The sequence below is a fragment of the Saccostrea cucullata genome, unplaced genomic scaffold (assembly GCF_032062105.1).
Source record: "Saccostrea cucullata isolate Sc308-1 unplaced genomic scaffold, CSIRO_AGI_Scuc_v1 ctg463, whole genome shotgun sequence".
Lineage (NCBI taxonomy): Eukaryota > Metazoa > Mollusca > Bivalvia > Ostreida > Ostreidae > Saccostrea > Saccostrea cuccullata.
The window spans coordinates 92,210-144,255 of record NW_026925517.1 but is presented as its reverse complement, the minus strand read 5'-3'; the positions used below and the strand labels follow the sequence as shown (position 1 = coordinate 144,255).

The 52,046-nt window shown below is 34.4% G+C and overlaps 2 protein-coding genes and 1 long non-coding RNA gene across 4 annotated transcripts; 1 reads left to right on the top strand and 2 right to left on the bottom strand.

Moving 5' to 3' along the window:
- Positions 1–2,735: 2,735 nt before the first annotated feature.
- Positions 2,736–12,215, bottom strand: LOC134269070 (uncharacterized). Its single transcript, XR_009992494.1, has 3 exons — positions 11,374–12,215; positions 3,786–3,840; positions 2,736–3,204 (listed from the first exon to the last, which is right to left on the bottom strand). It is a non-coding gene; the product is annotated as an uncharacterized LOC134269070 (long non-coding RNA).
- Positions 12,216–12,312: 97 nt separating this feature from the next.
- Positions 12,313–44,126, bottom strand: LOC134269063 (endosome/lysosome-associated apoptosis and autophagy regulator family member 2-like). The gene is made up of 22 exons (XM_062751281.1): positions 43,941–44,126; positions 39,715–39,841; positions 38,478–38,670; positions 38,008–38,155; positions 37,595–37,684; positions 36,526–36,643; positions 36,182–36,331; positions 35,938–36,026; positions 35,410–35,695; positions 34,948–35,000; positions 33,482–33,546; positions 32,375–32,545; positions 31,900–32,118; positions 30,991–31,114; positions 24,376–24,473; positions 23,658–23,749; positions 23,197–23,236; positions 22,431–22,673; positions 20,006–20,084; positions 17,003–17,085; positions 16,614–16,791; positions 12,313–14,705 (listed from the first exon to the last, which is right to left on the bottom strand). The coding sequence occupies exons 1-22, from the start codon at positions 44,013–44,015 to the stop codon at positions 14,649–14,651; spliced, it is 2,778 nt and encodes a 925-aa protein (XP_062607265.1). The 5' UTR covers positions 44,016–44,126; the 3' UTR covers positions 12,313–14,648.
- A 229-nt stretch (positions 44,127–44,355) lies between these two features.
- Positions 44,356–49,526, top strand: LOC134269059 (protein CFAP276-like). 2 transcript variants are annotated; one of them, XM_062751277.1, is made up of 4 exons: positions 44,356–44,502; positions 45,223–45,455; positions 47,661–47,779; positions 48,561–49,526. In XM_062751277.1, exons 1-4 carry the CDS (start codon positions 44,422–44,424, stop codon positions 48,629–48,631), a joined length of 504 nt encoding a protein of 167 aa, XP_062607261.1. In that variant the 5' UTR covers positions 44,356–44,421; the 3' UTR covers positions 48,632–49,526. The 2 variants fall into 2 exon arrangements, with proteins under 2 accessions (XP_062607261.1, XP_062607262.1); XM_062751278.1 differs by having other exon boundaries at positions 49,035–49,519.
- The last annotated feature ends 2,520 nt before the right edge of the window (positions 49,527–52,046 follow it).

The following is a 52,046-nucleotide window of genomic DNA, read 5'->3' as shown; positions in this document are numbered from 1 at the left end:
ATTGCAGCATCTGAAACTTTGACTGGTACAATGAAACACACTAGAAGCATCTTCCATGCATGTCTAATCAATATAGGACATAGAAGTACTTAAAAAAAAACTGCTCCAAAAAACTTAACCTGGGACGCCGACACCGACTCCGACGCCGAGGGTATTACATAAGCTCCCCCAACTTCGTTGAGGTGAGCTAAAAAAACTGTTGGATTAATTCTTCCAAATTCTCACCTCAATTGCAAAAAAAAAAAGCTAGATTTCAAAAGAGCCCTTACTCCTCTAATCTCGTAGTTTACATCTGTACGAAGCGTGTTGGGCCGTCTTGCAAACCAAAATGGCAGTATAAATAGGCGAAATTTTCGATGATCTCAATTTCAGGGCCTAATTTTACCCAAATTTGTTAATTTAATACTGTATACAGGGAAAATTTCGCCTCCGTTTTATTTTCGCCCCTTTCGCCCTCTTCTTGATTGGGTGAATTTAAAACGGGGCGAATTCAAATTACACAGTATAATTTCTTAAACAGAACTATGACAGGGCGAATTTAAAACGGGGCAAAATTGTTTGCAAGTGCAAAAGGGCGAAAATAACACGGGGCGAAAATAACCCTGCATACAGTATTCATTAAGTAATTAAACAACTGCCTGTTTTTATACCCCCCGCTTGAAAAGCGGGAGGGTATATAGTAATCGGTATTTCCGTCCGTCCGTCCGTCCGTCCGTCTGTTAATCTTTGGGGTACCCATCTCTTATCCGCAACTCCTCTCATACCACTGAATGAAATTTGATGAAACTTTCACAGAATCTTTATTACATATTGCCATTGTGCACCTCCTATTTTACTTTTTGATCCGACACATATTTTGGGTTTCCCGGCCACAGGAAAACATGGACTTTTTCACCAGTTAAAACCATATGGGAGGCGGGGGGTATCATTTAGTGAGCTCATCGCTCACAGTACCTCTAGTTTGTACTTAAAGAAGCTGTCAGCATACGATAAATAATCTGGGGGATTAAGGTTGTGTGCTTGTAAAATAAAATGAACAAAAAATGCATAGCCGTCTATTTAAAACCGATGTTCAGGGATGTTAAAGGGGATTATAGGGAAAAAAAACAACTTAAGGTGTCTCACAAAACATACTGACCTTCGTCTAAAAAAAAAGTTTAATAACGTGATACTTAGCCGGGTAGGGATCAAATGCAATTAATCGACCCAGGATTTGTACCTTAGACAGGGTCTCTTCTTCTCTTACATTTATATCAAGTTTGCACCTGGTCAACTTTGCAAGAAGTAGTCGTAAGAGGAGGAATGGATGACAATTTTTGACTACCCGGGACACTTGCCATAGATGCCATGAGTGGATCTAGAAGGGGGGGGGGGTGTCGGGACCCCGGAATTTGCAGGTTATTAAATTCATATACTAAACTAAGTAAAACGTGACCCCCCCCCTAAAAAACGCGCATTCCCTCGAAAACGTGGATCTGTGTAAAGTTGATATGAAAAGTCATACGTATGAAGCATTAGAAGTCAACGACTACTCAACCATCCCCATGAAATAGGCTTTTCACGTTTTTGGGCGAGTTTACGTTGTTTTTTTTTTTTTTTTTTTTTTTTTTTTGGTTTTTTTCGTTTGTTTGTTTATTTTTTTTGTTTGCTTGTCAACAAATTTCTGGAGAAAAAAAAATCCTGGATAGGTGCCTTTATTTGTTTCCCCCACTTGAGTGAACAACGATATTACTTCGTTCTTTCTGAACAAAATGCCAGGTACATGTACTAGTATCTTCTGCTTAAATGATATAAACAAGGGAAACACATGAGCCACAACGCTTACATGTACCTGAGAAACTTTGGCCCTGTTGATCTACACGCTACTTTTTACTATGTGAAACCTGTTACTATGTTACACCTGTTTTGACCCCATCCTAACCCCGGCCCAAGACTCGTGATTTTAATGATTTGCAATATACACTACCCTTAGATGCTTCAAAGTGGTCCATTGAGAAGAAATTTTATAAATAACGAGATTTTTTTCTATACATTTCAATGAAAAAGTTGGATTCCCTACTGTGGCCCCGCCATACCCCGTGGGTCACGATTTTTACGATTCTACACCACCTCAGGATGCGTCCTCTTTTGCTTCTTAGCAATGTTAAATTAAGATTTCCTATTGTGGCCCTGCCCTTCTCAAAGGAGTCAAAATTTTAACAATTTACATGACTTTTTGTAGAATCAACACTCTCCCCAGAGGCTTCCACATATATGCAAGTTTCAGCTTTTTTCTGGCCCATTGGTTCTTGAAAGGTTTTTAAGACCCCATCCTATTTTTTGCATTTCTTGATTATCTGCCCTTGTAAGGGGGTCTGGCCCTTTATTTTCAGAATTTAACTTTCCCTTTACTCAACATGCTCTGTACAAACTTTGGTTTAATTTGACGAAGTGGTTCTCGAGAAGAAGTTAAAGATGTTAAAAAGTTGACTGATGGATGGACAATTAGTGATCAGAAAAGCTCACTTGCGTTGAGCTAACAAAGTCAATATTTACAACTCTATGCCAAATAATTTATGGACATTTAAAATTCAAATCTATGTTATTATACACTGTAGGAGTGTTAATTCATTAAGCCTCTCCATATCCCAACTGTAAAGCCAATTAAGTTAGAGGAAAATATGAAACAGGCTAAAATAATCTGTCATACACGAAATTCCATAAAAAATTGAGTCAGTGTCCCAAAGAAAAAAAAAATAGAAATATGTCCATAGGACATGAATGCCCCGCCGAGGTTATATCAGTAATGCAACATGAAAATTTGAATCTGTGTATGAAATTTCAGAATATCTTGAATAGTGATGCAGTTGAATTGCTTACATCAGTATGTATCAGCATATGAAGTTTAACACTAATTTAAGAAAATTGAGGCCAAGGTCAAAGGTAAGGTCAAGGTAAAAAAAAAGTTGATGCAGTTGAAAAGCTCTCATCAGTATGTATCAGCATATGAAGTTGAAAAAAATATTAATGGTTTCTTTAAAACTGACTTAATCACAATTTGATAAAAGTGAGGTCAAGGTCAAATGAAAGGTCAAGGTAAAAAATGTTGATGCAGTTAAATTGCTTACATCAGTATGTATCAGCATATGAAGTTTGACACTAATTTATGAAGTGAGGTCAAGGTCAAAGGAAAGGTCAAGGTCAAATGTTGATGCAGTTGAATAGCTTTCATCAGTATGTATCAACATATGAAGTTTGATAAAAATATCTTGAATGGTATCTTTAAAACCTAGCTAGACACTCATTTAAGAAAAGTGAGTCAAAGGTCAAAGAAAGGTCAGGTCAAAAAATGTTGATGCAGTTAAATAGCTCTCATCAGTATGTATCAGCATATAAAGCTTAAAAACACTATCTTGAATGGTATCTTTAAACTGAGCCAAACACTCACTTAAGAAAAGTGAGGTCAAGGTCAAAGGAAAGGTTAAGGTCAAAAATATTGATGCAGTTAAACACCTATCATCAGTATGTATCAGCCTATGAGTTTGATAACGCTTTCGTATGGTATCTTTCAAACTGAGCTAAACACTCATTCAAGAATAGTGAGGTCAAGGTCAAAGAAAGATTAAGGTCAAATGTTGATGCAGTTGAATAGCTCTCATCAGTATGTATCAGCATATGAAGTTTGATAACACAATCTTGAATGGTATCTTTAAAACTGAGCTATACACTCATTTAAGAAAAGTGAGGTCAAGGTCAAAGGAAAGGTTAAAGTCAAAATGTTGATGCAGTTGAAAAGCTCTCATCACTATGTATCAGCATATGAAGTTTGATAACACTATCTTGAATGGTATCTTTAAAACTCTCACTCATTTAAGAAAAGTGAGGTCAAGGTTGAAGGAAAGGTCAAGGCCTGTTGATTGAAGTCTCATCAGCATGTATCAGCATATGAAGTTTAATTACACTCTCTTGAATGGTATCTTTAAAACTGAGCTTAACACTACTTAAAGAAAGCGAGGTCAAGGTCAAAGGAAAAGTCAGGGTCCAAAAATGTTGATGCAGTTGCATAGCTCCCTTTAATACCTATCAGCATATGAAGTTTGATAAAAATATTTTGGATAGTTTCTTTGAAACTGAGCTTTGAACCGAGCTAAACGCAAAGTGTGACGGAAGGACAGAAGAACGGACATGACAAACACTACTAGTATATGCCCCGGCCATATTCATGGATCATAAAAACAAACATATTTTGTTTCACTTTTTTAATGTCTGATGAGAAAAGAAAATTACATTTATACAATTCATTTAAATGTTGTAACAAATCAACTTCTACTATAATATGTAGTTCTTCCAAATTTTCAAAACATTTAGAAAACAACATGTCAAGTAATATCACAAACAATAGTATCAACTCATATTGCACATACTGAACTAAACAAGAGCAAGCCATTATGCTTGAAAACAACTCTGATTTTCAAGACTTAAAATTTAAAGAATGTTTTTCTCACTTTTTTATGTAATACTTTAAGGAAGGAAAGGACTTTTTTTTTTTTTTTTTTTTTTTTACAAAGTCCTTAATTCTAAACGAAAGGACATAAATAGAACAGCTTGTATCTGCTTTCGAATCTTCTGCTGCTCAGTAAATATTGTCTTATTCATAAAAATATTTACAATGCAGAATATAAATAAATTTGAAGTGAGATTCTTAAAAAAATGCACAATAAGGCAAAAAAAATTAATCAATAGTTTCTCAGGCCAAAAAAATCAAAATTCAATGTGACAGGCAGGCTTTTTTTTTTTTTTTTTTTTTTTTTTTTTTGAAGCAGGTTTAACACCTTTTCTAAGCCAATTGTTCAATAAAATGATAATATCTACCAATTCTTAGTTTTTTTCTCTGAATTTGGTTATAATATGCATTCAACTTTAAATAATGTTACTCCAAACACATATTTAAAAGTTAATCCATAAAATACTGAAAATTTAGAAGAAATGTATTGTTTTTCTAATAAAAACGTCTATCTTAGCATTTATGAAAAGGGGAATAACTCGATTTACTTTTTCAACTTGGAAAAATAGAAAATTGAGTTATTCCCCTTTTCAATATGTCAACAAAATTGATCAATGTGGCCGTTTTTGAACTGATGCTGCAGTGCCTGAGAAACTATTGATTAATTTTTTTTGGCCTAAAATACCTCCATTATTTTACAAGTACTGGAAGAATTACGGGAAAAAAAAATACCATTTACTCATAAAAATTACATATTAAAAAAAAAAAAACTTTTAATGAATACTGTATACAGGGTTAAATTCGCCCCGTGTTATTTTCGCCCTTTTGCAACTGCGTGCAATTTTGCCCCGTTTTGAATTCGCCCAATCATAGTTTTTTTAAGAAATTATGCTGTGTAATTTGAAATCGCCCCGTTTTAAATTCGAAAAAAAAGGGCGAAAGGAGCGAAAATAAAACGGGGGCGAAAATTTCCCTGTATATATATCAATTCACATACTAGATATTACACTAAAAATGAACTCATTTTGTATGATACTATGTCTATAATTACAATCATGTAACTGCCCATAACCATTTTATAAATGCAAAAAAAGAAAATATTAAAGCAAACTACATGTTATGTATATCATCCCAAATAAAAGCAAAAAAACAAAACAGAACTACAACTGAACTGCGGTATCTCGAACTCCGATACCTCGAATACCATGGATATCTCGAAGTGATGTTAAAGTCCCAACCACATATTCTTTAAGTATTTGACCCTCGATATCTCGAATTCTCGGATATCTCGAAGTTTTTTCTCCGCCTCATCAGGTTCGAGATAACGAAGTTAAACTGTATCTATATAAATAAATAAATAAGAAAAATATGAAAATATTTGAAAAACTAACAAAAGTATATATTCATGTACATTTATTATACAGAGACCCTTACAGAGTGGATTTCATTATTATTTTACTGGGACAAATAAAACACAGAATATACAGTAACTTCAAAATGTGAACTATGAAATCTAAGTCAACATAATGCCACATGGGCGTGTATCACTTGCAAAAAAAGACATAAAAAAGATGTGTAAATTTACAGATCATATGCTTCCTGATATTTCTCTAAGAGAAAATGATGATAGAATAAAATATTCTGAGTACAACAGTCAAAGAGAGAAAATTTAAAAATTGAGTCAGTGTCCCAAACAAAAAAAAAAAAAAAAACTAGAAATATGTCCATAGGACATGAATGCACCGCCGAGGTTATATCAGTAATGCAACATGAAAATTTGAATCTGTGTATGAAATTTCAGAATATCTTGAATAGTGATGCAGTTGAATTGCTTACATCAGTATGTATCAGCATATGAAGTTTAACACTAATTTAAGAAAATTGAGGCCAAGGTCAAAGGTAAGGTCAAGGTAAAAAAAAAAGTTGATGCAGTTGAAAAGCTCTCATCAGTATGTATCAGCATATGAAGTTGAAAAAAATATTAATGGTTTCTTTAAAACTGACTTAATCACAATTTGATAAAAGTGAGGTCAAGGTCAAATGAAAGGTCAAGGTAAAAAATGTTGATGCAGATGAATTGCTCACATCAGTATGCATCAGCATATGAAGTTTGACACTAATTTATGAAGTGAGGTCAAGGTCAAAGGAAAGGTCAAGGTCAAATGTTGATGCAGTTGAATAACTTTCATCAGTATGTATTGTAACGAGACCGAGGGTATCGTGTAATAAACTCGTGGGCCGCTATTGGTTTTCTGGTCACTTGGTCGAGGTTTGATGGTTCCGTTGGTCACAGTTTATATAATGGTTAATAACTAATTTTTGGTCACTTGATTGGTAGACGTAATGACCAACTTTTGGTCACTTATTTGGTTGACACAATGACCAACTTTTGGTCCCTTCTTTGGTAGACGTAATGACCAACTTTTGGTCACTTATTTGGTTGACACAATGACCAACTTTTGGTCACTTCTTTGGTTTACGTAATGACCAACTTTTGGTCACTTAAAACAATGTTTCTTAGGAATAACACTTGTTAAAAGTTTATAACATTTATTAAGACGATCAAATGGTCCACTTATAAACACACAAAATGGTACACTGTAACTTGGTTGGTACAACGTTATTTGGTTAACAAAAAGGTGACCAACCGATGGTCAATCCAGGACGTTCCTAATAACTTGGTTCCCTTTAATGGTTTCGTATACATAGACTTGGTACCGTCTTATAACCGAAGTATACGGAGTCGTTCCCCAAAGTGACTTAGGTCACTTTTCCCTTACCAGGGAAGGCTGTGTGCTCCGAGTCGGTCCCCACAGCCGACTGAAGTCTAAACCCAAAACAGCTGGTTTATATAGCCAAAAGTTGTTATGATGACGTAAGAGACAATCAGATATCTAAATTACGTCACAATCAATACAATCAATAAGTTAGCGGGTTTTAACCAACAAAATTACCTACTAAATTAATAACGTTGTACCCATATAAAACATACAAAATACATCACTTTCTCATTAAATTATACATGTTAAATTAATAAAGTCATTAAATCAATTATTGTTCATTTCTTTCATTAACTGCTCATTGACAATTATTTACGGAGTTTATAAACATCGGGTTCAAGTTCCATATATTCCAAACTTGTAAACAAGAATTAACCCGAATTTCACAGGTACTCTTTGTAAAATGTAACATTACCCCCTTCTTAAGTCGAAACGTCCTCGTTTCGGGGTATTTTATCAATGACTAATACAAGTCCACTCGTAAAGTCTTTCGAGATACGCGTTACACGGATATAAGGTCATCTGCCTCACCATGAAACAGCTTCATCTGGTTATGATCCACTTATTTCGGTTTCTCTACTGCAGACTTTCTCACTTTGAATACCGAATCGGACACAACACGTAACACTGTGCAAGGCCCATTCCAATGAACGTTCAGTTTAGGACATCTTCCTTTGGTCCTTGACTTTGACGCAATCCACACACATTGTCCTGGGGTGTACTTAATCTGGTTTAACTTGGTGCCATACTTTCGTTTCTGGTTCTCGGTTGCTTGTAGCCATCGGGTGCAATGATCTGAACTGGTAACAACGTCCTTGTTACCCTTCTTGGTCCATGGTAAAGGACCAAGGATGTCGATGTCTACTTGTTCCGGTGGTTTCCTAGCTAAACATTGACCCGGTTTTCCTCTAGATCTGGCTGCCCTTGGTGGAGTCTTCTCTGCATTGCCAATAGTACCTTCTCTGATATGTTTATCAGCGTCGTTTGTCTCCTTCTCGTCACGAGGTTCACATGGTCGTCGGTCCCTATTATCAGGTTGTACAGCTTTCTGTACGGAAATGTTGAACACAGGATTTTGTTCACTATTCAGGTCACCTGGTAACTTCTTGTTTCCCAATGTAAGAGTTCCTTCACCCAAATTCAATTGACAATTATGCTGTTTCAGAAAATCAAGACCTAAAATCATATGTGACTCAACGTCAGCGACGACCACTTTATGTTCGGTAACTTCACCATTAATACCAATTTGAAGTTCAGTCTGACCTTCTGGTACAACTAAATCACCGTTTGCCATCTGTAAGTTACTACGGTTTGGAAATAATTTAGGCCTAACACATCTTTCTATCTCGTAGTATTTCTTTGGGTGGATAACTGTTATAACTGAACCAGTGTCAATGACACAACTGATTTTCACATTGTTAACAAACACGTCAATTGTTAATAAGTTGGTACTGCGAGTATTTGAGTTCTTTATTCCAAAAACATGTGGCCTTTTCTGTTTTGTAGTTGACGTTTGGCCGCCGACGTCAACTACTGTGCGTTTCCCTGGTTCTCAGGTTCTCTGGTCGTCACGTCTTTTACGTACTCCGGTTTTCTTTGGTTTCTGTATTTTTCATTATTTAGGTCCCGTTGTAGTAACCTGCATTCTCTTTTGATGTGACCATCTTTCTTACAGTAGAAACAGGGACCTTTCTTGTAAAACTTCTTTTCTGTGTTTTGCTTGATCATGGCCACTAGGTCTGTTTCGAAATTATTTCTGTCGGTATACGCTGGTTCCTCTGTCTGCATACGCACTGCAACTGTATTTCGTCTCCCCCGCGCTTGTTGAAAGGCCTCGTATTCCAATGCTAGTCGCACTGCATCTTCTAGGTCTTTAGGTTTTCCTTGAAACACTGCCCATTCCATTTCTTGGTCATTTAAACTTCCGATGAACGAATCTTTGGTTATCTGGTCGCGGAAACTTAGGGGTGCGTTCGGGTATGACATCCTCGTAAGTCGCTTTATGTCTTGCATTAATTCTGTGATCGTTTCGTTTTTCTTCCGTATTCTGCTCTTTAGTTGCGTCTTATAGATTTCTGTTTGGTTTTCTGGGTCAAATCTTGCTGCTAGTGCGGTAACAAGGTGACGAAAATTATACCGATATTCTGGTTGTAGGTCACTCAAAACGCTTAGTGCTGGGCCGCGTAGACTGGTAGCTAACTCTAATGCCTTTGTTTCCTCATTCCAGTGGTTCAATTGGGCGATCATGTCGAAATGCACTATATAGTCGTTCCAGTTCATGGTACCATCGAACGTTGCTGGTTTTCTCCCTTTAGGTTCCGGGGAACGCCTGAATCCGTGGTCATAAACTTGTCTTGTATGACCATAATTTGGTACATCGTAATCTAATCTGTGCATGGTCGGCCGAAATTCGTTGGTCCTAGCATTGGTAGTATAACTGCGTGATACTGTCGGGTTTGACGAACTTGTCCTTGAATGTTCATAATCACAAAATTCGTCACATGAATTTTGTAGGTACGTATTTCTATATGGGCGATATTCACTGTGTATTTGGTCATCTTTAGACGTAGTATTGGTACCGGATTGCACCCAATTTTGGTCTACATATTGGTTGTTAGCACTCGTTGGTCTCACTTGAGATTGTAATTGGTTCATTTGAGACTTCAAAGTTTTTAATTCTTGTAGAATTATGTGTAGACTGTCGTTGGTACATGTGTTGACTGCGCTGCCGTCTCCTATCTGGTCGTTGTTATTAACCCGCAAAAGAACTTCTTTACTTGGAGTACCGTCGATAAACTGTGGTTCTTTTGGTTCTGTATTATGGTCACTTTCCTCCACCAATTTTTCGTTCCTTGACATCTTTGTAATGGTTTAGGTTCACAATTCACAGAATAGCGGATCCCACCGCTGCCACCAATGTAACGAGACCGAGGGTATCGTGTAATAAACTCGTGGGCCGCTATTGGTTTTCTGGTCACTTGGTCGAGGTTTGATGGTTCCGTTGGTCACAGTTTATATAATGGTTAATAACTAATTTTTGGTCACTTGATTGGTAGACGTAATGACCAACTTTTGGTCACTTATTTGGTTGACACAATGACCAACTTTTGGTCCCTTCTTTGGTAGACGTAATGACCAACTTTTGGTCACTTATTTGGTTGACACAATGACCAACTTTTGGTCACTTCTTTGGTTTACGTAATGACCAACTTTTGGTCACTTAAAACAATGTTTCTTAGGAATAACACTTGTTAAAAGTTTATAACATTTATTAAGACGATCAAATGGTCCACTTATAAACACACAAAATGGTACACTGTAACTTGGTTGATACAACGTTATTTGGTTAACAAAAAGGTGACCAACCGATGGTCAATCCAGGACGTTCCTAATAACTTGGTTCCCTTTAATGGTTTCGTATACATAGACTTGGTACCGTCTTATAACCGAAGTATACGGAGTCGTTCCCCAAAGTGACTTAGGTCACTTTTCCCTTACCAGGGAAGGCTGTGTGCTCCGAGTCGGTCCCCACAGCCGACTGAAGTCTAAACCCAAAACAGCTGGTTTATATAGCCAAAAGTTGTTATGATGACGTAAGAGACAATCAGATACCTAAATTACGTCACAATCAATACAATCAATAAGTTAGCGGGTTTTAACCAACAAAATTACCTACTAAATTAATAACGTTGTACCCATATAAAACATACAAAATACATCACTTTCTCATTAAATTATACATGTTAAATTAATAAAGTCATTAAATCAATTATTGTTCATTTCTTTCATTAACTGCTCATTGACAATTATTTACGGAGTTTATAAACATCGGGTTCAAGTTCCATATATTCCAAACTTGTAAACAAGAATTAACCCGAATTTCACAGGTACTCTTTGTAAAATGTAACAGTATCAACATATGAAGTTTGATAAAAAATATCTTGAATGGTATCTTTAAAGCTGAGCTAAACACTCCTTTAAGAAAAGTGAGTCAATCAAGAAAGGTCAGGTCAAAAAATGTTGATGCAGTTGATTAGCTCTTATCAGTATGTATCAGCATATAAAGCTTAAAAACACTATCTTGAATGATAGCTTTAACCTGAGCTAAACACTCATTTAAGAAAAGTGAGGTCAAGGTCAAAGGAAAGGTTAAGGTCAAAAATATTGATGTAGTTAAAAAGCTATCATCAGTATGTATCAGCCTATGAGTTTGATAACGCTTTCGTATGGTATCTTTCAAACTGAGCTAAACACTCATTCAAGAATAGTGAGGTCAAGGTCAAAGAAAGATTAAGGTCAAATGTTGATGCAGTTGAATAGCTCTCATCAGTATGTATCAGCATATGAAGTTTGATAACACAATCTTGAATGGTATCTTTAAAACTGAGCTATACACTCATTTAAGAAAAGTGAGGTCAAGGTCAAAGGAAAGGTTAAAGTCAAAATGTTGATGCAGTTGAAAAGCTCTCATCACTATGTATCAGCATATGAAGTTTGATAACACTATCTTGAATGGTATCTTTAAAACTGAGCTAAACACTCATTTAAGAAAAGTGAGGTCAAGGTTGAAGGAAAGGTCAAGGCCGAAAATGTTGACGCAGTTGAATAGCTCTCATCAGCATGTATCAGCATATGAAGTTTGATAATACTGTCTTGAATGGTATCTTCAAAACTTAGCTTTACACTCACTTAAGAAAAGTGAGGTCAAGGTCAAAGGAAAGGTCAAGGTCAAAAAATGTTGATGCAGTTGCATAGCTCTCATCAATGTCTATCATCCTATGAAGTTTGATGAAAATATCTTGGATAGTTTCTTTGAAACTGAGCTTTGAACTGAGCTAAACGCAAAGTGTGACGGAAGGACGGAAAGACAGGAGACGGACATGACAAACACTATATGCCCCGGCCATATTCATGGCGGGGCATAAAAACAAACATATTTTGTTTCACTTTTTTAATGTCTGATGAGAAAAGAAAATTACATTTATACAATTCATTTAAATGTTGTAACAAATCAACTTCCACTATAATATGTAGTTCTTCCAGATTTTCAAAAACAACACGTCAAGTAATATCACAAACAATAGTATCAACTCATATTGCACATACTGAACTAAACAAAAGCAAGCCATTATGCTTGAAAACAACTCTGATTTTCAAGACTTAAAATTTAAAGAATGTTTTTCTCACTTTTTTATGTAGTACTTTAAAGAAGGAAAGGACTTTTTGCTTTTTTTTTTTTTTACAAAGTCCTTAATTCTAAAGGAAAGGACATAAATAGAACAGCTTGTATCTGCTTTCGAATCTTCTGCTGCTCAGTAAATATTGTCTTATTCATAAAAATATTTACAATGCAGAATATAAATAAATTTGAAGTGAGATTCTTAAAAAAATGCACAATAAGGCAAAAAAAATTAATCAATAGTTTCTCAGGCCAAAAAAATCAAAATTCAATGTGACAGGCAGGCTTTTTTTTTTTTTTTGGAAGCAGGTTAAACACCTTTTTAAAGCCAATTGTTCAATAAAATGATAATATCTACCAATTCTTAGTTTTTTTTCTCTGAATTTGGTTATAATATGCATTCAACTTTAAATAATGTTACTCCAAACACATATTTAATCATAGTTTTGTTTAAGAAATTATGCTGTGTAATTTGAAATCGCCCCGTTTTAAATTCGCCCGATCAAGAAGAGGGCGAAAGGAGCGAAAATAAAACGGGGGCGAAAATTTCCCTGTATACAGTATATCAATTCACATACTAGATATTACACTAAAAATGAACTCATTTTGTATGATACTATGTCTATAATTACAAATCACGTAACTGCCCATAACCATTTTATAAATGCAAAAAAAGAAAATATTAATGCAAACTACATGTTATGTATATCATCCCAAATAAAAGCAAAAAAACAAAACAGAACTACAACTGAACTTCGGTATCTCGAACTCCGATACCTCGAATACCATGGATATCTCGAAGTGATGTTAAAGTCCCAACCACATATTCTTTAAGTATTTGACCCTCGATATCTCGAATTCTCGGATATCTCGAAGTTTTTTCTCCGCCTCATCAGGTTCGAGATAACGAAGTTAAACTGTATCTATATAAATAAATAAATAAGAAAAATATGAAAATATTTGAAAAACTAACAAAAGTATATATTCATGTACATTTATTATACAGAGACCCTTACAGAGTGGATTTCATTATTATTTTACTGGGACAAATAAAACACAGAATATATTGTAACTTCAAAATGTGAACTATGAAATCTAAGTCAACATAATGCCACATGGGAGTGTATCACTTGCAAAAAAAGACATAAAAAAGGTGTGTAAATTTACAGATCATATGCTTCCTGATATTTCTCTAAGAGAAAATGATGATAGAATAAAATATTCTGAGTACAACAGTCAACGAGAGAAAATTTTAAAATCTTGTCAGTTTCTGTGTATATGTACAGTAACTCAGTTGCGTAATTTTACTTCAAATGACACTTTTCTACTGTTTATTTACCTCTTAACTAAGTTATATACCATTTCCAAAACTTTCTCCTTTCACACATTTTATTTACTACTTTCACAGGTGTAAAAATCAACATTCATAACAAGTAAACAAATGACAAGACCCCTGTTTCAATTCTACAAAGCACCATAAATAATAATCATTTTTAAAAATGTCCTCATGCCCCAAAGGGGTTGTCTAGAATTAGAAATGTCACCAATAACATTTAGGGTGCACTTTATATATATTTTGACTTCTTCAAACAAAAGCGTTCAATTTTTTTCAAATGCAAATCACACAATGTCATGTACACGGTTCAAAACCAAAGAGATTGTTTACATCACACTGCATACAAAACATCTCCATAAAAATCACATTTGTTTTGAAATATATCTAATACAAACAGATCCAGAAAATGGGTTCATAACAATGTCAGGCAAGATATCAAACATCAAAAAACAAAAAAAAAAAAAAGAGGAATGTAAAATTTTGGTTTGGAATGTGCAAGGCTAAAAAAATATGTATCTTGACAGGAATGTGTACAGATACAAAGTATAATAAATCAATTATGATGAATAACTTCATAATACATTTTAAAAATATATATATTTGTGTAGCATATGGACATACTTTCCTACAGAAACCCTGTAAAATCATTTTTGGATACACAGCTTTTAATGGTATTATTTGTAAATCCCACATGTTCTATAAAAAGAAAATAGTCAGTGGTTATATGCTTTGAAAAGGAGTAGAGAGCAAATCAACGAAAACAAAGACAGATAGATGGCAGGCCAGAGAGAGATTCTATCGTCCAGTGTAAACTGAGGGAGGATTTGTTGCGTTTCCCCTGTCCTGTCACACGAGCCACACAGTGTTGTATTATGTGAGAGGAAGTTTCTCTGTGTGAGAAGTCTCAAATGGGTTGTCATCATGTGACTAAAAAACAGAAATATCAACCAATTAAAAAATGTTATGATATAAAAATTACTAGCTGAAATTTTAAAGCCTGCATCCCCCCCCCAAGAAAAAGCAAACAAAAATCAGCATAAGAATGTTTTTTACAAGTACATGTAGATAAGGCCATAATAAATAAATTGCTAGATTCTCATCCGAATTTTTTTAAAAATCGAGGCGGGCGAGCGGCTTTTATTTTATATTTTTTATTTTTTCAATTTTGGTCAGTCGGTGTAATACCCGAATAAAAGTCATAGTAAAGGTTCAATTATCTCTAGCTGCAATAATGTAGCCCTCTCCGATTTTTTTTATCTGATATTTTCTGGAGAGGGCTACAATTCCATCGCATCTCCGTAATGGTGCAAATATATTTTTTTGATATGGGTGATTGGAGGCAAAATAAATTATTTTTACATTAAACTTACTTCTTATAAGACGGAATTTTTATTCACTGTCAACAACATAGCCTGTTAAACTCGAAAACCATGTAAAATAAATCTGTGTTTTTCCCAGCTGCAACATTCAGCTGCCATGACAGTTCACGCGTGACGTAGTGAGACTTTCGCTTGAAATTTGGAACAACCAAATAAAGCAAATGTCGATGTTTATAAACGATGTGCTTTAATATATTACAAAAACATCGATAAATAAAACCATTTCAAGTGTTATTTTATATACTTGCGCAAACAGCGATACGTATGCTTAAAATAAGGGAATTCCTATATGATCCGCTCCTATAGAACCTAAATTCTCATTGGCTGTCCCAAAATACAATCCATCAAGGTCAGTAAACATGGCGGATAAATTCAAGTTAAGCTGGTGACACACACGAAAAATAACCGATATATGGGTCGTTGTGAATATTTTTGGATCGATTTATGTTTTGCATAATTACATATTTGGATTCCAGGTAAGAGCTAATAATAAAATAGCCGTTTACTGATAATTTGAGCCGAAATCCGTGCGGGAGTGATCCACTGCCGCATCTTGCCATTATAGAGATCCTAAGGAGTTGTAGCCCTCTCCCAAAAAAAAAAAAAAAAAATAAAAAATAAAATCGGAGAGGGCTACATTATTGCAGCTAAATTATCTCTTACTTCACATCATCACCAATCTTTTTCAACCAGTGACCGTTGTTTAAAACATATACGCACTAATTACAGCAATTACCATCTTTTCAGCTGTCAAAATCATGTCGACTTTCGCGGGATTTAAAACGAAAGTAGAATGGTAGATGAATAGTTAGTTTATTTAATACCCGATCAAAATTAAGATTTTCAGAAAAACAGAAATTAAAAAAATCGAGGCGGGGGTATAAAATCGGGGCGGGTGGGGATGAGAATCTAGGAATATTTTTATTATGGCCTAAAATGATTTTAAACATGACGTTAAAAATGTACATTTCATCATTCTTTCAAAAAGATTTACTTGTTCTGATGTGGAAGTGAAGAATAAACAAGAGTTTTATACATGAGATGTTTCCGAGTTTTGTGCTGTGAGAGTTGGGGCTTTGAAATGGTATCAAATATAATATCCTGTACCCCTAGTGATCTTGGACCAAACAGTCCTAAGGACTGAGCACATTTCCACCGAGCTTACTAAATGGCTGATCATATCATATATCAATGTACATTTTACCCTTCAAGCTTATTGAAAAGTGGATTGTTTATATTCCAGTATCCCCCCTCCCCGAGCCTACTGACAACCTATCTTGTATCCTCCCCCTGAGCTTACTGACCCTACCTTGTAACACCCCCCCCCAAGCTTACTGAAAACCAACCGTGTATCCTCCCCTGAGCCAAATGACAACCTAACTTGTATTTTTCCCCTGAGCTAACTCATAACCTACCTTATATCCCTCCCCCCTACTTTAGTTTACTGACAACCTACCTTATATTTTTTCCCCCTGAGTTTACTAAACAGGCCTTTTTTCTTGGTCTCTGAGAAGGACACTGTATCAAAATGTTCGTCCTCTCCATCCTCCAATGCACAAGAATCGACACCTGGCAACTCCCCGTCGTAGTTAGGGCCAGAACCCTCCACCAACTTCATATACTTGTACTCTAGTCTATAAAAAACGCCAACCATCAACTGTATGTGGGTCTTTAAAGTAAACATAAGTTAACCCATCTAAAATTTTCACAAAATTTATAAATCTCTTGTATTCTTATAAGAGAGTGGAGATATTCCCTTGTAATTACATATAGCAAATTATTTTTATCAGACTATTAAAATGAGTGTATAGTACTTTTATCAGTTTAAAGTACAAAACCTCTTACTTTCTGTTCCTACACCAGCAGTAAATCACACATAAGAACAGCAGAATTCCAACTCCTACTGCAGAGGGAATGCCCACTTTTAGCTGCAATAGGAAAAGTCAGACAATTCAGTGCACAAAAGCTTACAAACATACTTGACAGAAACAGTTTCATGCTCACATTATATGTAAAATATTAAAATTAAACTTTGGCTCTTTTACTTTGCACTTATCAAGTTATATTAAGATTTTTTTTTTTTAATTCAAGAAAAGTAAACTCTTTGACAAAACTGCAAATTGCAAAACCTTGCTATCTCAAAACTAAAGAGGACCCCTGAAAAAACTTCAAGAAATCCAAGGATTGGAAATATCCAGGGTAAACTACTAAAGGAAAAAGCAAATTCAAAGAATTGTGGTCCCCCCGCTTTCGGTGTCTTTGCGTGTGAGGTGTCATTTTTTTATGACATATTGTGTCTAATATGAACATCTTATCCTATGATTGTCATTTATTTGGAAATTATCACTGAAGTTGATTTTTTTTAAAAATAAGGTCAATCGTGAAGGTCAAGTTCAAGGGGTAAGAAATCATAGCATGATCGGAAATATCTTGTCACAGGTACAGGGGTTCAAAATTTTTTTTGTCATGGTCAAGTCCAGGACTTGAAGAGTAAATTTTAGGCAAGTCCGAGGAAGAAATTTCAGAGTCCATATTTACCTATACATCATTAAATTTATGTAATTTATAATTTATTTTCATTTGTTGCATTGAATGAATAAAGACTATATGTATTAATATATGTTTTATTTTTCCTCCATGAACTGTCATATAGTTATGCATGAGTATTTCAACACAATACCAGACTGATAGATTACTGGTACATTACAATAACTTTTACAAATACTCACTACCGAATAAACCATCTGTTACAATAGATAGAAATTACAATGTGCTGTAAGTCACAGCTAAAACCGAAATTTAACAAACTCATTGCCGTTTGTCACATAGGAGGAAACATGAGGAATTGCGTAAAAGCAAGAGTCTAACCGCAACGGAAAATAAAAAAACGGATTGTATTTTCAAAACGTTCGTAATGTTTTATTGGTATTTTAACGCCCACAAACCCACATTTTTACTTAATACATTTGAGAATTTGCTTTATTTTTAGTTTTACAATCATTTTTTTAACTTATAAGAAAACAAGAAACACAGCCAAGTCCCAGGACTTTGGCGAATTCTAAATGCCGAGTCCGGATCCGGAATTTGTTAGTCCGGGACGTCGGGCTTGAGGATTTTTGAACCCCTGAGGTAATGCACGTCAAATATGAAAGCCCTATCTCTTCTCAATATAAGGAACAAGATGTGTTTGTGGAACACTGATGACCCCGTCTGGGCAATATAACGAAGATGAAACTTTTCTTAAATGCAAATGAAATATAAATATACTATTACCCAAAGAAGGGTTTTCTCACAAGAAATCGATTGTGAAATACAAAATCCCTATCACCACCTGTTCAAAAAGTTATGGTCAAGAATATATTTTTGAAAGGTAGTTCCAACTCCAGGGTACAAGGGTCTGAGTTGTTGGTTTCTTAAGAAAGGTCTTGACACAAGTAATACATATGTCAAGGACGAAAACCCTAACCCTAACCGTTCAAAAGTTATGGCAAAAGTTGAAGTTTTTTAAAAGTAGGTTAAACTCCAAGGTCAAGGTCACAGGGTTAAAGTTCTTGGTATCCATTTAAAGGTCTTCTCACAAGGATTACGTATGTGAAGTATAAAAGCCCTAGCCCTTACCATTCAAAAGTTATGGTCAAGGTAAAAGTTTTTATAAGTATGGAAATCTCCAAAGTCAAGGTCAAAAGGTTAAAGTTGTTGATATCAAATGAAAGGTCTTGCCACAAAAAATACATATGTGAAATATGAAAGTCCTAGTATCTACCGTTCAAAAGTTGTGGCTAAGGTCAAAGTTTTTGAAAAGTAGGCCAAAATCTAAGGTCAAAGGGTCACAGTTCTTAGTATCCAATGAAAGCTCTTCTCACAAGAACTACATATGTGAAGTATGAAAGCCCTAGCCCTTATCGTTCAAAGGTTATGGTCAAGGTTAAAGTTTTTTCATAAGTATGGAAATCTCCAAGATCAAGGTCATAAGGTCAAAGTTGTTGGTATCCAATGAAAGGTCATACCCCTAAGAATACATATGTGAAATATGAAAGTCCTAGTATCTACTATTCTAAAGTTGTGCCCAAGGTTAGTTTTTAAAAAGTAGTTAAAACTCAAGGTCAAATGTTCAAAGTTTTTAGTATTCAATGAATGGTTTTTTCACAAGGATTACGGTACATATACGAAGTATGAAAGCTCTAGCCCTTACCGTTCAAAAGTTATGGTCAAGGTTTAAAGTTTTTTCATAAGTTCGGAAATCTCCAAGATCAAAAGGTCAAAGTTGTTGGCATTCAATGAAAGGTCTTGCCACAAAGAATAAATATGTGAAATATGAAAGTCTAATTTCTACCATTCAAAAGTTATGACCAAAGTAAAATTTTGGAGTTTTTGTGCAAAAGTGGGTCAAACTCCAAGGTCAAGTTCAAATTTGGTGGTACCCAAAGAAAGGTCTTGTCACAAGGAATACACATGTGAAATATTAAAGTCATAGCTCCACTAAATCAAAAGTTATGGGCAAGGTTAAAGTTTTTGTGACGGACGGACAGCTAGACAGACTGATGGACAGAAGACAGATGAACAGACGAATGAGATTTAATGTTCCCTTGCTTTCGCGAAAGCGGGAGACAATAAGGGATTGTGACTTCAACTTATCCATGGTGTTTAAGTTTGACGCAAATTTCAATTATTGTTTTTTCATCCAACATGTCCAATTTCATGTAGTACAGAGAATGATATTCAATAAACATCACACAAAAGAACTTCAATATTCAAAAGGAAAATTACCCCAAAATGTGCAATTCCAATTGTGTTTATATACTTCAGGTATACTATAAACTGTCACTATACTAAAACTCTGAAACTTACAACAAATGGAAGAGCAGCTAACTTCAGTCTGCATTTCCTCTGTTCCTTGCTTTTCATATTTCTGTCTGGTCTGCAGTATCTTCAAAATCATACCATTCATTTAAAAATATCTCTTTTTACACATTAATTTAGGATTTGAAATCAGTCCTACTGATACTGATGTAGTAATCTAAACATTACAGTACAGAACAAAAACTGTCAATCCAGTTTCTGACAGTGTACATTCATGTCAAACCTGTTTCACTGTGAATTCCAATTTTTAATTTCACTTCATTAATTTTCAGCTTTTAACATTCTGCAGTTTGACACCCCTTTTTCTGACATGAATTTGTGTCTAATTTTTAGTCTGAATAGACAAGTTTAACTCTTTAATTTGAGTAATAGCTATGGCCTAATTGACTATATACACAGTGCTCCCAGACTTACTTTGGGACACTATAATGGACAGTCTGTTCTTACTTTGGGATGCTATAATGAACGGTCCCAGACTTACTTTGGTAAACTATAATGGACAATGCCAGTCTTACTTTGGGACACTACAATGGACAATGCCAGACTTACACTGGGGTACTGTAATGGACAGTCTGTACTTACTTTGGGGTACTATAATGGACAATGCAAGACTTACTTTGGAACACTATAATGGACAATGCCAGACTTACTTTGGGACACTATAATGGACACTCCCAGACTTACTTTACTTTGGAACACTATAATGGACACTCCTATACTTACTTTGGAACACTATAATGGACACTCCCAGACTTACTTTGGGACACTATAATGGACAGTCCCAGACTTACTTTGGGGCACTAAAATCAGTCAAGGGCATCATGGAAACAAGTTTTTTAAATGACTTGTTTAATTATTAAATGTCAACATTTTGGGTTATCTTTCCCTGATTGTGCTTTTCTTCAGTAACTTATTCCTGTTATAGATAGTTTACTATTCATTATTGTAAACCTACTGGTATCTGAAAAGCTTTATTTATGCTGTGCTTGGGTTATTAAGTAGAGGGAAAAGGTTCATGACAGTAAAAGTAATCTATCTTTACAATCTAGCACACTGAAATTCCACAAATCATAACTTATTTCTGTTATTTCATTCCTAACCCACCTCACTGTAGAACTCTTGCACAAAAATATACAGCTTTGCACAAAAAATGTAAGACTTAGAGATTGTACAGTAATGTCCAAAGATTGTTAAGAAAATTAGTCTCAGTTTTGGCAAAATTGGCAGAAGATGTGTAATTAACCTCTGAAATGTTCAAGAAATGAAATTATTTTTCCTTTAAAAAAATCATATTTTTTTTATATCATCCTATCTGCTTAGGAGATATTAAGTCTGTTGAGTTTATTAAAAGAAGTACATAATTATATTTACAACTTTCTTAGCCTTACATCAACTTTAATCAGCAGAAAACTCAACATATTGATGTTTTTTGGCAAAACTGATAGGCATTCTACTTTTAAAGAATTAACTCAAATGAGTTACTTCTTTGTATAGTCATAAATAAGTGAAGTAACCTAAACAAGTTATTCTAAAAAAATAACTTGTTTCCATGATGCCCCTGACTGAAAATGGACAGTCCCATAATTATTTTGAAGTGCTAAAATGGACACTTCCAGACTTACTTTGGGGTCCTATAATGGACTGTCCCAGACTTACTTTGGGGAAATATAATGGACTGTCCTAGACTTATTTTGGGACACTAAAATGGACACTTCCAGACTTACTTTGGGGTGCTATAACGCCAGTCCAAGACTTACTGTACTTTGGGTGCTAAAATGGAAACTCAGAGACTTAATTTGGAGCAATATAATGGAAAGTGCCAGACTTACTTTTGAACGCTATAATGCACAGTCCCAGACTCAATTTGGGACGTTATCATGGACAGTTCCAGGCTTACTTTGGGGGCACTATAATGAACACTGCCAGACTTACTTTGGGACGCTATAATGGACAGTCTATACTTACTTTGGGGTACTATAATGGACAGTCCCAGTCTTACTTTGGGACACTACTGTAGATCACTAAATTTTTGCGACACCTTATTTTCGCGAGATAGTCATTGACTCTTGATTAGCGAGACAAAATTTTCACGAATTGTCGTTACAGCTCTGTATAATCTTAAGGAATGCTATTATACACGAGAATAAAATTTTTGCGAGCACACTGTCTCGCGTAATTACGCGAAAATAAAGTTCTCGCGAATAAAAAGTGATTTACAGTAAAGTGGACAATGCCAGACTTACTTTGGAACACTATAATGGACACTCCTAGACTTAATTTGGGACATTATAATGGAAACCCCTAGACTTAATTTGGGACGCTATAATGGACAGTCTCTGACTTACTTTGGGGCACTATAATGGACTGTCCCAGACTTACTTTGGGATGCTGTAATGGACACTCCTATACTTACTTTGGGGCACTATAATGGACAGTCTGCACTTCATCCAGACACTCCCCCACTATGACCTGTATGTCCTCCTCCACACACGGGGGACAGGCCTGATCTGTCCTCCACAGGAAGTGGAACTGACAGCCGTCACACGTCCCGTCGGGACATTTACTGGGGATCTCGATCTCTCCCTGTCCTTTCTTCTGCTGATCACACTTCAGGGATACAATTGTCTCCCTTCCTTTGGGACACGCCTGGGTCTTCCTAAAAAAGATTTTGTATGACATTTTTGTAAATCAAGAGACATAACAAAAAAGTTTATTTTCTTTAACAAGTACAAGCATAGGGAAACAAATTCCAAAACATGTGAAGACATAGAAATTTTACAGTCTAGGGACCAATTTGATGCTTTCAACCAATATGCAAGTCATCAGTGTGAAGATTCTTGCTAAAAATTATTTGGTTATGTTCAATCATAGCTCAAGAAAGTCTGGAAAACTATGACAATAAAAGAATGACAAAAAATGACCAATGAAGAGAAGGGGGTACATGTAACATTATACATCCAAGCAAATTCGTGTCAGGAGTATAGATACATTTTCATATAATTTTAAGTTTAAAACAACAACATTAAAATCCAATCTAGGTCGATTTATGAGTACATGTACATGTATATGATCTACATTGATAGGATTAAGTCCCTTTCTTCAAACTGTACATTGTTGACAATATACAAAATATGTTACGTTCTTGATTTATCACTCTATAGGTATTTAAATGTACTTACTCATCTGTCTTGTAAAAGAAATGGACATCTCTTTCCATTCCTGAAAAAGAGGTACAAGTACATGTATACAATTAGATAGCAAATGCAAGACAATCAATGACACATAGAGAGGATCTCACAAGTTTTAATTTGAGATGGTACCTCATTGATCCATATGAACAATCAAAAGAATATTGTCAAAATCATTGTTTGTAGGGGACTAATGTATGTCGATTTCCAGGGACACCATTATCCACATGAATATACATCTTAACAAACAAGAAATTTGTCAATATATTGGTTCATTGAATCCTCTGTAAAGTCCTTATAATCCATCAAATATTGGTTACTTGTATCCAAAAACACTGATTCATAGGAATAAAAGTGAATTAACAATAAGTGAAATTATTTGGGAATGCTATTACTGGATTATAATGTGTAGGGATGGACAGGATCCAGTTCCCTATTTCTGTGTTCAGTACCTTCAGTAGGGAGTCCTCCCTGTGTGTATAGATGATGTAGGTCAGATTCATGGCTCTGATTGGACAAGATCTTAGTCAGGTAATCCGCAATACTGAAACATACAAAAAATTCATCTTAGTCAGGTACCTCGAATACTGAAACATAGCCATTTCAAACTAAATCCTTAATAATGTTCACAATGATTCTGTACTAATACATGAATGCAAAGTGAACATTATATTATAATCTTATCAAACTTAACAATAATTTCAGAATTCTACTCTGAAATTCAATCTAAATTGATCGTAAAGTGCATAAGAATATGAACCACCACATTTTCCTGTTATTTAGTTGTTTGTTGTTCAGTATATTTGTCACAGGTGGTGAAAAATAAAGTCTCAACTCGGACTAGAACCCACAGCCTCTTGTGTACCATGCCAGCACTCTAACCACTGAGCTATTGAGACCAGATATACTGACCAACTTTCATGCACCTGTCAACCTCTTGACATATTCCCCCTCCTCGTATAATTTCTTTCTCAAATTCTAGGAGGTAAGGAAATGCTGTAAGGCATGTTCAAATGGAGCAATATTGACCGACTTTCATGCACCTGTGAATCCAGTGTCTTGTTTTTGCAATGACACATATTAAATCAATTAAAAATAACCTTATGCAGTTTCAGTTGTCAATGAGCAGTACTCACTGTTAAGACTAACTTTTTATTTGGAATCACCTACCTGACGGGCTGTGTAGAAACTATCTTGTTATCTTTGGTCGGCACCATGGCTGATCTACATACCATAGAATGTACAGGCTTATCACTCTTCTCAATTACCTAGTGGCAGAAAAAATTATCTTACTTTATCATGTTTATAAGATTTAAAATTCTTTATCAGTTGAACAGCTTTATAGATGATATTTTATACTTTAATTCTTTGTGATTTAACATATTTTAAAAATCACAATTAGGTAAGAGTCATGAAACAAACAGATGTGGGACTGTTAATTCCTTATTTTACATAAGTACCTACAGACCCTAAACCGTGCTACTACACCACTTGCACGGTATGGTTACGCTTTGTTCAAACGGTACATTTGTTCACGGTACGGTACGCTTTTTTGGTTCGCTTTTTTGCACGGAACGGTACGCTTTGTGCACGGTATTCGCTTGATGCACGGAACGGTACGCTTTGTGGACGGTACGTTTCGTTTCTTGCACGGAACGGTTCGTTTTGTGAACGGTACGCTTTGGGAAACGGTATGTAAATGAAGTGGGCGGAGCCTGTTAGCTTTGGTCATTGATTGGCTGCTAAAAAATAGTCCATTTTAAACGAATTTTGAAGATCGTTATGCACGTGTTCAATTTTATTTCCGTTATTAAAGAATGTAATTTATTTATTATTCATATAAATTGAAGTATTAATGAGTTTCTATTTATTAGGGAAGTTCAAATGTTTTATTACATGTACATGTATGCTATTGTGTGTATCATAGCCTTGTGTGCTATGTTTCGGTTTCAATTTTAAAAATTAATTTACACTGAAGCAGTGATGGAGGAAATAAGAAAATAAAATGAAAGGAAAAACATCGTCCCACTGATCTTTTTGGCATTTGTAAATATATTGATATATAGAAGGTAAATATTTCCTTACGTATTTTAATTTTACCTATGCCAAGACTGTGTCTTAAATAGAAAAAAAGACACAAATGTATATAATAATTTTTCATTCTAGAATAAAGCTTTAACAGAATTGAATATATACTTGTTCTATATTTAACACTATACACGTATATAAATTATTTTCAATTGATTGATCTATAGAAAAAAATATGACTATTCGTGCTTTTATTTTTAATCTTAGTAATAAGAAATGTAGATTGTTTCTCATTTTTAAAATTGTTTGATCTATCGTTTAAATGTCTGCCTTAGAAGAGAAATATCAGTAACAAAAAATAAATTTATTAATAAAAAATGTTGAAAAAAAATAATTTTAAAAAATTTACGGGGCATAGAATACTTGTTTGTTTGTTTTTTCTTTTTTCTTAAGTTAATCTTTATTTAATCTGAAAATCTTTAATTACTCTGAATTTAGATACGAAAATCAGAAGCAGAAACTCGGAATCAATAAAATGACTTCATATCGCATTTCGCGTGAAGAAAACATTTCTTTTCATAAACTAGTATTATGTTTTTAAAAATCCTTTCAGTCTAAGTAATTATTTAAATAAGTTTTTCTTCATTTTGATAAGTTATTCTCTTCTTGTAAAATGTGTAAATACTATGTCGTGAAAGAGAGAGAGAAAGAGGGAGAGATGCAACCCCGTTACATAATCTAAAAAAAATACCTTTTATTTATCTCATTTTTTGGTTTTATTTACATCGCCAAAGTCACAGATGCTATTTAATTTCCACAACTTTGGTTCAAACTCAACCTATTTACAACTATTGCGCAATGCATTCGTTCTCTGCACATACATGCTGTACGCAGGAAATCCTTGTGGATCACCTGTCAATCAAAATCGCATGACGCTAGGTGACCTTGAGGGTATATTCGATTAAGCGACACGGGTTACACGAGTCACTAGAGTTGTAAATAAAACAACCTATCTTCGACACGGGTAATCAACCCGTGTTACGCGAGTATACTCCTCAGTTTACCTGGAGTAACAGGTGAAAGAAATGGCGGGAAGTGAAGTCGCATTGTTAATGCCAAAACTGTTTCTGCATAAATTTGTCAGTGTTTGTATTACTAATTTACAAAGTCAATGAAAAAAGTCTGCATTATAATTTTGATATCCCCCCTTTTTTTTTAGTTTTTAGGTCAACCTCTTAAAATTACCGCTGTGTTATCATTGGCAGCTTTTAAATTTTTTTTAAAAAATAAAGTTTATCCTGCCTATAATTATTGCATTGGCTTTGTCATCATAAAACCCAAAACTTATGTTGATTATAAATTTTTGAAAATTAGCCTTTTTGGAAATTGTTACCATAGAAACATTCTAAACTCTTTTCAAGAAGAATAAAATCGCAGAATCAGTTTTGGTCTTAGGTGTAAGTTCTTTTGTAAAACGGGCCCCTTGATTACAAAAATGTCTTATAGATATGGAATGCCATATACGACAGCCAACTGCTTACTGCCAACTGCTGACTGCTTACTGCCAAATGTCAGCTGCTTACTGCCAACTGCCTCACATATTTGAATGAATTTTATTTTTATTTTGATATTTATGTGAATTAAAAAGAAAAAGGCGCGGATTCATTTTTTCCATCACTATGACACACACAAGAAAAAAATACGTAAAGTCCTTTCCTAAATGTGAAAATTTATTTCGGCCGGGGAGAGGGGGTTCTTATGCGTCATATCTTCATGTGTTTGACATTTTTCACACCAACTTAACACGAATCCACATTTTCGGTTGGGGAGGGGGTGGTTCTAAGGTCCCTTTTAGTTTTATACATTAAATAACTTTTAATTGATTTAGTTTGTGCATTAAATAACTTTACAAATCTCAGAGGGGTGTTCCGAACTCCTCTCTCTAGATCTATGCATGTGAAACATATTTTATTTGTACAAACAAAGAGATATAAAAGTTTGATCGGCTTTTTCTAAGTGGAGGGTCCAAGGACAGTTATACTGGTAGTCCGTTTAGTTTATTTAATGTATTACTGAAATTTTAAATCCCCCCCCCCCCCCCCCGATCTGTGAAACATTATAACACACAGAGATATACATCTTTAATCTGAGGAAATTTTTAACTATAGAATATAATGGAAAACAAAAATGTATTTTGAAAACATCTTTCTCTGCGAAACGACAAATCTTTTTTGTTATTATTATGAGTATTTTACCCTATCTTTGGACTTTTAGTAGGCGTGACTTTCTCGGCGCTACGTAATGGAGAATACTAGTTGATTCTCATTGGTTACGAAATTAATAACAAAGGAACTTAAAATTGTTATTGATAACGATCAGACGACTTATGCCCCACCTCTGTGTCGTGAGAGAACTTTTAATTGGCTATTTACTACACCAGTTGACATTCGGCCGCATCTCTATCACATGTATATTTCAATAGTGAAGGGAAGCTGTGTAAATTTCAGAAGCTAATTAGGTAACGTCGAGAATGCCACGCCTTACTGAAAGTCCACACTAAGCGTGTAATTCTTCTATTCTCTCTTCAAAGGTTTTGTCGTCTCCGGGGGAGGGGCTTCTTTAAAGATTAAACGCAGAAAATACATGTAGTCATTTTATTATCTATTTCAAATAGGAAAACAAATAAAAAAAATAAACAATGTACTTTATCAACTGCATATATTGAATATTACATGAGATAAAACATATTGGTCATTTTATTCAATTAATTTTACCAGGGTGATTTATTTCAGTGTAAAATTCATATAAATATCAATACAAATATACTTCAAATATGTGTGGCAATAAGCAGCTGAAAAAGCAGTTGGCTGTCGTATATGGCATTCCATAAATAGATGCATTTTGATTCACTAAAATTATTTTGATAGATTTAACAATTTAGCAATTTCAGTTACATGCATGTATTACAATGTAATCTTATAAATATGGAGGTCAGGTCCCCAGAACCAACCGGTTCTTTGTTTACAATAAATGTTATAAGTATATAGAAATTACCTTTTCAGCCTTTAATTACAATTGTAATAATTATTGAACAATTTCATGTGTATTTTTAAAAAAAAATATTTAGTTGAAATATTGAACATTATTTTTACAAAACTCAAAATTAAAATTCACAGCCATGTAAGACCATGAAAAATACATACGCTCAAGTTTTCTTTCTTTCTTTTTTTTTTTTTTTTGTAAAAGTATATGTCTCTCACATCCTATGACTAACACTATATTCAGCTATGTTTTTCTGACCAATTATTATAACCCGTTTTTTTTACCACAGGGGGGGGGGGGGGGGATGTAGCATCTGGTGGAAGCGCTATTTTTTTTCCATTTTTTCCTTTTAAAAAATCTTCATTGAAAGACCACCGATTGCTTCCTCCCCCTTTTTGTTACAGTAAAGCCAAGCAAGGCTGAAGTCGTATCGTATGAATAAAATTTGGTACTGAAGGAAGTGGAACCTACATCCTCTTCCTCCAACTAAATAGAAGTGTCGTTTTTTTCTCTGGCTTGTCCCCCCCCCCCCCTTCAAAAACGATGGTACATCACTATTATATTTAAAACTATTTCCATGTATGTATGTGGAGACATTCTTATTCTACTTTTTTATTTTGATAAGAGGAGGTATTGACTTGTTAAATAATATTGCAAGGATAAATAATCTATAAAATACATGTTGTATCCACAGGCACCTGACGTTACATGTGTACTTATTTGTCGTTTAATAAAAAAGAATATACCCATACCTAATATATATTTTTTTATTAAAAGAAAAATAAGTAACCACAGGTTCCTGTGGTTGTATCTGTAAAAAATAATTTTTTTTTGAACAATTAATATCAGCTTTGATGTATTGTATTAAATTATCTGCTATTCTTTATTTGATAATTGGATATTGTTAATCAAATTTTTGTCCTGTTCAAACCCGACATACAGGGAATATACTGTTTTCCCCGCCATATTTATGCAAACACTAAACAACACGAGATGTTTTATTAAGAACACTAGAGGTCAATCAATGAGCATGCGCATATTTAACACTAGTGCGACACGGGTTGTCTTAATCGAATACACTCTGAAAGTCTGTTTACGTGGAAAGAATTTCTCTTTTGATCTGAAACATTCTGATGGTCAGTTCAGAGTTCACACCTTTTAAAAAATAGTGGGTCACAGCCAGAGGGTTGTTTTTGCATCAAGTGTACATGCATTTTTATTCAACTGACATTCAGCGATTAAAAATGTCCCTTTTCAACACAGTTAGATAAGGGTGTATCCATTAATTATCATTTAGGCGTCACATAAATTCGAGCTTTTGATGAGTTTTAACTAGCTAATTAGTTCACCTTCTAGAAAGGGGGGGGGGGTAACAAACATAATGTGGCTTTCATTGTATTTTTTATTTTCATTTTATTTTGTAAGTTATCCTTTTTTCAGACACAAATAAGCATGTAGCCTGTAGACTATGATTTTTATTAGTCAGATTATATCCGTTCAGTAGAAATCTGAAGTCCCTGTTTACCGCATGTAATATTTAAATCCATATTAGACAGAATTGCCGATTTTCAGTGTATGTCTAACTGCATCAGTGATTCGCCGAGTATAATTATCTGAGCAGAATGAATTAATATGTCTAATACATTTTTAAAATTTTACTCTAGCCAGAAACTTCATAATTATATGTTTTAAATTTCTTACAAAATAATTAATTAGTAAAATCAGGCATCTGATATGAACTACATATGAATGCATACTTACGGCAAAAACGATCGTGTATCTGATTCAGCAATTGAAATGGGCAAAATTAAAATCTAATTAAGTCAAGACAACTAGGGAATTACTTTAAACATCAGATTCTGTATAGTTAAATTACGAATATTTAATTGAGTACAACAAATATTTTTTTTAAAAAAGTTGATTCTTAAATAAAGAAAATGAAAATATTTATTATCAGTTCCGTAATGGGGAACTGTTATATACCATGTTACACGGTGTCCACTATCGCTGACTTCAAAGATTCGAGTTCAAATTCTTTTTTGCGGGAAAAACTCAGTTGAAACACAACGAGTTGATCTAATTTATAGCAAATAAGTAATCAATGTAAACTCTATACTTTGAATTTTCACAGTTGAAAGCCCAGATGCAATGGTGTTTCAAATAGCCAATAACCTCCGTCCTCTTTCACGGGCGCTATTAGAGAAATAAACCAAAATGACTTATTTGGTCAAAGCAGGTCAAAATCATTGGGGGCGTGGTTTGCATAATTAACCAAAGAACGGTACGGTTCGTTTCTTGCACGGAACGGTACGCTTTGTGGACGGTACGGTACGCTTTGTGCACGGAACGGTTCGCTTTGTGCACGGTACGGTACGCTTTTTTACATTCGCTTTGTGGACGGTAGTACCTATATATGGTACGCTTTGTGCACGGAACGGTACGGTTCGTTTCTGAGGTGTAGTAGCACGGTTTAGGGTCTGTATATATATCAGAAAAAGAAAAATGCAAAAACAGTAATTTTGCAAGTGGATGGTTGATGAGGAAATTTTACAATTAAGCACCATTAAGTAAAAGAAAATAATTTTCATCAATTGATAAGTGGTGCTTCATGTAAATTACAGGATAAATAATTCCTGGTATATATTAAGAAATGTACAAATTTATAAAATATTGCAATGGCACATCAGCAATACAGGTAAATGAAATTAAACCTACCGATGTCATATTATTTTGACAGAAAGCCTTTGTATTTTCTGCAGCACAAAGTGAGATGTTAAATCCATGAAAGTAACCTGTTCCACTGCCTGTGAAAAGTTGGGCTCCTCTCACAAACTGAGGTCTGTCAAAACAAAGTGAGATGTGTGACAATTACAATCACCTCATCTTAAAAGCAACCTGTTAAATGATTCAACCTATCTGTGAGAATAATATTGATTCATTAACATTTTATCTGGTTTTGGGTTGAATGTTGAACAGACAATTTGATGTGTACGGAATTCCTTTTCCATTGATAAGAATTTAAACATGTACCGGTAAATAAACAGTCTGATTTAAACCAGCCCCACTTCCTCCCAATTGCCCAGTGATTATTAGTTGTAGAAGGGAATATATTTTAAAGATAAATAACTCATACAATTTTGGTACTGTTTTTAACATATTTCTAGTTCTAACATATTTTTTATTATGTATTTTTAACATATTTATGAGAGGAGATCCAAAATCTGTTTAACAACCATCAAGGATGTCCCTATTTTTTTTAATGTTGTTTCAAAAAAATTTAAGGGATTACTCAGTGTCTTATCATAGAAAGACACCAAAATTCAAAAAAAAAATCTCTAGCAAACAACAATTAAATTAACATGACATAATAAAGTTTAGCTCGCACTTATATTAACATGGCTTGCATACTTCCTCACACATTTCACAGAATATTTAAAAGGATTTCAAGGGCCACCCTTACCTACAAACTTTCATCTCCAGAAACTTTTATTTTTTAAACAAATTGATTCATTAAAATCTACCATATATAAAGGAGTTACCTGTTACATCCCTATGAACAAACAGAATTTTGATTGCCCACGAGTACTGACCTAATGAATTAAAACTTTAGATGTAAGTTCTGACCTATTGAGTGCTGTGAAGTCATATTTCCTGTTGGCCTCGTCAGTGTACACACAGTCAGATATACAGGAGGTTCCGTCCTTTGCCCTCAGGCCTGGACCACACTTAACACAGGAATCCTCTCCCCAGGCTAACCTGGTCCGGATCACAGCATTAGCGGGACACGGCAGACACTGGGTGTTATTAAGGTCCACATAATGTCCCGCAGGGCAGGATATACATCTAGAATAAAAAACAAGTTCAAAATTCAATGTAATGTGACCAGTGGGCAGGACATATAAACACCAAACAAAACAATCTCACAATTTTCTATTTTTACTTCAGATCTGTTAGAAACATATTTCTACCTCCATATGTGATTTATAATCTAGAGTTGAATGATTCTCAACTTTATTTCTGGTAATCTTTGAGATGGTACAATTTTTGTTTTGTATCTTACTACTTATATTTGAGTTGTTGTTATATACTCGTATCTTACTGGTTATCTTTGACGCCTCTCATACACTTCTGGCAGTCCTTAGCGCCCCCTGTCAGGGTGTTGGTGACCTTGACACTGTAGATACGAGCCACATCCTCCTTACCATCCCACACCTCTGAGCTCTGGAAGGCCCAGGTCAAGGTCAGGGGCTGGGTGTCTTTTATTTCATGTCTAAAGTCATAATCATAGAATAACATTATTGTTCTGAATTCTGATAAAAAAAATTTTCCCCCAATTTTGCTTTAATATTTCCAAACAATGAACAAATGTGAAGTGGAAGCAGTGTAGCCTCATCATTCATAAATCTCCTAATGCATTTCCCAAACCCAGCTAATTACGCACAGACACAATGACATTTGATAACACATCAAACCCTTGGTTATAGCTAATTACAATACATCCGTAATTCGTTATATCCGTATATATAACCTTTATAGCGAATGCAATTGAAATAATGCCACAATGACTTCTAAAAGTAAATAACATCAGTTCAATTTATCAAATTTTTTTAAAATCTTTGAAAGTTCGTTATAAGAGATGTAAATTTTATTATATTTAACCTCAACGGGACTCAAAATCAGTTCGCTATATCCGTAAATTCGTTATATCAGAGTTCGTTATAACCGTAAAATTTTACAAAGATTTGTTAAGAATATCGCCGGGGACCCAGAAAAACTTCGTTGTATCCGTGAATTCGCTATATCCGTGTTCGTACTAAACGAGTTTTACTGTATAATACATGAGGCTTTTATTTCAGAATTTGACCCAATATCATGTTGGTTGACTCTGTCCAGGCAAGTGCTAGTTGCATGAGGAAAACTTAAAGACTGCTTCAAAAAACATCTTGTTATAATAGATGCTTTCACCACCTAATGACCGTAGGAAACCCACGGTTGATTACGCTTCAGTTGAACCTTATAAATTAATGTCGAGTTTAAAATGATTTTGAAAAAGACTTTAACTCTATTACAATTTCTACACAACAAAGCTTAATATATTTGATATGCTAGCTAAACTGCTGTTGAATTTGCTCAGTAACTTAGTATTACTGATCTTAGGAGTCTTACGTCCTTCAATGTGCTTCTGTCATCGTTCACTTTTACGTACCTGTACTGTTGTTTTTTCTGTTCCCCTGTCCAGGACTTTACAATACCATTAGTTCCAAACTCATCCTACCAAAAATAAATTCATGAAAAGTTTCTGCATAGAAAAAACATGATTTAAAAATACAAAAAAATCTTCTTGCAACAAGTTTCTGAGGACATTTTTCTTTGTAATTTTTCTTAACAAGTGAAGAGAACTTTTCTAATGTCACTTAAATTAGAAGGATGTAACATATCACCAATGATTCTGTGTATATATAAAGGTTTTGGGTTTTTAGAAAATATTGAGGAAGTGTGACTTTGTGTGTAGCCTTTCTAAAATACAATTGCCTAATTGTTAATACAATACAAAAGACTGTGCATTTGTATTTTAATTTTTTGTTCAGTAATGAACTTTGTTTTGTTATAACAAAGTCTACTTTATTTTTATTTGTTTAATAATCATCTCCAACTCCATGATGTACCTATTAAATTTTTACTTTGCAATATCCATAATTGGTTATATCTGTATAAGGAATTTTTTTTTCCTTTTGTTAAATTTATATAGCTTAATGATTTAGGAACATCACAACACCAAATAAAATAATCAACGCTATATCCATGAAATCACATTTGGTGTTTTGTATCACTGTTCCTGCTTTCAGTTAACAAGTTATATTACAGTGACTGTATAAAATATTTGCTTTCTATGTTTACGCCGAACATGTAACTGCAGAACAGAAATGATCTTGTTTTAAAAGAAATGGATGACAGATTCATGAAGTATAAATGTATAGAACATAGTTTATAAAGCTATTTTCATTCAACTGCAATATTTCCATTGACAAAAATTGATATGACATATATACTTAAAGAGAGGTAAGATGTTTCACATCCATGTACATTTGTTGCCACCACAGGAAAGCTGATTATATGGGGAAATTGTTCACGGATTGCATGTTTTATGGCGAATTGTCATTTATTCTTTTTTTTTTCGGGGCTCTCCTCACCGTCGTGATGAAAATATGGGATTTTGCTGAAAAATTGTAAAACAAGGTAGGAAATTGAGTGAGAACCATATCCCTTTTAATAAATTATGGATTCTAAATTTACTACACTGTGTGTGGATGTAAAATTCGTCTCCAGCAAGGACCCAGGAGGAATTTTACTATATATTTAGACAAAGCGTCATCTGTTCTCATCTTAGCAATAAAAATTACACACATCCATACATTAACAGTTCTTAGATTATATAGAACACAATTTGACAAAGCAATAAGCATTTAATCTCAACCAAAAATTCTGTGAATAAAAAATTAATCTTAATTGTATAATCTAAAACACGGTTATAACAAAGTCCTACATCACAATGATATCTGTATAAGTTTGTTAAAATATAGTATAAAATATCCCGCTTTTTTACAGTGACTGTAACATTTTAAAAAAAAACAGAAATTATTAAAAGAAATGAAGGAGTTTTGCATATCTTACAGAGAGAAAGATCAATTCACAGTTGCCACCACAGGAAAGCTGAAACTGGAAGTCTTGTTTTATATACTTAGTGATTGAAAATTAAATTATAAGGAACTGTGTGTGGATGTGGTCTCCAGCAAGGACCCAAATTATACTGCTAATAAAAATTACACTGCAGTATAAACAATCCTTACAGAACACAGTTTTAAGTATAAACTGCTTCGTGCTTTATAATTTAAAATACAGTATACATGGAAATTTTAGCGAGAGGCAAATCTAGCAATTTGTCCATAAAAATTGGTCTAATCGTGTAATTTTATTTAAAATGATCACTATAATTTACAAATAAAATGCAATTAATTTTTAGCGATCTCATCTCTATAATGCCTTAAATATACACACATATGTATGTCATTTGTTATACTTGTCTTTTTTTAAGGTCAAGTTAACCATGTAATAAACCTTCTGCAGAAATCTCACCAGAAAATGTGATACAATTTGAGGTCATGTTCTCTGGCATTTGGTTCCACCATTTGTACTCGAGTGCGATGTTAGGGGAGGTAGAGGCGGGGCAGTCCTGGCAGCTCTTCGCTCCATCAGAGTACATGTGATCAGGACAGAACTGGCAGCCTTTACCCTCCACGAAATGCATGCCTGGGTTACAGGGTGGGCAGTCCTCGGGAGCGCTAGGGTCGGGGAGGTTAACAGCACCACTCAGGTCCGTCCGACAAATCTGGGGCTCTATCCACTTATACAGCTTCCTTGTCTACAACACACAAACCACAGCTAATTGTAAAGTTGACAGATTACCTTAAAAGTGGTTATCTAATAGATCCAATAGTTGAGCAAGCATGCTATATAAAATTTCACTTGATACATGTGATTTTTTTTTTAACTTAATAAATACTAGGTAAATGCACAAAACCTTAGTGTATTTTTTTTTCAAAAACTCAATTAAAGGATGAACAGAGATTGATTTCATTTTTTTTTAATTTGGAAGTAAATCACCTTTTTATTTTGGTCACATGGAGCCTGTACTTCATAGTAGTCTTTGTTTGTACATGCAGGCCTCTTTAAACAGGAACTGGCTCCTCGTTCTGTAAAAAGAAAAGTTCACATTAAATTTTCACTAAATATGTAGAAGTTCAAAGGAAAAAAATTACCGGTATAAGCAGAAGAATACATTGTACTTTAAGTTGAAAAGTTTGATGAAACTGATACAAAAACTGAATGTGAAGAACCGATATGTTACCTGAGTATTCAGACTTTTGGTCACACCCTGTACAGGTTGCCTGCCCCTTTAAGGAGTAGGTATTCCTGCTACAGACAGAGCAGTAGGCCGCTCCCTCACTGCTGTAGGTTCCATTCTTACATTTAGAGCATTTGGATGTGAAAGCAACTCCTGGAAAATGAATATATGTAAAAGTAAAAACAAAGTTTTTAGGACAAATAATATGTTTTTCTACATCATATCATTTCATAATTTTCATCTTAAAAGTATTGTTTCAGGGACTTAATCCCAAATCAAAGATTTTTCTGATTTTCTGATTTGCTAGAGTTCCTTTAATGGGAATGGGTTTGTAGTTAGAGAGATACCATTGATTTCCACTTTTCGGATCAGGATTGGTTTATTCCTGCTGGTCTTGGTTGAGGACTCAGACAACAGAGACAGTGTCTTCCACACGAGGACATTGGAACCTGACGTCAGATGCACCTGAAAGCAGATTCTGGAATAAGGGATCTCATATCTAAAATACCCAGACCTCAATCACATAGATTTCTGAAAAACAATTACAGATGTAGAGTGGCTAGTGATAGTCATCAGGAAGTTACACAAAACAGAGGAATTATCATGAAACAAATGTTACAGTAATGATTAGAAACACACACAAGAAACACACTTTATACAGGGTTGACATCCATTTGTTAAAGCAGTAAAGAGAAAGACAGTTTTTTGGCTAATGAAGAACATTTAGAGTGATATATACATGTATCACGTAAATGAGAAGGTAGAAGCCGTAATATACAGCCAAGAGTTTGTCTCAAAATCAAGCTTAAAATGTTTTCATTCCTCATGCTGTAACATCCGGGGTTAAATATGCAAGCTATGATAAAAAGATTTTTTTCCTCATCTGAAATGAAGTTTAGATGGTTTGACGTGAACATTCAAAACTTGTCCAATGACTTGATAAATCATTGATATACAGTGACATGTTATAGTTAGCTGCTATCAGAGGGTTCAAGTTTTCATTCCAAGCCGAGGGCGTGTTCAGTACCTCACAACTTACTTGATGTATCTAAGCTGTATTCCTAGAGAACAGACATAACTAGTCAAAAATGTTATAAACTTAAAATTTTTTTTTAGATCTTATTGTAGAAAAATACTTGTATTCATATCTAAGGTTCGAAATAATTTGTACTAAAAAGAGACTCTTTATTTAATAAATACAATCATATGAATATACTTTCACATTTAATCCAATAAAGTTAGATGCAGATGACTTATTTCCATCTTTTCAATGGTAGTTTACAGGCAAATAAGACAGAACTACTTCACTCATCTACTCATTCAACTTATTCCCAGCTTTCTAAAACAAAACATCTACATGCTCAGCCTCAGGGAAATGACACGTCCTACCTCAGGTGTCTTGTTTGACTGGTTTACCTTTTTCTTGGCCCACTTCCCCTCTTCTGTCTCCTCCAGAAACTCGGACCCTGAGTGGCCGTTGTAGGTCTGACACCTGCTGTTCTGGACCTGTAGACAGGAAGCTACCACTTAAACAGGTATTTTAACAAAGATTTAATTTTGGTACTTAAATGAGGATGTCATGATTGCTAAAATTGAATATTGCTAACAATTCAATCACACTTTACAGGTTACTCTCATCTCCCTAGGCATATAATGAAATCACTATAATTAATTGATACCTTGATAAAATTAAATTACCATGCTATCAGAGCTGTGAGTGAATTTCATAAACTTGCGATAAAGTGGAACATAGCATCACAGCAAGTTACAGAAACTTACAATTAAGTGGAACGTGGTATCAGAGATGTGAGTGAATTACATAAACTTACAATAAAGTGGAACATGGTATCAGAGCTGGGGTACTGGTACTCGAACTCTATAGTCCCGGCCTTGACCAGGGTGACAGAGTAGGTCAGGGAGGAGGAACAGGCCTGGGCCAGGGAGCTGATGTAGTTCCCGCGGGGCGTCCATAATGATCTAGGCAAAGAAATACATCATATACCAATAAAAAGATCAGCTGTTTAAAGAAAGTCAATGACATCTAAATTATTTTTGCCCCTTGACCTAACTCTAAGATTTCCAATTTAAGACTGGGAATTAATGGCAGCATAATCTTTTCAAAAATTCTGTCAAGTTTCCTTATGAGCTACAATTATATATAGTTATTTACTGTCACATATAAAAATTTCCTTATGGGCTACAGTTATTTATAGTTATTCACTGTCAAGTATACATGTAAGCTTTCTAATAAGCTACAATTATGTGTAGTTATTTACTTTCAAATATCAAGTTTCCTTACGAGCTACAGTTCACAGTCTCCTCTTCATCCTGAAAAAAGGACCCCAGGCTCTCAACAGAGACTTTAAATCCTGGGGGTAGCTGATCCCACTCCTCGAACCGTTCACCACCCCCGAGGGAATACGTCCCAGCCACACAGGGTTTACACTCCTCTGTCTCCATGTCCAGATACTGTCCCGGCTTACAGGTAAAATCTACAGGTAAAGAACATAGCAACTGATAGAAGATACAGCTGATATAAAGACTTATTGGTAAAATCTATAGGGACAGAATATACAGTTGAAAAATTAAGAACATTGTTGATAAATTTGACTTTTTTATATATTATGACTAAAATAATTATTTATCATTTCAGATTTCCCTTAGGGTTAGTAATGGTACACTTACCACAACTCTTTCCCCGTGTTGGAGGTTTCAGGTTGGTAATTGTACACTTACCACAACTCTTTCCACATTTTGGAGGTTTAGGGTTGGTAATGGTACACTTACCACAACTCTATCCCCGTGTTGGAGGTTCAGGTTGGTAATTGTACACTTACCACAACTCTATCCCCGTGTTGGAGGTTTAGGGTTGGTAATGGTACACTTACCACAACTCTTTCCCATTTTGGTAATGGTACACTTACCACAACTCTTTCCCCGTGTTGGAGGTTTAGGGTTGGTAATTGTACACTTACCACAACTCTATCCCCGTGTTGGAGGTTTAGGGTTGGTAATGGTACACTTACCACAACTCTTTCCCCGTGTTGGAGGTTTCAGGTTGGTAATTGTACACTTACCACAACTCTATCCCCGTGTTGGAGGTTTCAGGTTGGTAATTGTACACTTACCACAACTCTTTCCCCGTGTTGGAGGTTTAGGGTTGGTAATTGTACACTTACCACAACTCTTTCCCCGTGTTGGAGGTTTAGGGTTGGTAATCATACACTTACCACAACTTTTTCCCCATGTTGGAGGCTTTGGGTTGGTAATCGTACACTTACCACAACTCTTTCTCCGTGTTGGGGGTTTGGGGTTGGTAAACTTACACTTACCACAACTCTTTCCCCGTGTTGGAGGTTTAGGGTTGGTAATCGTACACTTACCACAACTCTTTCCCCGTGTTGGAGGTTTAGGGTTGGTGATTGTACACTTACTACAACTCTTTCCCCGTGTTGGAGGTTTAGGGTTGGTAATCGTACACTTACCACAACTCTTTCCCCGTGTTGGAGGCTCTGGGTTGGAAATGGTACACTTACCACAACTCTTTCCCCGTGTTGGAGGTTTAGGGTTGGTAATCGTACACTTCTCTGGTTCAATGGGGACTTGTACCTTCCATCTCCCTCCTTTATGATCACATGTCGTATATTCATATTTAAGGTCCTCCTAAAATAAAGATAAAATACTAATCAATATCATTTTTTAAATCCAGAGTTCCCTCATTTTATTCACTCTGTTTTATATGATAAATTTCTCTTGCAAAGGTTGTTCAATTTTCCATGAAAAACATTTTACTTAAAAGGAAAAACTAATAACAGTCAGAGGTATAATGCAAACAAGTTATTGTCAAAAATAACTCAAATGAGTTTTTTTTTGGTCACAATGTGTTACCAGTCCCCTTGTGTCTGTCCTCTTTTCCCCAGCATTAGTAACACAAAAAAAATTTTAGATTTCCAAAATATGGTTTCAATAAAATATACAGTTAATTAAGTTACAAAGGCAATATTGAGAAAAATGAGTTGTATGCCAACAATGGGAGATAACTCTGGCACAACTGAAATTTGTCTATTAAATTATTAATTAAATATTCAGAACGAAAAAAATGTTGACGATTAATTTCTACAGATACTTATTTATTTATCATTTATAAAAGTTTGCAAAACACTTCAACTGACTGTAACCACTGGTGACTGATGTGCATCACACATACCGGTACATGCAGAATAAATACTAGCTGTGTTTATCAGCAAGATGAAAATATACTCTGACCAAATGTATAATATTGATCTGACTGTTAATACATGACTCACAACTAGAATAAATTAATAAGGATACTCATATAAACAGGACTTTAATTTTACAGGGCCCTCCCTGTTGTGTACCTTTAAAATCACAATCTCTCCATCTTAATTTAAACAGAGCCAGTCTTAATCAGCATGATCAAAGCCTCAATATATGTACTACATCATAAAATCAAACAAGTGGAAACTTTCTGTTGGGAATTTACATCTCTTCATGTTCATCATACATGATAGTATAGTTATTATTCTCTAACTTAACACCTAACTTCTGATGAGGAATTCTCAATCCTTACATTAAAATCAAGCTAATTAATATGAGAATTCCTTCTTGTACTTGTAAATAAAATATAATCAGTCAGCTGATAGGCTGGATTTTTGGGGATTTTTTTATAGATTTGCATGTCAAACAAACAAGCTATGGTAAACACATGATTTAAACACTGGTGGTGTTTAAGATCTGTACAAAACTGATCAGTTACAATAAGTTTAACAACTTCATATAATCTGGTAAAAATTCTAAAATTGTTAAAAGATATTTACATGAAAATGTGATAGATATAGTCATGCATCCTTTTTTTCTTCAAACTTATTTATTTTTAGTTTCATCTTAAGTAGCTATTATACAAAAAAAGACTTATGTTCAAAATAAATTTTGTACACAAATCTTCATAACCGTCCATTTAGGATTCCACCAGTATAAATTTTACATTCACATATATTAATGGCAGTCCTAGCATTAAGAAGAAATGCCAGAAATTGTGTCATTTAGTGATTTACTGTGAAAATATTTTTTAACAGCTTCCAAGAAAATGATCATGCAATTCTATAGTGTTACTATAGCTTTAGACTTGAGGGAAAAAAACAAATGTGTAATTTATAATTAATGTCATCCCTCTGAATAGGGAAATAAAATAATTAATATCAAACAATTTTTAAAATAACTGAAATGAAATTTGATTAATATGGACATGAGTGTGCCAATGTGGTATTTCGAAATGCATCTGCATAATGCTAATTGAGTTTTCATCATAACATTAAACATTTAGGAATTTTAATAAATTTACAAAGAAGAAAGATGGCAAATTTATTACAAAAAAGTGACCAATATTCACAAATATGAGTATTTCTTTAAATTTTTTATTGTCAGTATATTGATATTGAACTGTCTTTATATGGGTGTTACACAGAACTCTTGTTCACTGGTTAATCATCTGACCAGCTGTTATATAAAATGTGTGCTGGTAACAGGTGCCCCTATCTAATGCTTCACTCATTTAAGTCCAGTCAGACTAATTGTACTTTGTCCATGTGTGAGAGGCAGATACTATACTATAACCCCTGGAGGGTTTTACAGCAGCTCAGCTGTTATGTTACCAGACAACTATTATACAGTAAAGGAAGACTTCATTCCTGAGTGATATTTTAATAGTTTACTATTAATTTTTTTCCTGCGTCATAGTTTTTCAAACTTTCAATTTTTAAAGATATTATTAATGCATAATCCAACTTCTCTCTCTGAATATGTGAACAGCCTTATGACAAATACTCAAACACAACAAAGAACAAATATTAACAAGCATATGACATCATAATCATGATATACTATACTGGGATGGGCTCAAAATTAGTCCATTTATAGAATTACAGTTCCAGGCAAGTGTAATGTATGAGGGTTCATCTCCATTCTATCAAACATTTTTGGAATATCTCAGACACCAACCTGTGGTGTATTTGTTCCATCGTACAATAATCTATAATTATCATGATTATAAAGTATTTTTTGTTTGATTAAAAGCTATTCATGTAGAGCGATTTTCAATGATTATGAGAGAAAATTCTCAAAGTATGTTTATAAATGATTTAATAACAATTTCTATATGTTCCCCATATTGAAAAGGTACATGTCTCTTTTGTTTGTCCTTTACTTTCTGTAACAGGTCATAGCTGTCCGAGATTCAACTGCCTGACATTCAACCATGGTATATGCAATAATTTAATATTCAATGCTTGTGGTAATGTGATATTTTAAACTGAAAAAAATCTTTCAATGCCAAATATTTGAGGTTAAAATTTTTAAAATTTTAATCTTGGAAAGCTACATTTGGTTGCAAATTAAATATAGCAATGATTGTGCTATGATTGATTACTGACAAAAATATTATTTATAGCATGATCTCTCTCCAGAATAAAAGAAATTGATTGAATCATTTTAATTTCAAATTTCTTTCAGAATAAAAAAATATCAAACAATCTTTGTAATTAAGGGATTACGGCTCTGATAAATCAACAGGTAAAAGGTGCATTACTTACTAGTAAAAAGATACAAATTTCTGACATTGGACTAAAATCACAGGGGAAAATCTGTTTAATTCATCATTTTTGGCATATATTTAGTACAGTTTCACTTGGAAGGTTTTTTTTTCAAGTGTCTAAGCAGCCCAAAATAATGTTGCACCATACGATTTCTGCACAGGAAGCGGAATGGGGAAAATAAGTTGAAGTAAAGATACAATCTGCTCAAAAATATGATATGAGACAAAGTCAGATGAAATAATGTAGCCCTCTCAGATTTTTTTAATTGATGTTTTCTGGAGAGGGCTACAATTCCACAGCATCTCCGTAATGGTGCAAAAATATTTTTTAAATATAGACGACCACAGACAAAATAAACTGCTTTTACATACAACTTACTTCTAACAAGACCAAATTTTTATTCGCTGTCAACAACAACATAGCCAATTAAACCTGAAAACCAAATAAAATGAATCTGCAAGTTTACTAGCTGCTCTCCTCAGCAGATATGAATGTTCTCATATGATGTATCGAGTCTTAAATTGTGCTTGAAATTTAGAATATTTTAATGAAGCAAATTTTGATGTTGATAGATGATTGTATTGTATGGTATCACTCTCATTGGCTGTCCAAAAATAAAATGGATCAAGGTCAGTTAACATGGTTGATTAATTCAGGTTGTGATGAGGACATGCATGAACAATGACAGATATATGGAATTTTCTACGATATATTCTTGGATAGAATTATGTCTTGCATCACTATATCTTCATTTTTTAGGTAAAAAATGTGAATATAAAAATAGCCATTGATAATTTGAGCTGAAATCTGTGCAGGAGGGAATCAGTCCCGCACTTCTTCTTCCCATCCAGTGCAAAACCACTTAAGTATTATCGCACTCTGCGTGAGGCTGTGAGTGTCTATATACAGTGCTCAGAAAAAATTTAAAAGTTGATCTTTACAGATATCCTGAGGAGTTGTAGCCCCCCCCCCCTCAAAAAAAGGGGGCACATTCTTGCTGTAATGCAACTTAATATTTTCATAATCAGCTTGATCAGAGACAGCAAAACGAGTAAACTGGAATAATTATTACAATGCTTCTGCTCTCACCCAAACGGTTTCACAGACATATTTTATAGAATAAGTCTCTGTCCAGAAAATTAAACTCAAACCTTGGAACATGTTGTCACTGTTGTCGTGGCTCCAGCGCTGTAGAACATCGCAACTACAAAGAATACAAGCTTCATTTTCACTGAATATCGTCCTCAAACATATAGCCTAAAAATCAGTGTGGGTGTATAGACTATTCAACAATAATGCGCGCTTTCTTGTCCAACAAAGGCTAACATGCGTTATTCGTTACATCTCAGTCATCTGTCACTCCATCAGTAACCGGATATTAATGATGGGCATGCGTTAAAAATATAAACAAAGAGAACCAGTTAAAAAAAAAGAATTAATAAAAAATATTAAAATGAATAAAAATATGTATTGCAAAAATAATAACTTCAGAGAAAAATAAACCATAAAAATATTTTTTTTTAATTTTTTTTACAGAGATCTAGTAAGTCACGTTCTAAACGAGACTTGTGTATCCATGGTAGTTACATCAACGAGAGCGTGAACTTTCGCGTTTACAATACAATCACAACAATGATGCAGTCAGAAAGAGACCCCTATCCCTTTCCAAGATTACAAAATGATGAGAATTTCTATGGACCAAGCTCTACAGAGGTATGTATTTATCCAAAAATGTCAATATGTTGTTTAACATGAATTGTGTTCGGTATTGTAAAATATATAGATCTTTTAGCATTTATTTGTGTCCTGTATTTAATGAAAGGGATCAGAAATGTACATGTAACAAACAGATTTGAGGTAAAGTGCTCCAAAGGCAACAATCTTCGCTATCTTTTTCATAAAGGTCTCTTACTTATGAATAGCTCTACCCCCCCCCCCCCCCCTTTCTTTTCCTAAATCCACCCGAAATTCTTAACAGTTTGTGATGCTTCGTTATAACACATTTCAAGTAATATTTTCCTTTAAGAGAAGCTTTGTTTTCCTCAAAATCTAGATACCATTATTCAAAGGTGTCTCGGTATTGATTAAAATAAACGTAAACATGACTTATGAATTACAGTTTACATCTCTTATGTGCACATTGTACACACATTTATAAATATTCTGTGCTTTCATGTTTTAATGTCTAAAAATGGTAGGTAGCTATTGATATAATATATCATTTTTTTTTAAATGACCTAAAACATGAATTCTGGATATTGATGTTTTTCATATTGAATTTTAATAATTGATTTATATTTTCGCCAGCTTTAAAAAAAATTTGTAAATTCAATTTCACCCTTTTCCTCTTATACCACATATCTTTGGGTTATTTTGATTACTTACATGTATAATACAATTTTAGATAAAATATCACATTGTATTTATGAACAGCAAAAGGCATATGATGTTCCAGTCCACCTGGCTCAGAATGAGGATCCATGGAACAGACTAAATGGCACCTGCACTCTGGCTTCGTCTCGGAGAGAAATTTACCACATGGATCCCAAGGCACCTCGAGACAGTCTAGATTTTGTCCTTAAGTCGAAATATAACCATCATGAGGAATTCCTTAGAGCAAAAAATGAAACCCTCATCCAACCCGAAACTGCCGGTGAAGACACTGGGTAAATTGCATTGCTGAATTTTTCTAAAGTGTGTCATTCAGCATATGATCCCCGTGAATCCAATATTAAATCTCTTCTTGTCAGAGATAAATTTTAGAATAATAAACTTTTAAATCTTCAAAAAATCAGCAAGAAATGAACTTCAGATCAAACTAATCTGACCATTAATTTCAAAGATATATTAACCCTGTATTTTTAGGTCACCTGAGTAAACTCAGGTGACCTATTGGTATCTGTTTCCGTCCGTCGTCGTGCGTCGTCCGTCGTCCATCGTGCGTTAACATTTGAACATTTTCAGCTTCTTCTCTGCAACCACTCAACCAATTTCAACCAAATTTGGCACAAAGCATCTATGGGTGAAGGGGAACAAAAATTGTGAATTTCATGATCCCTGCCCCCCTGGGGCCTGAGGGGTGGGGCCAAAACCCCTAAAATTAATGCAATCTTTAAAAATCTTCTTCTTAAAAAATACTCCTGGACATCAAGCAGTCAAACTGTTTGCATGATTGTAATCAGCATTAAGTCCTCTACCAAAATTGTGAAATTCATGGCCCTGGAGTCAGGGGTTCTAGTGCTAGGGTGGGGCTATATAGATTATAGTAAAAATGTATTATTTCTTTGAGAATCTTCTTCTCTGCTCCTGGGTATTAAATAAACCAACTATTAGTACATAGTTATGATGAGCAAGAGTGCCTCTACCAAAATTGTGAATTTTATGTCCCCAGGGTCAGGGGTTCTGGTGTTAGGGCGGGGCTCTATTGATTATTAATATATATAGTGAAAATACATGAATGCTTTGAAAATCTTCTTCTCTGCTTCTAGGTATTAAATAAACTAACTAAGTGCATAGTTATAATGGTCAAGAGTGCCTCTACCAAAATTGTGAATTTTATGGCCCCAGGGTCAGGGGTTCTTGTGATAGGGCAGGGCTCTATTGATTATATAGTGAAAATACATGAATTCTTTGAAAATCTTCTTCTCTGCTTCTGGGTATTAAATAATTTAACTAAGTGCATAGTTATGATGAGCAAGAGTGCCTCTACCAAAATTGTGAATTTTATTGCCCCAGGGTCAGGGGTTCTGGTGTTAGGGCAGGGCTCTATTGATTATATAGTGAAAATACATGAATTCTTTGAAAATCTTCTTCTCTGCTTCTAGGTATTAAATAAACTAAGTGCATAGTTTTGATGAGCAAGAGTGCCTCTACCAAAATTGTGAATTTTATGGTCCCAGGGTCAGGGGTTCTGGTGTTAGGGCAGGACTCTATTGATTATATAGTGAAAATACATGAATTCTTTGAAAATCTTCTTCTCTGCTTCTAGGTATTAAATAAACTAACTAAGTGCATAGTTATGATGAGCTAGAGTGCCTCTACCAAAATTATGAATTTTATGGCCCCAGGGTCAGGGGTTCTGGTGTTAGGGTGGGGCTCTGTTGATTATATAGTGAAAATACATGAATTCTTTGAAAATCTTCTTCTCTGCTCCTAGGTATTAAATAAACTAACTAAGGACATAGTTATGATGAGCAAGAGTGCCTCTACCAAAATTGTGAATTTTATGGCCCCAGGGTCAGGGGTTCTGGTGTTAGGGGTTGGGATCTATTGATTATATAGTGAAAAGACATGAATTCTTTGAAAATTTTCTTCTCTGCACCTGGATATTAAGTTAAGATGAACTACCTATATGGTTATGATGAGCAAGGGTCCTAATCTTACAGATTTGTGAATATCAAGGCCCCAGAGTCAGGGGTACCATAGAGGGGGCTGTACTTATAAACTGAAAATGAATGAATTGTTTGAAATCTGCTCTTTGGTATTAATTAAATACTTTTGAAAAGCAAGGATGCCAATTTCAAAAATTGTGCAATGTGTGGATCTAGGCCTAAGGGTCAGAGGTTCATGTGTGGTAGGGGCACTACTGATTTATAATTACTGAATATTACTGATTAGTTGAAATGCATTTTTTGTTCCCCTACCCTATCTACGGGTAACTAAACTAAGCAATTGCTAAGTGTATAGTTATGATGATCAATGGGGCCTCTTTCAAAATTGTGAATGCCATAGCATCTGGCTTAAAACATGAATCAAATTTAATCACTGGAAAGTTGTTGCATAATGCTCAGGTGACCTATAAGGCCCATGGGCCTCTTGTTACAAATATTTTTCTAAGTATTTGTTTTTATGCAATGTTCTTTTATTTACAGACGAGTTCTAAAGAACCGAGAGGTTGAAGTTATTGTGCCAAAGCCTTACCTGAATCATCCTCTTATAGTTATAGAGCAGAAAAAGAAAGATAGCATCCATTCTATTGAAAATGCAATTGGTATGTTGATTCTTTATTTTTAATTATTCAATATGTGTAATGGTAATTTTTATCAAAAATGCTAATATAATTTAAGTTATTTGCAAAAGAAAGACTTCATTTTTTTATTTTTAAAATTTATTTACATGAGCACAATAACATGCTTATAATGAAATAGAAGGGTTTTTTTTTAAGATTTCATTTATTTATCTTTTTAAAAGGAGTGGCCACAGTATTTTGTTTTGCTGCATTAATGAAGAATACTTAATGATATAGCACTTTTGGTTTAGATTTGGCAAATACATGATGTGCATATTTGGATATTAATTGAAAGCATAATTATAGACTGATAAATTCTGTAACATTTGATTACTTACTTTTATACCCTAATGGAATAAAACTTAAGTTTATGGGTAGATAGCCCTTCTGGGAGGGAATGCATAGAACAAATTGGAATGAATTTATAGTTGATTTTTTTTGTACTTGGGCATTTGGCATACCACTCCCTTTTAAAGGCTAACAGGAATATTTTGGATAACTTTAAAAGACCACCCCACCCCCCCTTAATCCACAGTAAAGTGATTTCAGAATCAATTTTGAATGTCTACATGTAAATATAACAGGCATGTTCAGGAAAACTTTATAAAAATGTATATTGGAATATATAATAAGTTTATTTGCCTATTTATACATTTTTTAAGTACAAATAATAATTAAATATACATGTAACCTATAGCATTATCTTTGATAAATGTATTCATTAAGATTAAATATTTAACAATTATGCTTTGATTTTTTACAGAGGGTCACCATACACAAACAACAAACCGAGGTTACACTCGAAAACCTGACGGGGGATTCTTCTCGTCTTAGACTTATAATAATGACATACAAGAATTAAACCACATCATTAAAAAAAATGCTAAAAGACAGATTGACAGAATTACGATGACTAGGGGGACGATTTCTTATCTGAAGTTAACAACTATTACATATGTAACCAACAACAAAGTAAACTACATGTATATTTGGAATGTGATGACATAATGTACATTTCCGTTTCGAATTATAACCAGTTCTAGGTCATTTTACACCAGAAAGCAGTATATTTTAAATTATTACTACATATTTTAGATATAAAAGTGCTGCATAATACAGACAGAACTTGAACACAAAACAAAATCCATGCGTATACATGTACAGGCTTTATTCTTTCTATCTATCCTCTTCTTTTTAAGCTTATTTCTTCTTTCTATCCTATCCTCTTTCTCTATAGAGAGTCCCCATTGTGCTGGTACAAACGGCGGGTACTCCCGGAAACACGACGGTGGATTCTACTGCACTTAATTTGCGGCTGTCTCTACATAATTAACGGCTGTCTCTACATAATTAACGGCTGTCTATACATAATTAACTGCTGAGTCTCATAAGAAACTGCTAATCTTTATATATTAATTCTCTCCAAAGAAATTTAATTTTTTACCAGATTTAGAGCGATTGTATACCAACCTAATGTGTAAAAAAACTGAAAACATATCTTTATAATTAATATTGTTGCATGTACATTTTGGATATACACCTAGTATATTTGGAGAAATATATTTACAAAGAGAATTATGTATTTTAGAAAAAATAGTTTTTACCTGTAAATAATATGTATTAATATTTTTCAGTTGGAAATTTTATATATACAAGTGTTTTTTTTTAATCACTCATTCTTGAACTGTCGTATTCACATTTCTCTTTATTTATTATACTGCATTGACAAACTATATATTTAATATTTTTTGTCTAATAAAGCATTTCTGTGATGAAACAGAGGTCATTTTTTTTAAAATTTATCATCTTTTTTTAACCAAGTTGGGGGTCGCCCGCGTAGCGCAGTGGTTATAGCTCTAGAGTCGCCGTTGAAGGAGTTGATCCTACGTCGCTGGTTCGAATCCTACTGTTGAACGTGGAGATTGCTCCGCCGGATGAGACCGTATAAAGCGTGGTCCCGAGCTGGCACGTAAAAGATCCCTCGATCACTGCCGAATGGCCGCTGTTAAGTGCCGAGTATAGTCAATAACAAAATTAAATGTCAACATGTTATGTCACAAACGTGAAAAATAAGGCGTTTTGATGTTAGGTTCACTAATTTGCCTAAAAAATTAGTGTAAAACGTCATAAAAATTGTTTAAACTTACTCTTATGTCATGTTGTAAATTTCGAATTTACTGGGTGGTAGTAAATACAAAATTTACAACATGACAATAAATTTTGTAGTTACTTCCACACGGTAAATTCAAAACTTACCATATGACACTTATGACTGATAAGCCTGATATGGATAAATGAAATTCTAAGAACAAAAAATTAAACATCTGATATACACTGCATCAGTATACGTTCCTGTCAGAATATGTCCAAAAAGACTCATTACTCAGAGTTTAAATTTAAAAAAGGAAAAAAATATCACACACAAAAAATTTATAAAAGGATATGCTTTCAAATTTGAATTCCCAATAAAGTGTGCCAACTCTAAAGCAAAGCGTTCATTGACAGTTTACATTCGGTAGTACAATATTGAATAAGAGGGTTGTTGTTGTTGTTGGAGATTGTGATTTAGATTAACATAAGATTTTTATACCCCCCGCTTGAAAAGCGGGAGGGTATATAGTAATCGGTATTTCCGTCCGTCCGTCTGTTACGCTTTGGGGTACCCATCTCTTATCCGCAACTCCTCTTATACCACTGAAGGAAATTTAATGAAACTTTCACAGAATCTTTATTACATATTGCCATTGTGCACCTCCTATTTTACTTTTTGATCTGACATATATTTTGGATTTTCCAGAGCAAAACATGGACACTGCCATTTTATTCATATGGGAGGCGGGGGGTATCATTTAGTGAGCTCATTGCTCACAGTACCTCTAGTTTTACTAATTACTAGCATATTGACTATTTGACTTTGTCATTAACCCGGTATCATCGATTGAAATACTTTATGGGTTGAGGATAGGGACTTTGAATGAAACTAGAGGTACTGTAAGCAATGAGCTCACTAAATGATACCCCCCCCCCCCGCCACCCATATGTATAAAATGGCAGTGTTCATATTTTACTGCAGGAAACCCAAAATATTTGTCGGATCAAAAAGTAAAATAGGAGGTGCACAATGGCAATATGTAATAAAGATTCTTTGAAAGTTTCACCAAATTTTATTCAGTGATTTGAGAGGAGTTGCGGATAAGAGATTGGTACCCCAAAGCGTAACAGACAGACGGACGGACGTAAAATTGTATATTTTTAAATTTTCATCATTTCATATCTATTCAAAACCCTTGGTAACACATGTTGATTTTTTGGCTAAGTACATGTGACGGTACTATAAGAGTATAAGTTGATATTATGAATATCTTGAAAATTTATCAGAAGGGCCGTTGCATATGTCCTTAAACCCCGTATATATCCAAGTGATAAGGATATATTGCTGCAAATATGTAAGTAAGGGAAGTTGGCAATTGAAAAGATACCTAAGGTCATCACGTTTATCATAAAGCTTGGTTGTTGGTTTACTATTAACGTCTGTTTCAAGTAAAATATCCTAGTATGAAACACATGTGTCAGACTCTGTGATATCTTTTAAGCTCACTGAGATATATCGAGTCGACATATGAATGGAAATAACTATTTTTATACCCCCCACCCCCCGCTTGAAAAGTGGGAGAGTATACTGTAATCGGTATGTCCGTCCGTCTGTCCGTTTCTGTTACGCTTTAGGGTACCCATCTCTTATCCGCAACTCGTCTTATACCACTGAGTGAAATTTAATGAAACTTTCACAGAATCTTTATTACATATTGCCATATTGTGACCTCCTATTTTACTTTTTGATCCGACACATATTTTGGGTGTCCCGGCCACAGCAAACCTTGTCATAAGTTATAACCATATGGGAGGCGGGGAGTATCATTTAGTGAGCTCATTGCTCACAGTACCTCTAGTGAATAATATGCCACCAATTAATATATCTAAACTTCGAGTTGAAGGCCACGGTTAGTGTTTTCTTCTTCTCATGAAATGAAACATACAATGTATAGAGATAACGTACAGTATTCTTGATCAAAAGTCCATAAAACAATTCAAAATAGCAGAGCAAACATGGACCTCCAAAACATCGGAGGTGGGATCCATGGAGGAATGAGCATCTTCTGCCGACCGTATACACCAACCATGTGCTTCTTGTCATGATTGGGAAATAACGGAAAAAATCGTCGTCAATTTAGCATGTTTAGGGTGTAGA

Bases quoted from the DNA above. Each gene is read 5' to 3' on its own strand.
- LOC134269063 (XM_062751281.1), bottom strand. From the start codon at position 44,015: ATGAAGCTTGTATTCTTTGTAGTTGCGATGTTCTACAGCGCTGGAGCC. The intron at 36,644-37,594 runs GTAAACCAGTCA...ATCTGCTTTCAG, and splicing joins GGAAGTGGGCCAAGAAAAAG to GTGCATCTGACGTCAGGTTC. The intron at 36,332-36,525 runs GTATCTCTCTAA...TTCATTTTCCAG, and splicing joins CCGAAAAGTGGAAATCAATG to GAGTTGCTTTCACATCCAAA.
- LOC134269059 (XM_062751277.1), top strand. From the start codon at position 44,422: ATGATGCAGTCAGAAAGAGACCCCTATCCCTTTCCAAGATTACAAAAT. The intron at 44,503-45,222 runs GTATGTATTTAT...ATTTATGAACAG, and splicing joins ATGGACCAAGCTCTACAGAG to CAAAAGGCATATGATGTTCC. The intron at 47,780-48,560 runs GTATGTTGATTC...GATTTTTTACAG, and splicing joins TTCTATTGAAAATGCAATTG to AGGGTCACCATACACAAACA.